Source organism: Arachis ipaensis, chromosome B4 (genome assembly GCF_059453495.1).
Source record: "Arachis ipaensis isolate K30076 ecotype BB chromosome B4, ASM5945349v1, whole genome shotgun sequence".
Lineage (NCBI taxonomy): Eukaryota > Viridiplantae > Streptophyta > Magnoliopsida > Fabales > Fabaceae > Arachis > Arachis ipaensis.
This window is the reverse complement of record NC_142439.1, coordinates 112,229,824-112,301,912: the sequence shown is the minus strand read 5'-3', so window position 1 is coordinate 112,301,912 and position 72,089 is coordinate 112,229,824. Positions and strand designations below refer to the sequence as shown.

Genomic DNA, 72,089 nt, shown 5'->3' with positions numbered 1-72,089 from the left:
TTGAAAGTAATATACTTGTTATTTGTTATTTTAGATGTGTCTTGAGCCCATTTACGACTTGACATTAAATATCTAATTTGTTTATGTATCTTTCAGTGGTTTTGATGCTCTTTTATTTAGTTTCTTGAGTGTAAAAAACTAGACTGAAGTAATGTCACTAAACAAAATGAATTCAGCAACAACATAATGCTATTCTTGCCCTTTTTTTTAAATGAAATGATGCATGACACAATTTTACACAAAATTGAGTATTTATATGAATTCACTATTGTTTGTAGGGGAATATTATGTGACTTTTAGTACTGCCTGGTTGTTCTATTGTCATATTTGTGTTGAGGATTTGTTCGTTTTCTTTGTTGATTTTTGCTGACTATCAGTTTATTTGGTGTGCAAAATTTGTGATTTGGGTTATGTAAACGTATAATTTTGGATGTGTAATTTTATAAATTTGGATTTGTAATCTTATCATAGGTATATGCATTTCGGATGTATTGATGAAATAATTAGCATGGATTATTATCATTTGGGATGTGTTTATGTTGTTCCCTCAATTTTAGAAGTATTTCTGGACAAAACTTTATGTTTAACCTTATGATGTGAACACTGAACTTTGTCTTTTTTACATGACTTTTGGATGTGTTGATGAAATACTTAGAAATTCTTTTTAATAATTTTGGATGTGTATTTGAGTATAGTTTTTGTCTTGTATCGAATGTGCAGTCTAGAATCACAATGCCAATTAAAAAACATACTTCAGCTGGTCCAAAGAAAGAAAAATCAACAGCTAGTAAGGCTTCTGTTGACAAACTTGATGAATTTAATGATAACAATAACAAAAAGAAAGTTGGAAGGCCGAAAAAATCAGAAGGTACTAAAAAGGTAATTTTTTTCACACTTTAAGAATTTTCAGAGTTAGCAAGTGACATACACAATTTAACATAAACTAATTAGTGTGTCAATTTTTTAGAAAATACTTAATACCCGCTGCCCTCTAACTGCCATCGCGAATATGATGGAGCATCTAAAAAACAAATATCTGATCAAATACCAAGAGGTTGAGAAAATAGGTTTTGGATGTCTGAGACACATCCCAAGGTGGTCGATGAACCAAAATTTGATAGTTGCCCTAACGCGGTCATATAACAAGGATCGAATGCATATGGAGGTTAAGACTGGACACATACCAATTAATGCACTTTTGATAAGTCAAGCATTGGGACTCCCTGTAAAAGGTAATACGTAAAATATATAATTAATATAAAATGCATATATGTTTTCTTCTACTGTGTCTAGTAAATCTATTGCTAGTTAGTGTTTTTTAGATGTATTGATACTTTTCTCAACCCTGTGCTTTCATTTAACAGGTGATAGATTCTTTAAATTAGATCCGAAAAAGCATCATTAACTCATAGACACCTTTGATGGTAGAACCCAAAAAGAAGTTAAGAACCATGTAACATGCTCCGTTACAACCGAGCTAGAAAAGGAGGAGTTCCGGTGTTACTTTATAATGTTTGTCATGGAAGCCTTTCTATTTGCTATTATTGATATAGAATTATATTAATAGTAATAATATTTTTTAATATAGTTATAATTTATTGATATAGAATTATATATTATGTTCCTATTATTTGAGCCAACTCATGAGCTCGAAGCTAGTTCATGAACTTTCGTTGAGTCGAGTTTGAGCATACGAAATAGGCTCAATTGTTAATGAGTCGAGTTTTGAGTCAAGCTTAATTTTTGTGAGCCAAGCTTGAACTTAGTCTAATTCGACTCACTTCCAACCCTAATCGCCGGCGACGTTGGCGGCGTGTAGATCGGCGACAACTCCTCCCTCCAATAGCGGTGATAGGACACGAACGGCTTCCTTCTCGACGGCACAATGGCGGCGACACTGGCAAGGCAGACTGGACGGCGGCAGCAGCATGGCTCCTCACACACGGGAGTTTGATGGCAGATCTATGGGACGGCGACGATGGCTGGGCAGCGGCAACAGTGCAGTACCTTCCCTTTTCTTCTTCCTCCTTCCCTTCTACTCTCCTCGTTCTCTCTTCTCCCTATCTTTTTTTTTTTTCGTTTTCATGTGTATGGGTGCAAGAGAAGAGTGACGACTGTAAGGGTTTGTGAAGGTGGAAAGTATGTATTAGCATTAGTGTTAGGTTAGGATAAAATTAGGGTTAGGGTAGTTTAATAATTTTAATAAAATTAGGAGTAATAGAGTAATTAAAAACCAAATTTAATCAACCAATAACTATATATAAAAATATCATTTATTCATCAACTTGTAATTTATTTTCAAATAGTATTCTAATTCAATAACTAGAGATAATCAAATTAATTTCCTTTAACTTATAAAATAACATTAAAAATCTAATTATTCAAATTAAAGCATATAAAATTCTCATTATTTTAAATCACTAAAGTTTTAAATCAATAATAAAAAAGTACTCAGTTAATATAAAAATATCTGAAAATATATTCTCGAATAAATAAAATAAATCATAAAAAATTTATTATTTAATTTCTAGAAATTTGGGATCTTACAAGAGTCGTTCTTTGTCAGTGGCCTCCACTCCTCCGCGTTGGCGACTTCCTCTGCCTCTGCTTCTGTCACCAGCCCTGCTGAATTCCAGAAAGTTGTCAACTTGAGGGAGGGGGTATAGAAGCTAACACAAGAGTTTTACTAACAAGCGGAGCAGTCTGAGAAGAGGTATCAAGACCTTGTACGCGTTGCCGTCAACTCGGACCTGACAGAAAAGCTGGAGCAACTTGATCGGTTGCGACAGCAAATGGAGGAGTACAGCCAATAGATGGGCATTGGAGGCAATGACGCAGCTGGTTCCAGCGGCGGTGCAGCTGGTTCCAGCGACAACGCTGTTGGTGGGGCACTGACGGCAACACATACTCCGCCGCCTCAGCATGGGACCACCACGCCGCCGCCGACGACGACGAAGATTAACGGGACCTGTAGGGGTTAGGATTTTATGCATTTTTATTTGTCTACTTCATTATATTCTACATATGTGATATTTTATTGTATTGAAACTATTTATTTTTTAATAAAATAATTTGTTGATTTCTGCTAACTTTAAATTTCTGCCAATAATTTTGTTAACAAGAGTTTACTAATTATGGTTTAACTGTGCCAAAAAAATAGAAAATATTATCGTCAGATAAATCTAATGGTAACTTGGCGCCTAAACACATGAAATGGCGCCAAAGTAACCGTCCGATATATCCGACGATAACTATCAACACAATCTCATCAAATTCATTAAAAAAAAAACCGATAAAAAATTCGCCGGTAATTAGCATCGAACGAAAAAAATTCACTGCAAATAGTTTCCAGCGACATTTATAACATCAACTCAAGGACGACGATAAATCTGATAGTAACTTTTCTACCAGTAGATTTATTTAATGAATCTAACGATACTTAATCTTATAATGTGAACAAAATAAATTTTCAAAAAGTTTCAAATATTAACTCACTTAATTGTTTTGTATGTATATTAATTGTGGGTAAAAAGATATATATTTATATTTTGCATGACCCAAATAAAAGCATCAAGTCACGTTCCATATATAACGGTGAGATTTGAATTTCTAAATTTTAAATTTTATTTTAGAGGATAAAGTGTGATCTTTTATTATTTATTTTATAAATAAAAAAATATGAAAGAGAAACCATTCAAGAGTAAAATATGATTTTTTACTATTTATTTTATATATTATTTAAAATTTTATATTACTCTCTAAAATAAAAATTTAAAATTTAAAATTTAAAGGATCTAAATTTAAAATGGCGTGACTTTTCTCAATGTTTCAAGTTTCAACAGGTACAAACAAACGGTGAATTTTATGATGTAGAAAGAAAGATTCTTCTACATGTGTATGTTTGTGTTGTCAAAAGGGTAGTGTGACAAGTGTTTAAAAAGAAAGTAATTGAAGAGACAAGATTTAACATGTTGCAAGTAAAATGTAGTGTATTTTGTCTTAAGTAACACGTAAATAATGTATTGATTAAATAGACTAATTATATTTATGTTAATTAATTATCTACTTAATATACTAAAACTGGGTTTTCCCCTGGCTACTAAAGGTGACGTGTCGATCTCTCATGCCTCCGTTTTCCCTCCAAAACGAATAAATTTTTTTTTCTATTCTAAATTATTTTATTGTAATTATATTATAATTAATACTAAATGAATAATATATAATTATACTAATTTAGCAACATATCTTCATTATAATTAATACTAAATGCACTATTAAACTACTTATCAATTATCAATTAAAAATACTTTTAATAATTTTAATGATAATAATAATATCAATAATAGTAATAATAATAATAAATCTTTGTTACCCGATTCACGTATATCAAATAATTTTTTTAAATTATTTTATAAAAAATATCTTTAATATAATTATATTGTAATTAATATTTAATGAATAATATATAATTATACTAATTTAGAAACATATCTTCATTATAATTGTATCAAATCAAAATTTAATGCATTATTAAAAATTTACCTTAATAATAGGTAATTTACATATTTATTTTTGTTTTACTAAAGTCTATATATAGTGTTTTCCTGTGATACATGAATCTAAATTTGAGAACATATATTTTATTAGTGGCAAGTTGTTAACCCATTTATATTGATAATAATAATAACTTTATTAGAATAAATATCAAATTTTATTCCTAATATAAAAATATAAAATTTAATTCCTTCCATCTTCATTTTACCACTATAAAAAACCATGTATACTAGAAGAAAATATCATTCGTTACCAATAAATCTTTCATTTGATAGCTTTTACAACAATTCTTTTTTTTTTTCGAGACGTCGTTGCAAGAAGGCAACTATCATGGACACAAACTACCACACTCTCCAACTTTCGTGCTCATCATTCGGAGCTATATAAGATATGTTATCTATGAAGTATTTATAGACCATGGTGTTATCATGTATGCATAAATAAAAAATATTTTGTATTTAAATTTAAGTCATTTACCTGTTTGTAGTATATTGTAGTGTGAAATTACTTTCAATATGTGTTGTGTAACGATATTATTATGTTCTAATTTAAACTTTTACTTTAGAATTGTATTATGATTTTATCTCATCATTTTTTCTTAGATATCAAGTTGACGTATTTTTATTTATTATTATTATCGAAACGGATGTGATATGAAATGTACCAAAAAAAAACTCTCACATTCAATTTATTTTATTGTAGTCTTCTATTTATTCTATTTATTTTTATTTTCTTCTTATTCATTTTATTTTCTTTTTAAATATTATATAATTTATTATAATTTATACCAATCTATCTACTTAATATACTAAAACTGAATTTTTTTCCAACTTATGATGGTGAGGTGTCATTTTCTCGTGAATCCATTTTTCCTCCAAAATGATTGCACTATTTTTCTCTTTCAAATTTATTTTTAAAAATTATCTTTAATTGATATAATTGTATTATAATTAATATTTAATCAATGATACATAATTATACTAATTTAAGATAATCTCTTTATTATAATTATACTAATCTCTTTTAAATTTATTTCAGAAAATTATCTTAATTATAATTATATAACAATATTATACTTAGTATTTAATGAATAATTCATAATTATACTAATTTAGAAAAATATCTCTACTATAATTATATAAAATTAATAATTAATGCATTATTAACCTAATTATCAATCAGAAATATTTTTAACTATTTTAATTATATTGATATAATTCTATTTTTTATTCATTATCCTAAAATTTTATTAGTGACAAGTTATTATCTTAATGGTGACCTATATAATAATAATAATAATAATAATAATAATAATAATAATAATAATAATAATAATAAAAAAGATAGAAAATAATATTTTAGAAAAATATAAATTGGTTATTAATAATGATAATTATATGATTAATTTTTAGTAATCATTAAATATATTTAATATAAATAACTAAGTTTAATTAGTTAACAAATAAAAAGAAATATTATTGCACGATTGTAGAAGTAACAATATATATATATATATAACCAATTTAATATTAATAACGATAATTATCGTTATTATTCAATAATAATAATAATCTTTTCTTTAATTAAAACACTCATCTAATTGAATTAATATAAATATTTAATGAAAATAAAGGATAAATTTTTTAGTTTGAAGGATAATACAATCGAATATTCTTGAAGATTTTAAAGTTGTGAGTATATATTCTTTCTATATTAATATACGCATGCATATTACCTCCTTTTTTCCATAAATGGAAAATAACATTTACCCGTTAAATTTGTTAGTTACTCAATCGATTCATCTTATTTATTGTGATTGAGATTGATATATAAACAAAGATTTTTTTTCTTCCATTAATTTTAGTAAAGAAATCCATGACGTAAAATAAAATAAAATAAAGTCAGTATCTACTTTTTTTCTCAATATTTTTTATATTTACGGTAAATATTAAATATAGAAAAGAAAAAAAATAATATTAATTATTATTACTTTTATTTATTTACATTCATAATTAAATTTAATATAATTATAGTAAGTCTCTATGATTATAACAATTTATATCTGTTACATATATAGCAAGTATATTATATATAATTATATATCTCCATCCTCTTTTATATATACGTAGCAAGTATTTCTATTTATATAATCTACTTAATATATTAAAATTAGGTTTTTTCTCAACTAATGAGAGTGAGATATGAATTTCTCGTGAATTCATTTTTCCTCCAAAATGAATGCATTTAATGAATAATGCATAATTATACTAATTTAGGAAAATATCCTTATTATAATTATATAAAATCTATATTTAATACATTATTAAACTACTTATCAATTATCAATCGAAAATATAATAATAATAATAATATACTTCTACTTAATATACTAAAATTGTATTCATATTTCTATAACATATATAAGAATGTATATTTTTATTATATAAAAATTGAATTTTTGTACTTCATGATGGGCGTGGGATACTTCTTAGCGTGTTTCTTAATTTATTTTTTATAACTCATTGAATACAATTTATTACAGTAAATTAATTATATCAACTAATTGATTTGATTAGGTATTTAAATATCACACGATTTATTATAATTTATATCAATCAAATAATTGTAATTTATTATATCAATTATTTTAATTCATTAATTTATAAGGTACATAATAACATAAATGATTTGTTACTTATACTGATTAAATACAATAAATACATATTAATTTAGTTAAAAAAATCATTTTCTCCTATGTTTTCTATTTATTTTTTTTAATTCATTAAATCCAATCAATTATAATAAATTAATTATATCAACTAATTAATTCAATCAATTATTTTTTAATTTATTTTTTTGAATTCAATAAATCAAATAAAATTAATTATACTAATTATTTGTATCGACTAATTGATTTGGTTAATTCTTAAAAATATTTTTATTTAATTTATTTTATTTATTTAAATATAGCTAATTAGTTATTTAATTTTATTAGGATAAATATCAAATTCTATTTCTAATATAAAAATACAAAATTTTATTCCTTCTGTTTTTATTTTACCACTATAAAAATACTAGAAGAAAATATTATTCATTTACCAATTACTCTTTCGTTGGGTAGCTTTTACAACAATTATTTTTCTTCCTATGAGGCGTCGTCACAAGGCAACTATCATGGACACAAATCAGCACACACTCTTCAACTCATGTGCTCATCATTCAGAGCAATATATGATATGTTATCCATTAAGCATTTATAGACTATGGTGTTATCATGTATACGTAAATAAAAAAAAATCCGTAATTAAGCTTAAGTTATTTACCTATTTGTGTAGTATATTGTAGTGTGAAATTACTTTTAATTTGTGTTGTGCAGTGATATTATGGTTTAATTTAAGCTTTTATTTTAGAATTGTGTTATGATTTTATCTCATCATTTTCTCTTAGATATTAAGTTGATGTATTTTTATTTATTATTATTGAAGCGGATGTGATATAAAATTTGTAAAAAGAAAAAAAAACTCACATTCAATTTATTTTATTGTAGTCTTCTATTCTTCTATTTCTTTTTTATTTTTTGTATTCATTTTATTTTTTTAATATCATATAATTTATTATAATTTATACCAATTAATTAATTATAATTCATTATATCAGTTAGTTTAATTAATTAATTTATAATATAAATGATAAAATAGATCATTTGTTACTTATACGTTTATTTTTCTAAAATCTAAATCTGAATAATTATATTTTCAGTTTTTGTTATGAACAAAATATTATTAATAATGAATAATAATTAACCACTCATACTTTTGATTAAAGTATTTGGATAATTTTTATATTTATTAATATTAATTATTGATTATTTTTTCATAAATAAATTATATTATAATTTTATGTTAAAGTCATTCTTCTATTTGCTTTTACTAATTTATTATCTAACTATTATATAAAATTAAAACCGTATTAATGAATTTAATATTAAAATTAACTTGGCTTTTTATTATTTAGAGTGTTTTTCAATCAATAATTTTATACTCTTTATTTTTTTTTTCAGTTTCATTTTGAATTTTAATTTAGTACACAAAGATAGTGAAATTTCGTTGATACTGAAATAAAGTTTCAAAAGGGTCCATAGGGTAGAATAAGTAAAATAATGTGATACCCACATTACAACATCTAAATAAAACAACTTAGAATCTAAAATGTTTATCTTTCTCTTTCTCGCCGTCTATTATATTATCTATTCTATCTATTCTATTATATAAAAATCGAATTTTTACCTTTAATGATAGAATCAACATAGCATGCTTCCACTACAAGAATTTCACAAATTAGCGACGAATTTTTGCGAGAAATATTTTTTGTCACTAATCTGTCACTAACTTGCGAGGAATTAGTGACGTACTAACGACAAAATTAATGAGCGGTCACAAAATACCCGAACTTGAGAAAAACGACTGATTAGCGAGAGATTCACGAGTAAGTTTGTTTCTCGCAGATTGACTTTTGTAGCTAAATAAAGAGCGAGGAAAATTTCCTTGCTAATTTCTTACAAATTAATTAGCGAGTGACAATGTTCTAGCAAATCAGTCACTTAGGGGTTCAATCGAATAAAAGTAAAGTAGCGAGAGATATTATTGTCAGTCCCAAATTTCTACTTTATTTTGTTTAACTCATTAAAGACAATTCATTATGATGAATTAATTATATCAACTAATTGATTTGAATAGATATTTAAGTATCACACAATTTAAAATTAGGTATATTAATTATTTGATTTAATTTTTATGATATGTAAATTTAAGAAATAAATTAAAATAAGATAATTTATTACTTATTTAAATTGAATACAATAAATATAAATTAATTTAGTTAAAAATTTACTATTTTCTAATCTTCTATACATAAAAATGACAAAACAAAATTATAAAAATAATATTTTTATCACTTTTGCTATTTTAATTTTTTTTTGCTTTTTTTATGTATAATTTTATTTTATATTAACTTTGTTTATTTAATAATAAAATATACTCATATTAATTCTATCATATAATAATATATTTTTCTCCTATATTAATCAAAGAATTTTAATAGTTATCAACTACATCTAATAGAATAACTAAGAAGTGAGAACTACGAGAAGTTAAACCTAGGTTCAAAATGTTGAAACAAAGAAAAGAAAACGATGGATATATGATTAGAGAAAAATGTATAATAATGACAAAATATACTAAAACTGGATTTTTTCTCCAACTAATAAAAGTGAGGTGTTAATTTCTCATGAATTCATTTTTTTCTCTAAAATGAAATCATTATTTTCTTTTCTAAATTTATTTTAGAAAAATATATTTATTATAATTATATTACAATTAACATTTAACGAATAATGCATGATTATACTAATTTAGAGAAATATTTTTATTATAATTATATAAAATCAATATTTAATACATTATCAACTAATAAAAGTGAGGTACAATTCCTCATGAATTCATTTTTCCTCCAAAATGAAAGCACTATTCTCTCTTCTAAATTATTTTAGAAAAATATCTTTATTATAATTTTATTACAATATTATAATTAGCATTTAATGAATAATACATAATTATAATAATTTAAAAAAATAAAGTCCAGTAATTTATCTTCCGACTGCACACGTGTGTAGAATAACTTTTAAGAAGGAGTCATGTATAGTAAATACGGTCGATGATTGTAAAACTGTATGCTAATATTGATATAATATTATTTTAAGTATATGTTTTACAGGCATCAAAGAAAAGTGTTGAGTTGTTTTTTAGTAGATTTAAATTATTTATTGTTTATTAGAGAATTTTGTGCATTAGAATTCTCTAATAATTTATTATTTATTTTGAGTTAATTTTGATATGTTCTTACTTGACAGTAAAATAACATATAAAAATTTGTTGGTGGGTCTAAGTATTATTAAGTTATTTATGGTCACATTGAGTATATATGTTTGATTTATTGACGAAGGTAGATTACTAAAACCAATTAATAACTATTTTAGGATTAATATATTTAACACTAGATTAATAAAAAACAAATAAATCATAACATTATATTTTTATTAATCAAATTATTATAATTTAAATTAATCTTAACAAAATAATTTAAAATTATAATTTTAATCTTATCACGTGCATGGCACGGGTTAATACAAGTTTAAATAACAACTTTAATCTTATCACGTGCATGGCATGGTACGGGTTAATTGTTCTTCATTTTGAGCTGATTTTGATATTTTCTTACTTCACAGTAAACCAACATATAAAACTTTGTTGGTAGATTTAAGTATTACTAGATGATCATATTGAGTATATATGCCTGATTTATTGAAAAAAGTAGATTAAATAACTATTTTATAGTTAATACAATTAACACTATATTAAGAAAAGAAAAACAACGCATACAAGTTATTCTTTTATTAATTAAATTATTATAATTAAAATGAAATTTAACATAACAATTTAAAATTATAATTTCAATCTTATCACGTGCATGGCACGGGTGATTAAACTTGTTAAAGATAATATTGGATCTTGTATGATTTTTTTATTTTTGGACTTTTTGAATGTACACTCTTTCTCTCCAAAAATATTAATTTTACACACAAAAATTTATTAATATTTATTTATTTTAATATATACCTTTTTTCTTTTTTGATGACTTAAATATATTCAGTTTCACAAATATAAAAATGTATTTACATATTTTAACCAACAAAAAACTATATAACTTTACGTATTTACATACATTTAAACTAACGATAATATTTATATATATCTAATTTAAATATTATATCAATATATCTGTCAATATTACTCTGGATACATATAGATATTTATAAAAAAATATTATTCAAACACCACATATTTTTGACATCTTATAAAAATAGTGTTATTAATTATTTATATATTTAAATTTTTTTAATTAATAAAACCAAAAAAATTATATTTAATTGTTTAAAAAATATTGATGTCAAAATAGCATTTATAATACTGTCATTTTTATGGTGCAGAAAGAGAGAATATATATTTTGGGAGAGTTAATTTTTTTTAAGAATGAAAATTGTAATAAGAAATTTTGCTTTTTGTTATAAAGGGTAAAAATAAATTTAATTTTAATATAGTGTTAGTATAAAATAATTTTATATTTATATCTAATGACGTAACACTATATTAACAAAAATAATTACTGTTTATAGACAGTATTTATTGTCATCCAAAAGACCAAATATAATTACACGACTGTGTAAAATACATTTTACACGGTCAATACATCAAAATTAAATTCACTAAAAATATGTGCACCCAAAATTTGTATAACACCAGACATATTTTTTTTGTGACTCATAACACCATACATATAGGAAAACATGGTAGACACCAAAAAAAATATAAGAAAACATAGTTATTTTTCGGTATTATGTAGACAATATCTTGTTATTTTGTTTGCATTAAAATATCTATTTACAGTTGTTTATAAAAAATAATTAAAAAAAAATTTAAAATACTAAAAAAAGAAAAATCTTTTAATAATTAATATTTCAAAAAAAAAATTGTCTAAAAAAATTAAATACTTCAAGTTATTATTGGAATATTTTAGATGCAATCTATTATTTATAATTAAATTATTAATTTTTTTACAATGAATAAACTATGTTATTGAGTGAATATTTAATATTTATTATTTTATTAAACGAAAAAATATGTCGTCTGAACAGATTTAACAAAACTATATGATTAGTTTCTCTTTGAGGGCATAGAAATGTGTTGAAGAAAGATGATAATTTTTCTAATATATATTATACATTCATTAATTTAATTTAAAATAAATATTAATACATTTTTATGTGTAAAAATTAATTTTTCAGATGATATTTATTATGTAAATAAAAATAATTAATTGAATTTTCTTTTTCAAGGTAACATGAGTTGGAAGAAAAATTATAAACTTAGATGAAAAATTAATGAAAAAAAAATTAATATTAATTTATCAAATTTATAAATATCCTTTAGTTAATGCATTTTGTAAACATCTTTTAAAAAGAAATTGGATTTACGTGCATATGAAAAGTTTACTCGCCTAAATAGATACCAATATTTTTACACACTGCATCTTATACGACTGTTATTTATTTATAACTTTTTCACTTTTTTTTATCTTGAGATTCAGTAGGTGTTTAATCTAAATGTGTAAATACCAAATTTGAAATAAGAGTAAATCAATATAAAAGAGTGTTTGTGGATTCTCTTAATTGTGCTGCTTCTTGTGAATTCGAAGTGTTACACTTGTACTCATCTAAGAGGCTAAGAAATATTTTTCTAAAAAATTGTGTATGAATACTTCACCTTGAAGGATTTAGTGCATATGTTATTAGAGGATGCACCTTTTTAAATTGGTGAGAACTCAACAGTCAATACGCCTCTTACTAGTGCCGACCTTTACCTAGCTTGATCATTGTTAATGACCGCAAGGAAAGTAATGACTACACAACATATTATCTATATAGTTCTGGTAGGCATGGCTTACTCCGTTACACAAGACAGTGGACTGATCAAACAGTAAAAATCTTTCTCACTTTCTTCATGTTCCTACGACAAACAGGGCAAGTACCAGCAGCCTCGGCGATCCTGCATAGAAACATTGGAGTAACATGTATTAACACATGCAAAAGAAATAATAAGAATAATGTATCTCTGGAACTATATAATCTTCAGAGAAATTAAAGATTGTTAATGCATGGGCTTGCAAATAGAATCCGACCCATCTTTGATATTCATGTCAAAAACTATTTTTCATAACTGGAAACCACTTTTAACTAGCACATGCCCATGAAATTCCCTCTTTAAGAAAACATACTTGTTCCATCTTTCTTCTAAAAGGGGAAGTCTTGGAAATATGAGAGGAGTATATATTTCAAGGTGATTGCCTAACTTACTAAAAGTGTTGCCCAACTTACTAAAGTGTGTTAAAAATAAATATTTAACTTTAAAAGTATAAAAATAAATAATATTTAAATATTTAAAATTTATCAAAAAAAAAAAAAAATAAGTTAAGGAAAAGTTAAACACTAACCATAGAATTCACCATATTTCAATAGTTCCCTTCACTTCCATACTCGCATGTGATACCATAAAAAAAAAAAAAAAAAGAGGTATGCTGACTAGGAGCATGGATCTTGAAAATGGCAGTGATCTAGAACTATTTTTGAACAAAATTGTCATCAACGATTGTTTTATGTTAGCAGTGATAACAATGGTTACCTAGTTCCACATTCAAAACAAGCTGCAGAGTGCCCACAAGGAAGAAAGAAACAATCCCTCGGAGCATCAAAGCAAATGGCACAGAGACGCCGAGTATTGTTACTAATTTCTCCATCACCTAGAGACTTCCCCTCCGCGGAACCTCCGGCCTGAGAGTCAAGATCTTCGTCATCTTGTGACAGTGAATCATATGATGAACCCCAGCTGGAAAGGTCATCATCTTTTCGAGAGCGCAAAGGGCCTCTATCAGGTGCCGTCCCATTGTTCATAACTCCTGATCTTTCTTCACGGGCAAACTGGAGATTGTTCAAGAGGTTGAATGCCCAAAACATAAGCAAAGTCAATCCACCTGTGCGGAGACGTAACGGAAATTGCAATAAATTAAACTATTCATGACCAATAAGTGAGTATGAAGCGAAGAATATGAATTGTACCTATGCCTACAATATATGTGATCCATCTAGGTCCATAGGTCACTTTGACGTACCATTCATCATCTGATGCATTCTGAACCAAAGGAAAAAAAACATAAATAAGGGATATCTCCATATCCTCAATTAAGGGATATAAACAATGTTTATGCCACCAGGGTTCTGTGGATTTTATTTTGAGAATGTATGGTATATTTAAGATTCAAATTTCTGATATAAATCAGCATGACAAATTACTAAAAATTTACAAAAATATTATGCGCACACAAAAAATCAATTACCATCTATTTGTATATAAATAAATGTGTTATTTAACTCATTTTCAATGTATATTTTGTATTTTAACATATATTTTATATGAATGACTAATTTGGTGGCTAAATTTTTGTATACGAATAGCATTTTTGTATAGCAATAGCATAGTTGGAAATTTTATGTCCAATTTTAGATTTATATGGATGGCCATTGGAGAATCGCATATGAGAATAAATCTTGCCTTTTGTGGACCAGGAGTAGTCAAGATAGCTGCGTTTCCTTGTGGAAAGAAAATGCTCAAACTGCACGAACTTCTACTTGCCAAGGCATATTTGTAGTAAGCATTCTTTGTATTGTGCAAGTAGGCCCTAACTGTGAGGTTTAGTTCCACCTATTTGATAAGAAAAGAACTATTATCACTAATCTTTGAACTTGTTAACATGATAATACAGAAGAAGGGAAAGGAGAATGATGCTCATTTATTTATAATGTACTTAAAATCTGATCGTAACACCAAAATGTCACTTTTCCCACAACAAGAAGTCAAGAACACAGGTATAGGACTATCACTATTATTTCAATTGAATGCATGGCCATTTGGGAAACAGTAACATTAAATTTACCATTTTCAGTTATATAATATGCCAGATCCATCAGAATGTGAGGTTCGATTCATATTTTAATCCCTGCTCAAGTTATGATACTTGAACAAGGGATCCACTGAATAATCTCAATTCTAACTATTTTAAGGGATGAACTTTCACAGAACTCGTTCTCTGTAGATCTTGAAAATAACATGTCATGACCTTATTAGCTAATAAAACTGCTTCTTACAAATTACAATCTAGAGTTCAAATTAATTAAGCCAACAGGAATAGCTAGGAGGGTGGATTACAAAAATACCTGCACCACCTCATCCAAATTTCCCAACGCTACATAATAGCTCGACGACCTGTGTATTTTCTGTGTAATCATACCAGCTCCTGTGAAAAAATAAATGAGCATCAAACATAGGTTTAATATGAGTATAAAATTTATCTTTACCTTTGTCATACCATGGATCATGTTCCATGAGAGAGTTGAATTACGGTATGTAGGGTATTCAATCCACTGAGCGAGGCTTTCAGCCCCTGCAAGTAAGGGTGACAAGTAACATGTTTATTAGAATACTATAGTTTGTGAGTTAAGGTAATAACAATTAGTAAATTAAATAGTATGGCGATGTCATCAGTACAACGGGCCTAATTCTAACTCAAACCACAAAGTGCATTGCATAGTTACTTTTAGAAATTGTGTCAATCTAAATGTAATGGTTATCATAGATATTTATGTCTCAATTTATATTCCAAGGATCAACTCAAACTTCATGTCTCCACTTTTCTGCGCTGTCACCTTTCACGCTTGTTGAAACATTATCTTTACACATGTGTTATTGGACTTGTGTGTGTATGAAATTGTTAGGGACTTGGGTATTATGGGTGCTCAAAGTCCCACATCGAGTAGTATGGGATGCTTGATGTTGTATATAAGGAGAGTGGTTATTCCCCCTTAACAGCTAGCTTTTAAGGTGTGGTTTCCCACTTTCCTTAAATACTTAACAGAAATATTTTCATTTTCTTCCATGAATAAGCGATTTGTTTTTCACAAACTGTGTGGAATATACGAAAGTATGCAGTAAAGCCTTATTTAATTTTATAAGTATATAAAGAGCCTTATTTAGTTAAGAGGCTGTCACAGACTCACAGCTTACACATTGGTACATAAGAATATTCCAAAAGTAAAGCAGCCGGGTTGTGAATTTGTAACTAAAAGGATTTGTTATAGGAAAACTGAAAGACAGATAAATAGCAATAATTGATGCATGAATGGTTCCATGAGACAGAAATTCTCAGAAAAATGAAAAAAGAAATCACAAAAATCTCTTCTAGAAAGCATACCATCTGCAATTATAAGGAGAACGGACGAGCTCACAGGGCTCAAATGATATGAAATATTCACTTCTGAACCTGTATTCAGATAATAAATCCATTCCTGCGAAGACAAACAAGGTATTAGTTTAGTTCAACTAAACAAGTTAGAATTATGTAACCCGGTGATGTTAATTGCACATAGGTACTACTGAAAAGTTATGATAATCAGGCGAGTCATGTGAACAACTCAGTTACCAAACATCAGGTACAAGTATGAGTACGCAGCATAATTTGTTATTCTTTGTGATAAAATTATGAGTATTCTTTTAGAGAGATTTCGGTATTCACAACATAGTACATGGAATGGGGAATTTGGTACGCATTATGCTGGCAAATGAGAGGATCAAGGTAACTATAGGAACAACTAATTCAATAGGTAACAGTTTTTTGAGAATATAAATTTGGTACTTCAGATTAGTATCATGTGATAGTAAAAAAGCGAAGGGATAAAGTACATATACTTGCCTGATGTGTGTCAGAGGGAATAGTTACATGCAGAGTTTGTTCCCAAGTGGTAATAACATCAAGATCTGGATATTGGTAAGTACCATACACGACAGGACCTGGCTTTTCTTCTAAGTTTTCTACCTAATGCAAACAAACCCGAATTGCAAGACAAAAATCAGTAACAGCAAACAGAATGGACAAAAGAAATTGCAATAACAGAAACTGACCCTGAGATATTGCACGAACAGAGGGCTAGGTTGGAACACAATCGATGTTTCTGGACCAAGCAAGAGATTCATGGACCCATAAACCCCAAGTATTATAGTCACCGACACTAATATTGAAAAGTGATGTCAAAATTCCACTAAAAAAGATTTAGCTTGAATCACACATGACAAGTTTTGAGATAGCTTTCTAAACAAGAACATAATGATTCTTGGAGAAGGAGATGGTGAGTTGAAACTTGTATATTGAAATGAATTGAAAATGAGACTTAATCTTCTAATTCGCTGTTAGTGCCTTTTTATACTTAAAGCACATATCACCACCAGAATAACAGAATTCACACTAAACTAGAAACTGCATAACCGAATATAACTACCACCTAACAAACTTAGTAACTTCTACAACCATTCTCATTCTTCTTCTTCAACTGTACCGTCCTTAACAACATATTCAAACAACCATCTCCTCTGTGCTCTTGAAATTGGAAATATGAGTTGAAGTTCCAGTACAATTCAAAGCAAAATTATTGAAATTGAGTCAATTAATTTACAATGTAAGTTAACCACACCTTAACTTGAACCAAATCGGAGTAATTTAGCTATTTTAGGCACGATTTTAATTTAAGAACCAAATTATGAACATCATACATTTTCTTCATCAGACAAATAATCCATCAATAGCTAACTGATTTAACTAATTTATACAATCACAATTTTCACCATCCTAATCAAAAGTTTAAGTCTAGTAAAGTGAGTAAAGGAATCAATTTAAGTTTGAGTAATTTAACGTACAATACCAACTAAATAATTATAAAACTACATTCTCGGTCTCACATTACTTTCTAACGCAAAAACACCAAGGGTTCACAGATAAGTTTCTCCAATCACAATTGCAATTCAAAGCCCTGAATTCAAATATCAAAATTATGAACTGCAAATTAACCAGATATAGCAAAAACAAGTAGCACCAAACGAAATTGTTTAACGTAAATGACAATTAAACAAAATTAAGGACAAAATCACGAAGTGATATAGATTCTCATACCGAAAAACCAAAACATGAATACAACAGCAAAGCATGACCATGCATCTTCCCTAACAGACGACGACTCGTCCCCGATTCCCCAGCCAATGACTCTGCCAGCATGGCCAACGATCGGTTCAATTTCAGGCGACCGGAATCGAGCCTGAGATCGGTCAGCGGCGTTCTGATCGTTGCGACGGCCTCGGGAAGTCGACGGTGAAGCTCCAGAAGATTCATTGTTACCCGCGGAAGTAGACGGAGGAGGAGTTAGAGTTGAATTTGAAGTGGAATGAAGTTCGGCCATTGCAGGAGAGAGAAGAAGAAGAAGAAGAAGAAGAAGAAGGGAAGATGTGAGAGTATAGTGTGGTGCGAAGTGAAGGAGGGAATAGAGTCATAGGCGGTGCTAAGTGCTAACTAGTAACCAGTGGGTCATTCTTGCGTTTCTTGCTTCCTTTCGTTGGAATGGTAGTTGGCTTTCTCTTCACTCCGTGCGAGTGTGACCGTTATTCTCTTCGCATTGGAGGTTTCAGTTGTTTAACTTTCCATATGATGGTCCAGGGTTGCTTTCGTCATTTACTCACATATACCGATATACGTGGCTCTCTCCTTCACTTCTCCCTCGCTTTTTTCTCTTTCTTCTTTTTAAGAAATAAAATTAGGCATAGTTTTATTTAATTTGGTGTAATTGTGCATAATTTTTTTCAAAGAGTAGAATTAAGTTAAAAGTGAATATTTTTTACTAAATTTTTATAAAAAAAGTTCATTCTACAAAAGTTCATTGCACATGATAATATTTTTTCTTTTTTTACTAAAATAAGTAATATAATTTTTATTTTTTTTACTAAAATTTTACTATTTATGGTAGTTTTTTATTTCTTTTACTAAAATTTTACTATTTATGGTAGTATTATTTATTCTAAAAATTATCAACTTAAGTAAAATATATGTTGAAATAAAAAGTACGCATTGAAAATAAATAATATAGCGACTAATTTTTTGTATATACGTAATATTTTTGTTGTTTAAATATGCATTTTATTTTTCATTTTCCAAAATCATGAATGTTGTTAAGAGTCACTAAGGCTACAAATGTTGAGCAACACTGAATTTAGCCAACCAATTGGACACGCTTCAAACTATATTATCAAAGAATAGAAAAAATTTGTTAGTAAAAACTAAATTAAAGAAAACCAGAGAAACTACTACACCATGCAATATAAAAGACAACCACGATGCAGAAATCAAAGTCCAAGGTGCAATTGATTAGAGGGTAATAGGGCATCGACCCTATAATCTTCCTTCTCTTTTCCTTTTTTTTTTTTTTCTTTTTTTTCTTCATTCTTAGAAAAGACTATAATCTAAGAATCGTTCTTGTACTTCGGTTAGATGTATTCAAATTATTATCAAGAAAATGTCTTTTAATAGATGCGGGGCAAGAAAATATGATCAAGATGAAGACTATAAGAACAGATCTAAAATAATTAGATCTGTTCTTAAGGCTGGATGGAAGTTTGTAGGTATGTGGAAGAGATTGTGGTATAGAATCAGAATGAGCAATCTCCACATTTAGTTTCACATTAGTTATGTCAATAATAGATATTTTTATGTTGATATTGCGTTGGCTATAATTTTCAGATTAGCTTTACCATGCTGGATTCAAATCATGTGTTCCATTATACCCGTTCCCACCAATAAAAAAGCGAACGATTTGAACACGTAGAAACTAAAGATTTTACTCGTTAATCTTTATTTCATTAATTTTAGTTTCTCTTTTTTAATCATAAATCATAAATAATTTCCTCTTGTAATCTTCCTTCTTCAACATTGAAAAGATGAAACGAACAGCCGCAGCTTGTCAACGTTCATAGCATAGGCAGCGGCACTGCGGCAGCGGCTTGCCGCCGGCAAAATACATCGGCCATGAACATGGCGGAGCTGGCAACGAAGCTTGTGACAATGACGTCATTCCTTTGACCTCCCTTGATAGAAAGGTTCGTCTAAAGAACCGAGAAGACGCTAAAAGGGAAGAATTGAAGAAGGTGAAGCAGGGTTGACATTTCTGACAGAAGACATTTGGTGTGAATTTTTTTATTAAAAGAGGAAATAAAAGATTAATTAATGGAAATAAGAAAATGATGTCTGCAATTCTTTTCCATGTATCCAGGTTTTAATGGGACACTTTGGCTTAACAAATGTGTAGAGGATAATAGTGTAAGAGTGTAACCACGTAAAACAGATTCTATTAAAATCTGTAAGTTGTTAACAGTAGCTTGTTACTCAAGCTAACTGATTCTTTAGTCTTGTATCTAATTTCCTTAGTATCTGAGTTCTATATATATAAGCCTTGTATCATTTATCTCTAATAATCAATGAGAATACTATTCAGTTTACATCTTCTCTCCAAAATCCTCTCTCAATTCTCTTCTCTTCTCACATTCTGCAACACTAATGTGACTGCATAATTTTATTACTCTCATAAACTCTACAAAATAATCTTCATCTCTTAATGCTGTAGAAAAATAATATTTGTATTAACTATATAATTTGTTTTGTCTGATACTTTTTTTAAAATATTATCATGTAAACAAATGCAAATTTTAATTATAAAATCTTATCTTTTTAAATAAAGAAATTGTACAAATTAACAATATATATATATAAAGCACGCATTTCAGATTTATGTTGCTTTATATTATAACTACTTTAACAGAATTTTGTTTTGCTATTCTACACACTTCCTTTTTCATATATCAACTAAACCCTTTGTGTAATCCAGTTAGTAATACAAATACACTTTCATTCATTCAATAACTATCTCTTCTCTCCTCTCTTCAACTTGGAGTTCTCATTTCTTTCCTAGTCTTCCTTTTCGATACCTTTCAAATTGGACACATATTAGCCCAAGTAGTTTTAGAAGCAGGAGCTTTACAAAGACTAGGCCATTTTTAGAAAGCTCATCAATTCTGCAGACTTAGATCGATGGGTTGGTGCTGGATCTGTCGACCCGACTTATTTGAGGCATGGATCCCGCTACTTGTGATTCAACCTGACTTGTGCAACAAGACAGGCCTTGTCACCCCACTATCTCAGATGCTATCTATAGATCACCATCTACTACAACGTGGGATAATCTCCTTAAAAATCAGGAAAAATCACCCACTATTACAAGTGTTGAGATGCAGAAGTGTTAGCTAAGTCATCACTTTCTCTATAAATACCCCTATCAACTTCAGGTATTTTTCAATCTCAATTCACTTAAACTTGCCTAAAACTCTTGCTAACTTAAGTATCGATATTCCGTACCTCCCACCATCATTCACATGAGGACTTCAGATGATTTCTCCTTTCCAGTGAAAAATTAGAAACTTCAGCCTAAAAAGAGTCCAAACCTCACATCTAGGCCGCATCTCTTTGGTTTCATGTATTCGCTTGAAACATTGATGTCGTAACTGGAGACTTGGAAATTGACTCTCAATCATGGCGGACATACATCCTAAAGATAAGCGTACCACATTTAACTCCGGATCACAAAGTGGAGATAACCACAATGATAATCGAGTACTTTTCATACCTCAACAACTTAAAAGAGGTGAAGGAGGGTAGAAAATGAACTTCCAAATCCATATCCAGAAGGATCAGGAAGAAACGCAGCAGAGATTATAAGCCTTGTCTATGGTCACTAAGAATGACTTAAGCAACTAAAAATCGAGTTGGAAAAATAGAGAGATTTGAGCGGCAATAGCAGAGAGAATTACAACCACAAAAAGTTAGAAAACAAATAAAAGAAGCTAAAGGTCAAATTTAGAAATAAAGAAAGTCAGGAAGAAAAAGACACGACTTCCTCAGGAAGCGATGATTTTTCAGAGAAAATTATTCGTACTAAGGTCCCCAAAAATTTTAAAAGCCTCGATATAGACCTTTACGATAGGTCGACTAATCTCCGACACCACCTTAACAACTTCAAGAATCGTATGTACTTAGCAGATGTGTCTGATGCAACTCTGTACAAGACATTCCTGACTACATTAACCAAATTAAAGCTTTTATAAAATGGTTTGACAACCTACCTCTGATGTCAGTAACATGCTTTGATGATTTGACAAAAAAATTTCTTATCCATTTCTCCATTTAAAAAGACAACATCAAGTATGTCCCGAGTCAACTCGGGGTAAGACAGAAATCAGGAGAGTCCCTCATGGCCTAATTAAAAGGTTCAATAAAGCTGTCCTGAAAATTTAAAACCTACCAACAAAAGCGGCCATAATGGGCTAGTAAATGGTCTCAAAGATAGACCCTTCTCACAGTCAATCTTAAAAAGACATCCAAGATCTCTCTATAAAGTCCAAAAAAGAGAAAAAAAAATACATTAACATGGAAGAACCAGCACAGCTCAAAAAGTCTCACCAAAACAAAGAGGTCAGACCAAGTAGTAGAAAAGAGGAATAGAAAAAAATGAAGACTATACTAGTCGGACAAAGAAGTAACCAATCCTACACTCCTTTAAGAGGGTCCCTAGTCAAAGTTTACATGGATATTTATCAAGTAAAAAATTTACCACCTCCAAGACTTATCCGAAGCAAGAAAGCAGACAATAGGTTAGAATATTACGAAGAATACCATCACATCTATAGTCACCACACCAATGATTGTTACAACCTGAAAAATATCATGAAAAGCTCGCACGAGAAAGCAAGCTTGATAAATATCTAGAAGCTGATAGGGTAGACAAAAAAATACAAGACACCCAGGGAGGATCACAAAAAAAAAAAAGAAAGAGAGAGGTCACATGAGCCCAGAAGAACCCTAGAGCGTCATATCCACATGATCGTAGGGTGGTTCATCGGATGAGGTATATCAAAAAAATTTTGAAATAGGAATTCGATAAACTTGGACTGGACGTAAAAGATATGAGGACATACTTGGACAATCTATTTAGGTTAGGCAAAACAATCATCTATCCTCTTGGATTCATCTGTTTGTATACAAATACAACCTTTGGAAACAGTCCAAGGAACAACACCATAAAAATTGATCACATAATGGTCGATATCCTTTTGGCTTACAATATACTCATTGGAAGGGGCACATTAAATTGGTTGGCAGTAGTGGTCTCTACACCACATTTGTACATAAAGTTTCCAACAAAAGAAGGCATTGCAATAGTTCATAAAGACCAAGTCCTCGATAGACGATGATACAATGAAACCTTAAATTTCAAAGAGGCAAAAGCAAGTGAATTCATTTCCATGCCAAAAGTTGGGAGCCCAAGAGAATGAGAAACGCACCGCCTCATCCAGAAAGAAAACTAGGAGAAGTACAAATTAGAAAGGACATCGAGCAAACCACAATTGTAGGAGCAGAATTACATTAGGAACTCAAGCGGGAGTTGATTCAACTTCTACAAAAGAACTTTGATCTATTTGCTTGAAAAGCATCCGACATGCCTAGTATTTCACCCAAGTTAATGTCGCACATGCTATCCATATATATTGGTTCAAGACCAATCCAACAAAGGAGAAGGAAGCTCAGTGTGGAGAGAGCCCGGATAGTGGAAGAACAAGTAAAGATACTCTTAGAAGCTTAATTTATTAGGGAAGTAGAATATTCCCTTTGGTTGGCCAATGTAGTCTTGATCAAGAAACAAAATAGAAAGTAGAGAATGTGTGTTGACTACACCGACTTGAATAAAGCATTCGCAGTGTCAGGATACAGATTCCTATCATTCATGGATTCTTATTTAAAGTACAACTAAATACCCATGCATGCCTCAAATAAGGAAATGACTTCATTTACCACTCCAAAGACAAATTACTACTACGTAATAATGTCATTTGCATTAAAAAATGTAGAGGCTACTTATCAAAAGCTAATGAACAAGGTCTTTCACGAACATCTCTGGTTCCTAATAGAAGTGTACATGGATGACATGCTTGTCAAGAGCAAGGAGGAAACAACCCTGGTATTCGACCTGCAGAAGGTGTTCCATACGATCAGAAAGCATAACATGAGACTCAACTCAGTCAAATTTGCATTTGCGGTAAGAGCAGAAAAGTTCTTAGGGTTCATACTCACTCAATGAGGAATAGAAACAAATCTGGACAAATGTTCAGCCATTTTAAACATGTCAAGTCCAACTTGTCTCAAAGAAGTACAGCAATTGAATGGGAGGTTGGCGGTTGGCGGCTTTCTTTCGATTTCTTGCAGGATCAACCATCGGGTCGTTACTCCTATTCTCCTTGTTAAAAAAGAACATTGAATTTGTTTGGATCGAGGAGTGTTGGTGCACGAAATTGTGATCTCAGGCAACGGCGCCAAAAACTCTGTGCACACGTCTTAATAAATCGTTTTTCATTCACAACTTCGATACAACTAATCAGCAAGTGCACTGGGTCGTCCAAGTAATAAACCTTACGTGAGTAAGGGTCGATCCCACGGAGATTGTTGGTATGAAGCAAGCTATGGTCATCTTGTAAATCTCAGTCAGGCAGATAATAATTGATTATGGAGTTTTTGAAAATAAATAGACAGAAAATAAAGATAGAAATACTTATGTATATCATCGGTGAGAATTTCAGATAAGTGTATGGAGATGCGTTCGTTCCTCTGAACTTCTGCTTTCCTGCTGTCTTCATCCAATCAATCTCACTCCTTTCCATGGCTGGCTTTATGTAAGGACATCACCATTTTCAATGGCTACTTTTCATCCTCTCTGTGAAAATGGTCCGATGCGCTGTCACTGCATGGCTAATCATCTGGAGGCATCACCGTGGTCAATGGCTGCATCCTATCCTCTTGTGAAAATGGTCCAAATGCTCTGTCACGGCACGGCTAATCATCTGAGGTTCTCGATCATACTGGAATATGATTCACCCTCCTTTTGCGTCTGTCACTACGCCCAGCACTCGCGAGTTTGAAGTTCGTCACAGTCATTCAATCCCAGAATCCTACTCGGAATACCACATACAAGGTTTAGACTTTCCGAATTCTCATGAATGCCGCCATCAATCTAGCTTATACCACGAAGATTCTGATTAAGAGATCCAAGAGATAATCATCCTATCTAAGGTGGAACGAAAGTGGTTGTCTGGCACGTGTTCGTGGGGGAATAATGATGATTGTCACGTTCATCACATTCATGTTGAAGTGCGAATGAATATCTTAGAAGCGGAATAAGTTGAATTGAATAGAAAAACAGTAGTACTTTGCATTAATTCATGAGGAACAGCAGAGCTCCACACCTTAATCTATGGAGTGTAGAAACTCTACCGTTAAAAATACATAAGTGAAAGGTTCGGGCATGGCCGAATGGCCAGCCCCCATGATCTAAGAACCAGACGTCCCAAGATGTCCAATACAATAGTAAAATGTTCTATTTATAATAAACTAGCTACTAGGGTTTACAGAAGTAAGTAATTGATGCATAAATCCACTTCCGGGGCCCACTTGGTGTGTGCTTGGGCTGAGCTTGAATGTTACACGTGTAGAGGCTCTTTCTGGAGTTGAACGCCAGGTTGTAACGTGTTTCTGGCGTTTAACTCCAGACAGCAGCATAGAACTGGCGTTCAACACCCTTTTACATCGTCTAAACTCGGCCAAAGTATGAACTATTATATATTGCTGAAAAGCCCTGGATGTATACTTTCCAACGCAATTGGAAGCGCGCCATTTTGAGTTCTGTAGCTCTAGAAAATCAACTTTGAGTGCAGGGAGGTCAGAATCCAACAGCATCAGCAGTCCTTCTTCAACCTCTGAATCTGATTTTTGCTCAAGTCCCTCAATTTCAGCCAGAAAATACCTGAAATCACAGAAAAACACACAAACTCATAGTAAAGTCCAGAAATGTAAATTTAACATAAAAACTAATAAAAACATCCCTAAAAGTAACTAGATCCTACTAAAAACATACTAAAAACAATGCCAAAAAGCGTATAAATTATCCGCTCATCACAACACCAAACTTAAATTGTTGCTTGTCCCCAAGCAACTGAAAATCAAATAGGATAAAAAGAAGAGAATATACTATAAATTCCAAACTATCAATGAAACATAGCTCCAATCAGATGAGCGGGACTTGTAGCTTTTTGCCTCTTAAATAGTTTTGGCATCTCACTTTATCCATTGAAGTTCAGAATGATTGGCATCTATAGGAACTTAGAGTTCAGATAGTGTTATTGATTCTCCTAGTTCAGTATGTTGATTCTTGAACACAACTACTTTATGAGTCTTGGCCGTGGCCCTAAGCACTTTGTTTTCCAGTATTACCACCGGATACATAAATGCCACAGACACATAACTGGGTGAACCTTTTCAGATTGTGACTCAGCTTTGCTAAAGTCCCCAATCAGAGGTGTCCAGGGTTCTTAAGCACACTCTTCTTTTGCTTTGGACCTTGACTTTAACCGCTCAGTCTCAAGTTTTCACTTGACACCTTCACGCCACAAGCACATGGTTAGGGACAGTTTGGTTTAGCCGCTTAGGCCAGGATTTTATTCCTTTAGGCCCTCCTATCCACTGATGCTCAAAGCCTTGGGATCCTTTTTATTACCCTTGCCTTTTGGTTTTAAGGGTTATTGGCTTTTTGCTCTTGCCTTTTGGTTTTAAGAGCTTTTGGCTTTTTCTGCTTGCTTTTGCTCTCTTTTTTTTCGCTATTTTTCTTTCTTTTTTTTTTCTGCAAGCTTTGTTCTTTGATGCTTTTTCTTGCTTCAAGAATCATTTTTATGATTTTTCAGATTATCAAATAACATGTCTCCTTGTCATCATTCTTTCAAGAGCCAACATATTTAACATTCTTAAACAACAATTTCAAAAGACATATGCACTGTGACGAATGGATTTTTGACGGTTTAGAAATTCACAAATGAAATCTCGTTGTAAAGTATAGTTTCTAAACCAAGCAATAATCCTTTCATACAAAAAGTTGTTTGTCACTAGTACAAACCCCTAAAATTTATAAACCGAAGTATTGGACCTCGGGTCGTTCTCCCTAGGAATTACAATAAAGTGTCTTGTTATTGGTTATGAGTTATTTTGGGGTTTTGGATAAGAAGCATGAAAAGTAAATGGCAATGAAAATAAACTAACAACTATAAAAGGCTCTTGGCAAGGTATGAAAATTAGAAGTCCTATCCTAGTTATCCTTCTCAATTGTGATGAGAATTGTTCATTGCTACCACTTAGTTAACCCTTACTAATTAAAGGAAAGTCAAGTGGATGAATTGACTTGAGCCACAAGTCCTAGCCAACTCCCAAGGAAAGACTAGCTTTAGTGCACTCCAAACCAATTAGCAATCTCTCCAATTATCAATCAACAAAGGAATTAGATAACTCAAGTGTCACTAATTACTCTACCTAGGCCAAGAAGAACAAAATCTACACTAAAACTAAAAGAGACATTTCAACAAACACATAGAGTGCAATAGAAGTAAACATTATTAAATGCAAGAATTAAAGGAATCTACAACTACAAAGGCAAGAGATCAACAATAGAAAAGCAAAGAAGAACAATTATTATGAATTACCTCTTATTGAATTGGAAGAAAGTAGAAAGAACAATACTAGATCTACAACAAAATATAAGAACAACATAAAGGAAATTACAATAAAAGAATAGAAGAAGATGAATGTAGCAACAAAGAATTAAGAGGTAGAAGGAGATGAAAGCATGAATTAAAATCTAGATCTAAGATTATTGAACTAAACCTAATCCTAATTCTAGAGAGAAGTGAGAGCTTCTCTCTCTAGAAACTAATTACAAAGCTAAACTAAACTAATTGGTAACTAACATCTCAAGTATGAAAAGTATGTAAAGTATCTAAAAGTGTGAAAGGTCTCTAAAGTATATTCATTCCCCCTTCAATCCTTGGCTTAAATAGTATCAGAAATGAGTTGGATTGGGCCCACAAGGCTTTAGAATTCGCTGGCCACGTTTTGTTTTAAGTGAACCAGGTGGCAGCAACGGCGCGTGCACGTACTATGCGCGTACGCGTCACCATGCGCGGCTCAACCATAGCAAATCTTATATCGTTTCGAAGCCCCGGATGTTAGCTTTCCAACCCAACTGGAACCGCATCATTTGGACCTCTGTAGCTCAAGTTATGGCCGATTAAGTGCGAAGAGGTCGGCTTGACAGCTTTCCGGTTCTTCCATTTCTTCATGAGTTCTCCAACTTTTCATGCTTTCTTTCTTCATTCCCTTGATCCAATCTTTGCCTCCTAAACCTTAAATCACTTAACAAACATATCAAGGCATCTAATAGAATCAAGGTGAATTAAATTTAGCTATTTTGAGTCCTAAAAAGCATGTTTTCACTCTTAAGCACAATTAAAGGAGAATATACAAAACCATGCTATTTCATTGAATAAATGTGGGTAAAAGGTGATAAAATCCCCTAAATTCAATACAAGATAAACCGTCAAATTGGGGTTTGTCAACCTCCCCACACTTAAACCAAGCATGTCCTCATGCTTAAGCCAAGAGAGAAACAAAGGGTATGTCATTTATTCAATGGAAACTAACTAAATGCAATCTACCTATATGCAACTATCTAAATGAATGCAAGTGCTGGGTCAAAATAAATCAATTCCCAAGAAACATATATGCTCAAGGGCTAAGGACTAGCAAGCCTAATCCACAATTGAATTGAGTCATTAAATATTTTTACAAACTTGCATGAAAATTATGATCATAAGTGAAAACATGTAATTGAGCATCAAACCCTCACCGGTAGTGTTTGCACTCTATTTACTCAAGTGTTTAGGGTTGATTCTCTCAATTCTCTCCTAATCATGCTTTATAAGATTTGTTTTTCTTCTAACAATCAACAAATATTTCATGCATGCATACACATATCATGAGGTCTTTTCTTTAGGTTGTAATGGGGTTAGGGTCAAGGTAGGATGCATATTTGGTCAAGTGAGCTTAAAATTTGAATCTTTGACAAGCTTAAACTTCCCACCTAGCCTATGAAATCCTATACAATTAAGCTCTAACCTAACTACCCATTTTTTCCTCACTTTTTCACATACTCATGCATTTTCTTTTCATTTCACAACACTTGTGCATTGATCTTTATTGGACTTTACTTTGGGGCGTTTTGTCCCCTTTTTATTTCTTTCTTTTTTTTTTCTTCTTTTTCTTTCTTTTTCTATTTTTTTTCTTTTCCATATTGTTTTTCTTTTTCACTTTTATTTCTTTTTCTTTTGTTTTTCTCATTTTTTTCTTTCTATATACAAGAGCATCAATGCATAAGGTTTTACATTTGATCAATACATGAGTATATACCCAATTCCCAATATTTTCAATAACAATACAAAATACCCTTTTATTCACCCAATGTCCCAAGGTTCCCACACTTGAATGATACTCACACACACTAGCCTAAGCTAATCAAAGATCCAAATTAAGGGACAATTATTGTTTTTCGCTTTAAGGCTTGTAATGTGCTAAAATAAGAATAAGTGGGTTAAGCGTAGGCTCAAATTTGGCTAACAAAGGAAGATAAAAGGTAAGGCTATTTGGGTAAGTGAGCTAATAAAATGATGGCCTCAATCATATAAATGTATGAATACACAAAATAATGGACATAAAGAATCAAACAAATCAAAGATTACAATCATAGAAAGATAATAATGCACACAAGAAGGAAAAATAAGTGGTTGTAAGATGTAACCACACCGTTAGGCTCAAGTCTCACAAGATTGTGTTCTTAGCTCAAAACATGATCCACAATATATATAATTCAAGCAAGTTCTATGAAAAGTTTTCCACTCAAATCAATTGGTGCCCTATAGATAGAAATCTTGAAAATTTTCATTATTTTGACTAAGCTTATTGTGTATACATATGCAAAAAATAAGAAAATGAAAGTAAAAATCTTAAAATCCTAAAATGAAATGCAAAAGTATTGGGATTAGAAATTTGTCACCCAAAATCGCCGACCGGTCGGACGACCTCCCCACACTTAAAAGTTTGCACCGTCCTCGGTGCACTCAAAGATGAGCAAGGGGGTACGGCGACTCTCCGGATTGCTATGTATTCTTTCTTCCGCTTCCATGGTTGCTTGTGGTGCATTTGTTATGAAAAATAAAAATATAACACCATAAGATGAGAAGATATAAAAGCAAGGAAGCATACATTGTTGGAATGAGGTAAATCACTAGAATGAGGTGAGTGAATTAGTGTGACATTAAGAAATATTAAGTGTGTGAATTCTAAATTGCGCGGTTTAGAATACACATTAGCATAAAAGCTATGTCACAAAAGAAGCATGCACTTCACTTATCCTAGTGTGCTTGAGATGCTTTAAGTAAGCTTGTAAGGTAAGACAAGCATTAGAGAAGCATGAAAGCATTCAAGTCAAACATATGGATGGATATAATCATGAACACAATGCATTAAGGTAAATGCACAACATCATCCATCAAGAGGTTGCCTAATCGAGGGAAAAGGATCCAAATCACATGATGGCTAGCTACAACATGCAATTCAAAAGAGTTATAAGCTCGAAGACAATTCTCATCACTTGGTATTTTTCAAAAGGTAAGCATGAAGAACTCAAAACCAAGTAACAAAATATAACCTCAATCATAGAATCCAACAAAGATTATCTAAAAACATTCATGCTAAAATAGCATTTAGGCAATAAGGGATATAGCAATGTATAGTAAACAAAGTCAATACTCCAACACATATAATGAAAAGAGAGAAAATAAAATGAAAGCTAAACGAAAACTAACTAATTAACTAACCAACTAACTAATTAACTAACTAAAATAAATGGTTATCCATGGTGTTTGGAAGTGTTGGATGAGGGGTAGGAGAAAGGAGAAGGAAAGAAATAGAAAGAGGAGAAGAAAAGAAATGTGGTGAAGGAAGGAAATCCGCGCGTACGCGCGCATGCCGCGCGCGCGCGGATGGCTTATTTCGAGAGTGACGCGTACGCGTCATGTGCGCGAGCGCGCAAATAGGTTTGTGCCAAAGGCACAACGTTGGCGCGGCGCAGGCACAACTCTCTGGAAAATGTATGGAGGTTGAAACTTCTCAATCCACGCGTACGCACGCATGGCGCGCGCGCGTGGATGGTCGAAAATGCTGGAAGTGCGCGTACGCGCCATGTACGCGTACGCGTGGATGGTGCTCTGTTTTTCAAAAAAAATTTTTCTATGTTTTTGCACCAATCCAAGCATTCCAAACCTCCAAACAGCTACCAAAACACCATAAAAACCTTATTTAACATACTTAAACTACCAAACATACTCAACTAACTAAACAAAACATGAAATTAAATTAATTCTACCAATATATACAAAAGAGAAAATGAAAGGATTTTACCATGGTGGGTTGTCTCCCACCTAGCACTTTTGTTTATTGTCCTTAAGTTGGACTTATGGGGAGCTCCTCATCAAGGTGGCTTGTGCTTGTATTCATATTGGAACTCCCACCAATGCTTGGTTCTCCATTGTGCCCCAAGTAGATTCTTCCTGGATTGAGCCAAGTCTTGATGGAGTTCTTCACAAGCTTGGGGCTCCCAAAGTTGATCCTCTTCTTGTAATCCGGGATCCCACACTTTATTTTCACGCCCGTCTTGAGGTTGATCATCATTATTAGTCCAACCGGGTGGTGAGTAAGGTGAATTCTCTATATAGTGGCCAACAATCCTCCTAGACCCATCTATTTGAGCACTACTCCAACCTTTATATCTCATGTTTGATGCATCAACCATAATGAGCCTTGATTTGTAACGCCAACCACGAAACATCTTTCGCTTACGCTTCATCCCACAAAGGATCCTAAGTTGACCATCCGTTTCAAGCAAGCCATACTCAAGTGGGACAATAAAGCTAATAGAAATGAATTTTACCCACTCAAGTGAAGGAGTAGATGACAACCTAGGCAAGGATGCTTCCAAAGATCTTGACAAAGCATAACCAACCCTTGTTCTTCTATTTCTAGGGACTTCCACCTCTTCACAAGATCTCTTAATCTCAATCCTTTGTTCAACAATTTTATCTAAACCTTTTCCTTTACTCAAATCGTAGTAGGGAGGGTGAGAGAAATTTACCTCCTCAACGCTTTCAAATCCAACCGGAGAAGGTTCTTCATGCTTAAAGGACTCTTCACCACTAAGACTTGATGCTTGATCTTCATCACCAAGGGGACTCAATTCTTTCTCTATCCCATCCAAGTCTTCATATGGGATATGCCTTGGAAGGTGTGCACTTTCCTCCCTAGCATCAATTTCAATCATCTTGGAGGGGTTTTGTTCCCATGGAGGCTCCGCATCTCCTAAGTCTTCTACCACTTCTTCCTTGTCTTCAACAATTAAAGCTTCCTCCAATTGTTCCAATACAAAGCAACTTCCTTCATTTCCCACCGGAGTTTCCAATCTCTCCTTCATGCTATGTTCTTCATTTGATTCTCCACATGTAGCCATGGGAGTTCCTTGAGTGTTCAAGCATTGGGAGGCTAATTGATTTGTTACCGTATCCAAGGTGGCCATGAAATTTTGCACATCCCTTTTCATCTCTTCTTGCCCTTGAACAAGAACACCAAGGATGTTATCCATTAGAGATTGGGGTGGGTGGAAGGGTTCATTAAATTGGGGGGAATGTTGATAGTAGGAAGGTGGTTCTTCTTGGTAGAGTTGTGGTGGTTCTATGTTTTCCATTCTTTCCACTTGTTGCACAACACACTCCATGGTTGCTTGAAATTGATCCAATGCTTCCTTGAGATGATTCCTTGACTCTTGTTCCTCTTGGATAGTATGATTAGGATCATGTGGCTCTTGGATCAATGGATATGAGTATTCTTCCATGGGAGGTTGTGGTGGAAAGTAGTATTCATCTTGTGGTTGAAAATTTTCATATATTGGAGGTGGTTCATCTTGGTAATAATGTGGAGGAGGTGGCTCTTGAAAATATTGATGTTGGAATGGTGGTGGTTCCATGTATGGTTCATATGGCTCATAAGGTGGTTGGTATGGTGGATAAGAATTAGGGTCATATGGAGGTATTTGGTGAAAATAGGCTTGTGAATGTGGTTGAGGTTCATGTTGAGGATATGACTCATAGGCATATGGTGGTGGTTCTTGAAAGTCACAAGGAGATTCACCATAGCCATTGGATTGATATGCATCATAGAATGGCTCTTCTTCATAGTGCATTGGTGGAGGTTGTTGCCAAGAGGATTGATCATAAGCATATGGCTCCTCCCACCTTTGGTTATCCCATCCTTGACACACATCTTCATTGTAGCTCCCATCACCTACAACATAGTTGTAATCACACTCATAGCCAAAATGAGAATTTATGGTGAAAAGATAAAATAAAAACAAAAGCTAATAGAAAACAAAAGAAACAAAATTCTACAACTAGCAAATAAAGCAAAAAGCAAGATATTCACACTATTCACATATGTACAATAACCAATAACATAACACCATTGCAATTCCCCGGCAACGGTGCCATTTTGACGAATGGATTTTTGACGGTTTAGAAATTCACAAATGAAATCTCGTTGTAAAGTATAGTTTCTAAACCAAGCAATAATCCTTTCATACAAAAAGTTGTTTGTCACTAGTACAAACCCCTAAAATTTATAAACCGAAGTATTGGACCTCGGGTCGTTCTCCCTAGGAATTACAATAAAGTGTCTTGTTATTGGTTATGAGTTATTTTGGGGTTTTGGATAAGAAGCATGAAAAGTAAATGGCAATGAAAATAAACTAATAACTATAAAAGGCTCTTGGCAAGGTATGAAAATTAGAAGTCCTATCCTAGTTATCCTTCTCAATTGTGATGAGAATTGTTCATTGCTACCACTTAGTTAACCCTTACTAATTAAAGGAAAGTCAAGTGGATGAATTGACTTGAGCCACAAGTCCTAGCCAACTCCCAAGGAAAGACTAGCTTTAGTGCACTCCAAACCAATTAGCAATCTCTCCAATTATCAATCAACAAAGGAATTAGATAACTCAAGTGTCACTAATTACTCTACCTAGGCCAAGAAGAATAAAATCTACACTAAAACTAAAAGAGACATTTCAACAAACACATAGAGTGCAATAGAAGTAAACATTATTAAATGCAAGAATTAAAGGAATCTACAACTACAAAGGCAAGAGATCAACAATAAAAAAGCAAAGAAGAACAATTATTATGAATTACCTCTTATTGAATTGGAAGAAAGTAGAAGGAACAATACTAGATCTACAACAAAATATAAGAACAACATAAAGGAAATTACAATAAAAGAATAGAAGAAGATGAATGTAGCAACAAAGAATTAAGAGGTAGAAGGAGATGAAAGCATGAATTAAAATCTAGATCTAAGATTATTGAACTAAACCTAATCCTAATTCTAGAGAGAAGTGAGAGCTTCTCTCTCTAGAAACTAATTACAAAGCTAAACTAAACTAATTGGTAACTAACATCTCAAGTATGAAAAGTATGTAAAGTATCTAAAAGTGTGAAAGGTCTCTAAAGTATATTCATTCCCCCTTCAATCCTTGGCTTAAATAGTATCAGAAATGAGTTGGATTGGGCCCACAAGGCTTTAGAATTCGCTGGCCACGTTTTGTTTTAAGTGAACCAGGTGGCAGCAACGGCGCGTGCACGTACTATGCGCGTACGCGTCACCATGCGCGGCTCAACCATAGCAAATCTTATGTCGTTTCGAAGCCCCGGATGTTAGCTTTCCAACCCAACTGGAACCGCATCATTTGGACCTCTGTAGCTCAAGTTATGGCCGATTAAGTGCGAAGAGGTCGGCTTGACAGCTTTCCGGTTCTTCCATTTCTTCATGAGTTCTCCAACTTTTCATGCTTTCTTTCTTCATTCCCTTGATCCAATCTTTGCCTCCTAAACCTTAAATCACTTAACAAACATATCAAGGCATCTAATAGAATCAAGGTGAATTAAATTTAGCTATTTTGAGTCCTAAAAAGCATGTTTTCACTCTTAAGCACAATTAAAGGAGAATATACAAAACCATGCTATTTCATTGAATAAATGTGGGTAAAAGGTGATAAAATCCCCTAAATTCAATACAAGATAAACCGTCAAATTGGGGTTTGTCACACTGTTCAAGCATTCATTCAGAAAACAAAAAGTATTGTCACCACATCAATATAATTAAACTAAGTTCAAGGATAAATTCGAAACTCATGTACTTCTTGTTCTTTTGAATTAAAACAGTTTTCATTTAAGAGAGGTGATGGATTCATAGGACATTCATAACTTTAAGACAAAGTTACTAAATACTAATGATCATGTAATAAGACACAAACTTAGATAAGCACTTAACATAGAAAATGAAAAACAGAGAATGTAAGAACAAGGAATGAGTCCACCTTAGTGATGGTGGTATTTCCTTCTTGAGGAACCAATGGTGTCCTTGAGCTCTTCTATATCTCTTCGTTGTCTTTGTTGCTCCTCCCTCATTGCTTTTTGATCTTCTCTAATTTCAGAAAGGATGATGGAGTGCTCTTGATGTTCCACCCTTAATTGTCCCATGTTGGAACTTAATTCTCCTAGGGAGGTGTTGATTTGCTCCCAATAGTTTTGTGGAGGAAAATGCATTTGAGGCATCTCCGGGATCTCATGGTGATGAGCTTCATGCGTCTCTTGAGCTCCATGAATGGGCTCTCTTGTTTGCTCCATCCTTTTCTTAGTGATGGGCTTCTCTTCCTCAATGGGAATGTCTCCTTCTATGTCAATCCCAGCCGAATTGCATAGATGGCAAATGAGGTGAGGAAAAGCTAACCTTGCCATAGTGGAGGACTTGTCAGCCACCTTGTAGAGTTCTTGAGGTATAATCTCATGAACCTCCACCTCTTCTCCAATCATGATGCTATGCATCATGATGGCCCGGTCTATAGTAACTTCAGACCGGTTGCTAGTGGGAATGGTTGAGCGTTGAATGAACTCCAACCATCCTCTAGCTACAGGCTTAAGGTCCAGTCTTCACAGTTGAACTGGTTTGCGTTTTGAGTCAATCTTCCATTGAGCTCCTTCCACACATATGTCCTTGAGGACTTGGTCCAACCTTTGATCAAAGTTGACTCTCCTTGTGTAGGGGCGTGTGTTCTCTTCTATTATTGGCAAGTTGAACGCCAACCTTACATTTTCCGGACTAAAATCTAAGTAATTCCCCCGAACCATGGTGAGATAATTCTTTGAGTTTGGGTTCTTACTTTGATCATGGTTCCTTATGATCCATGCATTAGCATAGAACTCTTGGACCATTAGAATTCCGACTTGTTGGATGGGGTTTGTTAGAACTTTCCAACCTCTTCTATGGATCTCATGTCGGATCTTCGGATACTCATTTCTCTTGAGTTTGAAAGGGACCTCAGGGATCACCTTCTTCTTGGCCACAACATCATAGAAGTGGTCTTGATGAGCTTTGGAGATGAATCTTTCCATCTCCCGTGACTCGGAGGTGGAAGCTTTTGTCTTCCCTTTCCCTTTTCTAGGGAATTCTCCGGTCTTGGGTGCCATCAATGGTAATGAAAAAACAAAAATCTTATGCTTTTACCACACTAAAATTAGAATTTTGCTCGCCCTCGAGCAAGAAAAGAAAGAATAGATGAAGAAGAAGAAGAAAATATGGAGGAGAGGAGGGAGAGGTATATTCGGCCAAGAAGAGAAGAGAGGGTTGTGTGGTGTGAAAATGAGGAAGAATGGAGGGCTATATATAGGGAAGAGAGGGGGGTAAGGTTCGGCCATAAGGGTGGGTTTTGGGTGGGAAATTGATTTTAAATTTTGAAGGTAGGTGGAGTTTATGAGGTAGGTTTATGGGGAAGAGTGTTTGATGTGAGTGGTGAAGTGGTGATAGGGAAGAGAGATTGAAGTGATTGGTGAAGAGTTTTGGGGAAGAGTGTTTATTAGGAAGAGAGGATGAACATTGACAAGAGGGAAGAGAGTGAGTGGAGGTAGGTGGGGATCCTGTGGGGTCCACAGATGCTGAGTTGTTCCTGTGGGGTCCACAGATCCTGAGGTGTCAAGAATTTGCATCCCTGCACCCATTAGGCATGTAAAATGCCTTTGCATGCAATTCTGGTGTTTAAACGCCGAATTGGTGCTTGTTCTGGGCGTTCAACGCCCAGATGCAGCATATTTCTGGCGTTGAACGCCAGCCAGATGCTTGTTTCTGGCGTTCAGCGCCAGCTCTTCTTTACTGTGCATTTCTGGCGTCTGAACGCCAGGATACTACTTGTTTCTGGCGTTGAACGCCAGACAGATGCTCCTTACTGGCGTTTAAACGCCAGTGAGATCCTCCTCCAGGGTGTGATTTTTCTTCTGCTGTTTTTGATTCCATTTTCAATTTTTATATTTATTTTGTGACTCCACATGATCATAAACCTAATAAAACATGAAAAACAATGAAAATAAAAATTAGATAAATAAAAATTGGGTTGCCTCCCAACAAGTGCTTCTTTAATGTCAATAGCTTGACAGTGGGCTCTCATGGAGCCTCACAGATGTTCAGAGCATTGTTGAGACTCCCCAACACCAAACTTAGAGTTTGGATATGGGAGTTCAACACCAAACTTAGAGTTTGGTTGTGGCCTCCTAACACCAAACTTAGAGTTTGACTGTGGGGGCTCTGGTTGACTCTGTTTTGAGAGAAGCTTATTGTGCCTCTTTTCCATGTTTACAGAAGGATGACCTTGAGTTTTAAATACAAGGGAGTCCTCATTCAATTGAAGGACTAGTTCGCCTCTGTCAACATCAATCACAGCTCTTGCTGTGGCTAGGAAGGGTCTTCCAAGGATGATGGATTCATCCTCATCCTTCCCAGTATCTAGGACTATGAAATCAGCAGGGATGTAAAGGCCTTCAACCTTTACTAACACGTCCTCTACTTGTCCATAAGCCTATTTTCTTAAATTGTCTGCCATCTCTAATGAGATTTTAGCAGCTTGCACCCCAAAGATTCCCAGTTTCTCTATTACAGAGAGGAGCATGAGGTTTATCCCTGAACCAAGGTCACACAGAGCCTTTTCAAAGATCATGGTGCCTATGGTACAAGGTATTAGGAACTTTCCAGGATCCTGTTTCTTCTGAGGCAATGTCAGTTGATCCAGATCACTCAGTTCATTGGTGAATGATGAGCGGATATTTTATACGCTTTTTGGGGATAATTTCATATAGTTTAGAGTATGTTTTAGTTAGTTTTTAGTCTATTTCTAGTATTTTTTAGGAAAAATTCATATTTCTGGACTTTACTATGAGTTGTGTGTTTTTCTGTAATTTCAGGTATTTTTCTGGCTGAAATTGAAGGGGCTGAGCAAAAATCCGATTCAGGCTGAAAAAGGACTGCTGATGCTATTGGATTCTGACCTCCCTGCACTCAAAGTGGATTTTCTGGAGCTACAGAACTCGAAATGGCATGCTTCTAATTGCATTGGAAAGTAGACATCCAGGCTTTCCAGAAATATATAATAGTCCATACTTTGCACAAGGATAGACGACGTAAACTGGCATTCAACGCCAGTTCTCTGCCCAATTCTGGCGTCCAGCGCCAGAAAAGGATCAAAAACTGGAGTTGAACGCCCAAACTGGCATAAAAACTGGCGTTCAACTCCACAAATGGCCTCTGCACGTGACTCACTTAAATCTCAGCCCCAGCACACACCAAGTGGGCCCCAGAAGTGGATATCTGCATCATCCATCATAGTCCACTCATATTTTGTAACCCTAGGCTACTAGTTTGGTATTTAAACAAATTTTAGAGACTTATTTTGTATCTCATGACATTTCAGATCTAAACTTTGTATTCTCTGACGGCATGAGTCTCTAAACTCCATTGTTGGGGGTGAGGAGCTCTGCTGTGTCTCGATGAATTAATGCAAGTATTTCTGTTTTCCATTCAAACACGCTTGTTCCTATCTAAGATGTTCATTCGCGCTTAACTGTGATGGAGGTGATGATCTGTGATAGTCATCACCTTCCTCAAACCACGAACGTGTGCCTGACAACCACCTCCGTTCTATATCCGATTGAATGAGTGTCTCTTGGATTCCTTAATCAGAATCTCCGTGGTATAAGCTAGAACTGATGGCGGCATTCATGAGAATCCGGAAAGTCTAAACCTTGTCTGTGGTATTCCGAGTAGGATTCAAGGATTGAATGACTGTGACGAGCTTCAAACTCCTGAAGGCTGGGCGTTAGTGACAGATGCAAAAGGATAGTAAATCCTATTCCAACCGGATCGAGAACCAACCGGTGATTAGCCGTGCTGTGACAGAGCGCGTGAGCGTAGTTTTCACTGGAAGGATGGAAGGTAGCCATTGACAACGGTGATCCACCAACACACAGCTTGCCATAGGAGGACGTGCGTGCGTGAATCAGAAGACAGAGGAAAGCAGAGATTCAGAAGACAAAGCATCTCCAAAACTCCAACATATTCTCCATTACTGCACAACAAGTAACCTTTAATTTATGCTCTCTTGGTTATTCACAATTCAACTGATAAACATAATTGACTTCCTGACTAAGATTTACAAGATAACCATAGATTGCTTCAAACCAACAATCTCCGTGTGATTCGACCCTTACTCACGTAAGATATTACTTGGACGACCCAGTGCACTTGCTGGTTAGTGGTACGCGTTGTGAAAAGTGTGATTCACAATTCGTGCACCAAGTTTTTGGCGCCGTTGCCGGGGATTGTTCGTGTTTGAACAACTGACGGATTATTTTGTTGCTTAGATTAGGAAAACAATCTTTCTTTTTGGTTTAGAGTCTTTTATTATTTATCCCTTGTTAAAACACTTTAAATTTATATCTCAGTTAATTAGAACGTGGTGTTTATGTTCATGGTAATTGGCTATCATATTTTTTAAAACCTTTTTCAAAAATAATTTTTCTGTTAAATCCTGTGCCAAATTTTAAGTTTGGTGTTTTCTTGTTGATTTCCCTTTGGTTTTCGAAAATTTTGGTTTGGTTTTCTAAAAAATTTTAAGTTTGGTGTTCTTTCTTCATGTTCTTGTGTTCTTGTGAGTCTTCAAAGTGTTCTTGAGTTTTCCTTGTGTCTTGATCTTAAAATTTTTTTAGTTTGGTGTTACTTGGTGTTTTCCCTCCAAAATTTTCAAAAACAAGGAGCATCAGATCTAAAAATTTTAAATCTTGTACTATTTTATTGTTTTTCTCTCTCCTCACTAAATTCAAAATATCTTTTCTAACTTCCTAACTTCTTATCTTTTCAAAATTTGTTTCAACTAACTAACTAACTTTTTGTTTGTTTCTTAACTTTTTCAAAACTACCTAACTAACTCTCTCCCTCTAATTTTCGAAAATATCTTCCCTCTTTTTCAAAAATTTCTTTTTTTAACTATTTAATTTTTATTCTCTTTTACGAAAAAAAAAAATTTTTAATTCCAAAATTCAAATTTTTTTAGTTATTTTATTTTATTTAAGTATTTACTTCTTATAAAATAAAATAAATAAAAAGATAAATCAGTCCAAGTTATATCCATATATCCATCATGGACATAAGTGGAAATGAACAGTCCAGGAGGACTCTGGGGTCATATTCTAACCCCTCTACTGCTTCATATGGAAGTAGTATCTGTATACCTTCCATTGGAGTTAGTAGCTTTGAGTTGAATCCTCAGCTCATTATCATGGTGCAGCAAAGTTGCCAGTATTCCGGTCTTCCACAGGAAGAACCTACAGAGTTTCTGGCACAGTTTCTACAGATTGCTGACACAGTACATGATAAAGAAATAGATCAGGATGTCTACAGACTATTACTGTTTCCATTTGCTGTAAAAGATCAAGCTAAGAGGTGGTTAAATAACCAACCTAAGGCCAGCATAAGAACATGGAAACAACTGACAGAAAAATTCCTGAATCAGTATTTTCCTCCAAAAAGGATGACACAGCTAAAGCTGGACATCCAAGGCTTTAAACAAGGAGATAATGAATCTCTTTATGATGCCTGGGAGAGATACAGAGAGATGCTACGAAAATGCCCCTCTGAAATGTTTTCAGAGTGGGTTCAGTTAGACATCTTCTACTATGGGCTTGCAGAAGGAGCTCAGATGTCTCTAGATTACTCAGCTGGTGGATCTATCCATATGAGAAAGACAATTGAAGAGGCTCAAGAGCTCATTGATACAGTTGCCAGGAATCAGCATCTGTATCTAAGTAGCAACCCTTCCATGAATGAAGAGGTTAAAACAGTAACTGCTGAATTCAGTACTGTAAAACAAGCTGCTGAATTCAATCAGCAATTGGATTTTCTAACAAAACAGCTAGCTGAATTCAAGGACAGGCTACAGGAGACAAGGATAGCTAATATACATATGGACGAACAGTTTAAGCAAACAAAGCAGCAGCTATCAAGGCAAATAGCAGAAGAATGCCAAGCAGTTCAATTAAGGAGTGGGAAAACATTAAATACCCCACCTCAAGGCATCAAAAATTCAAGAAATGAGCAACCCACCAAAGATTCACCTGAGGACAGTAAGAGCCCAGGGAAAAATAATTCTGGCACTAAAACGCCAGAAAATGGGTGGAAGGCTGGCGCTGAACGCCCAGACCATGCCCAAAACTGGCGTTCAGCGCCAGAAACAAGGCAGGATTGGCGTTCAACGCCAGAAATGGGCAAGAATCTGGCGTTGAACGCCCAAATGGGGCAGAGTCCAGCGTTGAACGCCCAACATGGGCACATTTCTGGCGTTCAGGCGCCAGGAACAGACAGTGAGCTGGCGTCTAACGTCACTCCAGCTTCTGACTCTGGCACTCAATTGCCAGTGAGGGATCAGACACACACAAGTGCTGATAACAACCCCTCTAAAAAGGCTTCTTTAACCACTAAGGTTGAGGAATATAAAGCCAAGATACCTTATCCTCAAAAACTCCGGAAAGAGGAGCAGGATAAGCAATTTGCTCGCTTTGCAGATTATCTAAGGACTCTTGAAATAAAGATTCCATTTGCAGAGGCACTTGAGCAAATACCTTCTTATGCCAAGTTCATGAAAGAGATCTTGAGTCATAAAAAGGAGTGGAGAGAAACAGAAAGAGTTCTCCTCACTGAAGAATGCAGTGCAGTCATTCTGAAAAGCTTTCCTGAAAAGCTTAAAGACCCTGGGAGTTTTCTGATACCATGCATATTAGAAGGTGATTGCACCAAGACAGCTTTATGCGATCTTGGGGCAAGCATCAACCTGATACCTGCATCCACTATCAGAAAGCTTGGCTTAACTGAAGAAGTTAAACCAACCCGGATATGTCTCCAACTTGCTGATGGTTCCACTAAATATCCATCAGGCGTGATTGAGGACATGATTGTCAGAGTTGGGCCATTTGCCTTTCCCACTGACTTTGTTGTGCTGGAAATGGAGGAGCACAAGAGTGCTACTCTCATTCTAGGAAGACCCTTCCTAGCAACTGGACGATCCCTCATTGATGTCCAACAGGGGGAAATAACCCTGAGAGTCAATGATGATGAGTTTAAGTTGAACGCTGTCAAAGCCATGCAGCATCCAGACACATCAACAGACTGCATGAAAGTTGATCTCATTGACTCTTTGGTAGAAGAGATCAACATGGCTGAGAGTCTCGAATCAGAGTTGGAAGACATCTTTAAAGATGTTCAGCCTGATTTGGAGGATTCAGAGGACATGGAAGAGCCTCTGAACTTTCTTCTGAAAGAGGAAAAACCTCCTAAACCCGAGCTCAAGCCACTACCACCATCCTTGAAATACGCATTTCTGGGAGAAGGTGACACTTTTCCAGTGATCATAAGCTCTGCTTTAAATTCACAGGAAGAGGAAGCACTTATTCAAGTGCTAAGGACACACAAGACAGCTCTTGGGTGGTCCATAGGTGACCTTAAGGGCATAAGCCCAGCTAGATGCATGCACAAAATCCTATTGGAGGATAATGCCAAACCAGTGGTTCAACCACAGAGGCGGCTAAATCCAGCCATGAAGGAAGTGGTGCAGAAAGAGGTCACCAAATTACTAGAGGCTGGGATTATTTATCCCATTTCTGATAGCCCCTGGGTGAGCCCTGTTCAAGTCGTCCCAAAAAAGGGAGGCATGACAGTGATTCATAATGAAATAAATGAACTGGTTCCTACAAGAACAGTTACAGGGTGGCGCATGTGTATTGACTACAGAAGGCTCAATATAGCCACCAGAAAGGATCATTTTCCTTTACCATTCATAGACCAGATGCTAGAGAGACTAGCAGGTCATGATTATTACTGCTTTTTGGATGGCTATTCAGGCTATAACCAGATTGCAGTGGATCCCCAGGATCAAGAGAAAACAACATTCACATGTCCATCTGGAGTGTTTGCTTATAGAAGGATGCCATTTGGGCTATGTAATGCGCCTGCAACCTTCCAGAGATGCATGCTCTCTATTTTCTCTGACATGGTGGAAAAATTTCTGGAAGTCTTCATGGATGACTTCTCAGTATATGGAGACTCATTCAGCTCCTGTCTTGATCACCTGAAACTTGTTCTGAAAAGATGCCAAGAAACCAACCTAGTGTTAAACTGGGAAAAGTGTCACTTCATGGTGACTGAAGGAATTGTTCTTGGGCATAAAATCTCAAACAAGGGAATAGAGGTGGATCAAGCAAAAATAGAGGTAATTGAAAAATTACCACCACTTGCCAATGTTAAGGCAATCAGAAGCTTTCTGGGGCATGCAGGATTCTATAGGAGGTTTATAAAGGATTTTTCAAAAATCGCAAAACCTCTAAGCAATCTGCTAGCTGCTGACACGCCATTTGTGTTTGACACAGCATGCCTGCAGGCGTTTGAAACGCTGAAAGCTAAGCTGGTCACAGCACCAGTCATTTCTGCACCAGACTGGACATTGCCATTTGAGTTAATGTGTGATGCCAGTAATCATGCCATTGGTGCAGTATTGGGACAGAGGCATGACAAGCTTCTGCATGTCATTTATTATGCCAGTCGCGTTCTAAATGATGCCCAGAAAAATTACACAACCACAGAAAAAGAACTACTTGCAGTGGTTTACGCCATTGACAAGTTCAGATCATACTTAGTAGGATCAAAAGTGATTGTGTATACTGACCATGCTGCTCTTAAATATCTACTCACAAAGCAGGATTCAAAACCCAGGCTCATCAGATGGGTATTGCTTCTGCAAGAGTTTGATATAGAAATAAGAGACAGAAAAGGGACAGAGAACCAAGTGGCTGATCATCTGTCCCGGATAGAGCCAGTGGAAGGGACGTCCCTCCCCTTTCTTGAGATCTCTGAGACGTTCCCTGATGAGCATCTATTTGCCATTCAGGAAGCACCATGGTTTGCCGATATTGCAAACTATAAAGCTGCATGGTTCATACCCAAGGAGTACAATAGAATACAAAAGAAGAAATTAGTTACTGATGCAAAGTACTACTTGTGGGATGAGCCCTATCTCTTTAAGAGATGTGCAGACGGAATCATCCGTAGGTGTGTCCCTAGAGAGGAAGCACAGAGAATCCTATGGCATTGCCATGGATCTCAGTATGGAGGCCATTTTGGAGGTGAGCGAACAGCCACCAAGGTCCTCCAATGTGGCTTCTATTGGCCCACACTCTATAAAGATTCCCGAGAGTTTGTACGTAACTGTGACAGTTGCCAAAGAGCTGGTAATCTGCCTCATGGTTACGCCATGCCTCAACAAGGAATCTTGGAAATAGAGTTGTTTGATGTATGGGGAATTGACTTCATGGGACCTTTCCCACCATCATACTCAAACACTTATATTCTGGTGGCAGTTGACTATGTATCAAAATGGGTTGAGGCTATTGCCACTCCCACTAATGATACTAAAACAGTGCTGAAATTCCTCCAGAAACACATCTTTAGCAGGTTTGGTGTCCCTAGAGTGTTAATCAGTGATGGGGGCACTCACTTCTGCAATAAACAGCTTTACTCTGCCATGGTTCGGTATGGAATTCGCCACAAAGTGGCCACCCCATATCATCCACAAACCAATGGGCAAGCTGAAGTCTCTAACAGAGAATTAAAGAGAATCCTGGAACGGACAGTAAATACCCGTAGAAAGGATTGGGCAAGGAGCCTGGATGATGCTCTGTGGGCTTACAGAACAGCATTCAAGACCCCTATAGGGACCTCTCCATACCAACTCGTGTATGGTAAGGCATGCCACTTGCCCGTGGAACTGGAACATAAGGCCTACTGGGCAACCAGATTCCTAAACTTAGATGCCAAATTAGCAGGAGAAAAACGATTGCTCCAGCTAAATGAGCTAGAGGAATTCAGATTCACAGCTTTCGAAAATGCCAAGCTTTATAAAGAAAAATAAAAAAAATGGCATGACAGAAAGCTGTCATCTAGAATCTTTGAACCAGGACAGAAGGTCCTGTTGTTTAACTCTAGACTCAGGCTATTCCCCGGGAAACTGAAATCCCGGTGGAGGGGACCATACGTGATTACAAGTGTGTCACCATATGGTTACGTGGAGCTTCAAGATATTGATTCTGATAAGAAGTTCATTGTCAATGGACAAAGAATCAAGCATTATCTTGAAGGCAACATTGAGCAAGAATGCTCAAGGCTGAAGCTAGATTAAAAGCTCAGCAAGGTCCAGCTAAAGACAATAAAAAAGCGCTTTCTGGGAGGCAACCCAGCCATGGGGCATTAATCCTCTAAGCATTTTGCCCTATTTTTTCTTTTTTATTTGTTTATATAAAGTTTACTGACACTAAGGTAAAGGATCAATTGCATAAGTTTACAGGGTTACAGAAGGAATTTGCACACAAAACAGAGATTGGAAGCTCAATGGCAAGAAAACGCCAGTAAAGGGGCATTTTGGGCGTTCAGCGCCCAAAATGGGCATCCACTGGGCGCTGAACGCCAGTAATGGCAGAAATTGGGCGTTCAACACCAGAAATGGCCACCCACTGGGCGTTGAACGCCAGGAATGGCAGCAACTGGGCGCTGAACGCCCAGGAGATCAGCATTTGGGCACTGAACGCCCAAAACAGGCAGTGTTTGGGCGTTCAAACGCCAGGAGGACAGGGAGGAGCCAAATCCAGTAATCCCACACGTATTTCCATTTTAATTTCAAATTTTATGCTTCAATGCATGATTTTTACATGAACATATCAAGAACCCTGATTTCTAAAATCCTTAATTTCTAAAAATCCATCTTTCCAAATTCAATCCAACTCTTTTCAAAATCTTTTCTGAAAAACAAATCTATCTTTTTCACTCAAAAATCTTTTCAACTAATCCATATCTTTTTCAAATATCCATATTATCTTTTTCAAAATTCAGAGTTATCTTTTTCAAAAATCTATCATATCTTTTCAAAATTAAACTCTATCTTCTATCTTATCTTTTTCAACCCAATCTTTTTATCTTATCTCTTCCAATTTTTCGAAAACCCACCCCCCACCCCTTTAAATTGGGTTCGGCCCCCCCTCCTTCATCAACAAGTGCTACTCAATCTCCGTCTATCCCTCTCCTTTCTTTTCTTTTGCTTGAGGACAAGCAAACCTCTAAGTTTGGTGTGTTTATCCGAGATCACTACTAAGATTATGGCTCTCAAAGGAAAACAATCCACTCCAAGAGGCAAGAAAGATAGCATTCCAAAATCACTTTGGAATCAAGGGAAGTTCTTATCTAAAGAACATTCAGACCATTATCTTAAAGTAATGGGTCTGAGATCAGTGATCCCGGAAGTGAGATTCGATCTGAAAGAAGATGAATATCCGGAAATCCAGGAGCAAATTCGAACCAGGAACTGGGAAGTCTTAGCTAATCCTGAAACGAAAGTAGGAAGGAACATGGTCCAGGAGTTCTATGCTAATATGTGGCAGACTGACAAGCAAAGATTATCTGGAACAGCCTGCTACGAATTTCGGACCATGGTCAGGGGAAAGATTGTTCATACCACCCCTGACAAGATCAGAGAGATATTAAAGCTACCTCAGCTAAAGGATGATCCAGACTCCTTCAGCAGGAGGATGATGAGAGTAGACATTGGCCTGGATAAGATTCTAGAGGACATATGTATCCCTGGAGCCAGGTGGACCACCAACACAAAGGGCGTCCCAAATCAACTCAAGAGAGAGGATCTCAAACCAGTTGCCAGAGGATGGCTGGACTTCATTGGGCGTTCTCTGTTGCCCACTAGCAACCGTTCTGAAGTCACAGTTAAAAGAGCAGTGATGATTCATTGCATCATGATGGGAAAAGAAGTGGAGGTTCATCAGCTGATTTCAACTGAGCTCTATAAGATTGCTAACAAAAATTCAAAAGAAGCCAGGTTGGCTTATCCAAGCGTGATTTCTCTGCTCTGCAAGGACGCTGGAGTCAAGATGGGAATAACTGAATATATCCTAATTGAAAAGTCAATCACCAAAGCATCAATGGAGAGACAACAGGCACAGGAGGATCCCATCAAGAAGAGAGCACAGGAATTACTTCCAGAGATACCTCAAGCTGAATACTGGGAATATCTGGAGACATCCATCACCAAGATGCAGGAAGCTATGGAGCAGATAATAAAACAACAGAAGGAACACAGTCAAATGCTGACCCATATGCTTAAAGAACAAGAGGAGCAGGGACGTGACTTAAGGGAACTGAAGCGCCAAAAGTCTTCTGTAATACCAAGCCTCCCAAGGATCAGAGGAACCCCCATACCCCCAGAATAAAGGTTGTTAATTTCCAATTTCTGCCTTAACTCTGTGACAGTGTCCTTATAAAAAGTTTACCTTAGAAGTCATATAATAGTAATTAGTATTTATTTGATTTTATCTCCAGTTAAGCTATAGTTTATTTTTCTCATCATCATTAAACATGAATAAAGTAGTAGATCTTTTGAATAAGAGGCAATAAAATTTCGAGTTTTAATAAGAGAAATTCTAATTAGTTAAATGTGGTGGCAATGCTTTCTGTCTTCTGAATGAATGCTTGAACAGTGCATATGTCTTTTGAATTTGTTGTTTAAGACTGTTAAATATGTTGGCTCTTGAAAGAATGATGAACATGAGACATGTTATTGATGATCTGAAAAATCATAAAAATGATTCTTGAAGTAAGAAAAAGCAGCAAAGAACAAAGCTTGCAAAATATATATATATATATATATATATATATATATATATATATAGAAAAAAAAGCAAGAAGAAAAAGCCAATAACCCTTAAAACCAAAAGGCAAGGGCAAATAAAAAGGATCCCAAGGCTTTGAGCATCAGTGGATAGGAGGGCCTAAAGGAATAAAATCCTGGTCTAAGCGGCTAAACCAAGCTGTCCCTAACCATGTGCTTGTGGCGTGTAGGTGTCAAGTGAAAACTTGAGACTGAGCGGTTAAAGTCAAGGTCCAAAGCAAAAGAAGAGTGTGCTTAAGAACCCTGGACACCTCTAATTGGGGACTTTAGCAAAGCTGAGTCACAATCTGAAAAGGTTCACCCAGTTATGTGTCTGTGGCATTTATGTATCCGGTAGTAATACTGGAAAACAAAGTGCTTAGGGCCACGGCCAAGACTCATAAAGAAGCTGTGTTCAAGAATCATCCCACTGAACTAAGAGAATCAATAACACTATCTGAATTCTGAGTTCCTATAGATGCCAATCACTCTGAGCTTCAATGGATAAAGTGAGATGCCAAAACTGTTCAGAAGCAAAAAGCTACTAGTCCCGCTCATCTAATTAGAATCTGAGCTTCACTCAAAAACTCTGAGATATTATTGCTTCTCAACTTATTAGTCTTCTACTTTATTTGTCTAAGTTGCTTGAGGACAAGCAACAGTTTAAGTTTGGTGTTGTGATGAGCGGATATTTTATACGCTTTTTAGGGATAATTTAATATAGTTTAGAGTATGTTTTAGTTAGTTTTTAGTCTATTTCTAGTAGTTTTTAGGAAAAATTCATATTTCTGGACTTTACTATGAGTTGTGTGTTTTTCTGTAATTTCAGGTATTTTTCTGGCTAAAATTGAAGGGGCTGAGCAAAAATCTGATTCAGGCTGAAAAAGGACTGCTGATGCTGTTGGATTCTGACCTCCCTGCACTCAAAGTGGATTTTCTGGAGCTACAGAACTCGAAATGGCATGCTTCCAATTGCATTGGAAAGTAGATATCCAGGGCTTTCCAGAAATATATAATAGTTTATACTTTGCACAAGGATAGACGACGTAAACTGGCATTCAACGCCAGTTCTCTGCCCAATTCTGGCGTCCAGCGCCAGAAAAGGATCAAAAACTGGAGTTGAACACCCAAACTGGCATAAAAACTGGCGTTCAACTCCACAAATGGCCTCTGCACGTGACTCACTTAAATCTCAGCCCCAGCACACACCAAGTGGGCCCCAGAAGTGGATATCTGCATCATCCATCATAGTCCACTCATATTTTGTAACCCTAGGCTACTAGTTTGGTATTTAAACAACTTTTAGAGACTTATTTTGTATCTCATGACATTTCAGATCTAAACTTTGTATTCTCTGACGGCATGAGTCTCTAAACTCCATTGTTGGGGGTGAGGAGCTCTGCTGTGTCTCGATGAATTAATGCAAGTATTTCTGTTTTCCATTCAAACACGCTTGTTCCTATCTAAGATTTTCATTCGCGCTTAACTGTGATGGAGGTGATGATCTGTGACAGTCATCACCTTCCTCAAACCACGAACGTGTGCCTGACAACCACCTCCGTTCTATATCCGATTGAATGAGTGTCTCTTGGATTCCTTAATCAGAATCTCCGTGGTATAAGCTAGAACTGATGGCGGCATTCATGAGAATCCGGAAAGTCTAAACCTTGTCTGTGGTATTCCGAGTAGGATTCAAGGATTTAATGACTGTGACGAGCTTCAAACTCCTGAAGGCTGGTCGTTAGTGACAGATGCAAAAGGATAGTAAATCCTATTCCAACCGGATCGAGAACCAACCGGTGATTAGCCGTGCTGTGACAGAGCGCGTGAGCGTAGTTTTCACTGGAAGGATGGAAGGTAGCCATTGACAACGGTGATCCACCAACACATAGCTTGCCAAAGGAGGACGTGCGTGCGTGAATCAGAAGACAGAGGAAAGCAGAGATTCAGAAGACAAAGCATCTCCAAAACTCCAACATATTCTCCATTACTGCACAACAAGTAACCTTTAATTTATGCTCTCTTGGTTATTCACAATTCAACTGATAAACATAATTGACTTCCTGACTAAGATTTACAAGATAACCATAGATTGCTTCAAACCAACAATCTCCGTGGGATTCGACCCTTACTCACGTAAGGTATTACTTGGACGACCCAGTGCACTTGCTGGTTAGTGGTACGCGTTGTGAAAATTGTGATTCACAATTCGTGCACCAGTGAACAAGGGAGGTTCATCTTCCCAAGTCTCAATACCAAATAATTTGGCATTCAGCTTCATGATTGCACCAAGGTACTTGGTAACTTGCTCCTTAGTAACATCCTCATTCTCTTCAAAAGAGGAATACTCATCAGAGCTCATGAATGGCATAAGAAGGTTTAATGGAATCTCTATGGTCTCTAGTTGAGCCTCAGATTCCTTTGGTTCCTCAAAGGGAAACTCCTTATTGATCACTGGACGTCCCAGGAGGTCTTCCTCCTTGGGATTCACGTCCTCCTCCTCTTTTGTGGTTTCGACCATGATGGTCATTTCAATGGCCTTGCACTCTCCTTTTGGATTTTCTTCTGTATTGCTTGGGAGAGTACTAGGAGGGATTTCAGTGACTCTTTTACTCAGCTGGTCCACTTGTGCCTCCAAATTTCTAATGGAGGACCTTGTTTCATTCATGAAACTTACAGTGGCCTTAGATAGATCAGAGACTAAGTTTGCTAAATTAGAGGTATTTTGTTCAGAGTTCTCTGTCTGTTGCTGAGTGGATGATGGAAAAGGTTTACTATTGTTAAACCTATTTCTTCCACCATTATTAAAGCCTTGTTGAGGCTTTTGTTGATCCTTCCATGAGAGATTTGGGTGATTTCTCCATGAGGGATTATAGGTGTTTCCATATGGTTCACCCATGTAATTCACCTCTGCTATTGTAGGGTTCTCAGGATCATAAGCTTCTTCTTCAGAAGATGCCTCTTGAGTACTATTGGATGCAGCTTGCATTCCATTCAGACTCTGAGAAATCATATTGACTTGCTGAGTCAATATTTTATTCTGAGCCAATATGGCATTCAGAGTATCAATTTCAAGAACTCCCTTCTTCATAGGCGTCCCATTACTCACAGGATTCCTCTCAGAAGTGTACATGAACTGGTTATTAGCAACCATGTCAATGAGTTCTTGAGCTTCTGCAGGTGTTTTCTTTAGGTGAATGGATCCACCTGCATAAGTATCCAATGACATCTTAGCTAATTCAGATAGACCATCATAGAATATATCCAGGATGGTCCATTCTGAAAGCATGTCAGAAGGACACTTTTTGGTCAGTTGCTTGTATCTCTCCCAAGCTTCATAGAGGGATTCACCTTCTTTCTGTTTGAAGGTTTGAACGTCCACTCTAAGCTTACTCAGCTTTTGAGGAGGAAAGAACTTGGCTAAGAAAGCCTTGACCAGCTTATCCCAAGAGTTCAGGCTATCCTTAGGTTGAGAGTCCAACCATATTCTAGCTCTGTCTCTTACAGCAAACGGGAAAAGCATGAGCCTGTAGACTTCAGGATCTACTCCATTAGTCTTAACAATATCACAGATCTGCAAGAATTCAGTTAAGAACTGAAAAGGATCTTCAGATGGAAGTCCATGAAACTTGCAGTTTTGCTGCATCAGAGAAACTAATTGAGGTTTCAGCTCAAAATTGTTTGCTCCAATGGTAGGGATGGAGATGCTTCTTCCATGTAAATTGGAATTAGGTGCAGTAAAGTCACCAAGCATCCTCCTTGCATTATTATTATTTTCGGCTGCCATCTCCTCTTCCTGTTCGACAATTTCTGACAGGTGCTTGCTGGATTGTTGTAATTTAGCTTCTCTTAGTTTCCTCTTCAGAGTCCTTTCAGGTTCAGGGCCTACTTCAACAAGAATATTCTTGTCCTTGCTCCTGCTCATATGAAAGAGAAGGGAACAGAAAAATAATAATAGGGATCCTTTTTACCACAGGTATAGAGGTTTTCCTGTGTGAGTAGAAGAAGAAAAGAATGTAATGTAAAGAAAGAAACACAAGGGTGAGGAGAGCAGAGATGTGGGATGAAGAGAAGTGTTAGTAGATGAATAAATAAATAGAAGGAGATGAGAGAGAAAGAAAATTTTCGAAAAATATTTTTTGAAAAATGGTTAGTGATTTTCGAAAATTAAAAGAAGAATTAAATTAAAATTGAATTTTGAAACAATTAGTTAATTAAAAAGAATTTTTGAAAAAGAGGGAGATATTTTTGAAAATTAGAGAGAGAGAGTTAGTTAGGTAGTTTTGAAAAAGATAAGAAACAAACAAAAAGTTAGTTAGTTAGTTGAAACAAATTTGAAAATCAATTTTGAAAAGATAAGAAGATAAGAAGTTAGAAAAAATATTTTAAAATCAAATTTTTGAAAAAGATATGATTTTGAAAAAGATAAGATAAAAAGATATTTTTGAAAAGATATGATTGAAATTAGTTTTGAAAAAGATTTTATTTTTAAAATCACAATTAATGACTTGATTCACAAGAAATCACAAGATATGATTCTCGAACTTAAAGTTTGAATCTTTCTTAACAAGCAAGTAACAAGCTCGAAATTTTTGAATCAAAACATTAATTGATGATGTTATTTTCGAAAATTAGGAGATAAAGATAAGAAAAATATTTTTGAAAAATATTTTAAAAATTTTCGAAAATAAATAAGAAAAGTGAAAAAGATATGATTTTTGAAAAAGATTTTGAAAAAGATAAAATTTAAAAATTTGATTTGACTCATAGAAAACAACTGGATTTTAAAATTGTTTGAAAAAGTCAACTCAAATTTTTGAATTTTTATGAGAGGAAAAAGGGAAAAATATTTTTTTGATTTTTTTGAATTTTTATGATGAGAGAGAAAAACATGAAAATGATGCAATGCATGAAAATTTTTAGATCAAAACAATGAATGCATGCAAGAATGCTATGAATGTCAAGATGAACACCAAGAACACTTTGAAGATCATGATGAACATCAAGAACATTTTTTTGAAAAATTTTTGATGCAAAGAAAACATGCAAGACACCAAACTTAGAAATCTTTGATGCTTAGACTCTATGGATGCAAAAATGCACATGAGAAACAAGAAAATACACAAAACAAGAAAACATCAAGATCAAACAAGAAGATTTACCAAGAACAACTTGAAGATCATGAAGAACACTATGAATGCATGAATTTTTCGAAAAATGCAAGATGAACATGCAATTGACACCAAACTTAAAAATTGACTCAAGACTCAAACAAAAAAACACAAAATATTTTTTTTATTTTTGAATTTTTATTTTTATTTTATATTTTTCGAAAATTAGTGTGAAAAAGAAAAATAAGGATTCCAAAATTTTTAATATGAATTCCAGGAATCTTGCACTCTTATTCTAAAACTCCAATATGAGGGTTAGACATGGCTTAATAGCCAGTCAAGTTTTAGCATGTAAATCTTTTGGATCTGGAACAGCAGCAGGTGGATTAGCAACAACTAGCGTGCTCTTGATAATGTTGGTTGGAAGCCCCAGTCCAAATGAATTTAGACGTGGCTTTACAGCCAGTCAGGCTTCAACATGCTTCATGAAACACTAGAATTCATTCTTAAAAATTCTGAAGAACATAATAAAAATTTTTGAAAAGAATTTTTTTTTTTCGAAAACAGATGAGAAATTTTTGAAAATAAAACAAAAAGAAAATTACCTAATCTGAGCAACAAGATGAACCGTCAGTTGTCCAAACTCGAACAATCCCCGGCAACGGGCCAAAAACTTGGTGCACGAAATTGTGATCTCAGGCAACGGCGCCAAAAACTCTGTGCGCACAACTTAATAAATCGTTTTTCATTCACAACTTCGATACAACTAACCAGCAAGTGCACTGGGTCGTCCAAGTAATAAACCTTACGTGAGTAAGGGTCGATCCCACGTAGATTGTTGGTATGAAGCAAGCTATGGTCATCTTGTAAATCTCAGTTAGGCGGATAATAATTGATTATGGAGTTTTCGAAAATAAATAGACAGGAAATAAAGATAGAAATACTTATGTATATCATCGGTGAGAATTTCAGATAAGTGTATGGAGATGCGTTCGTTCCTCTGAACTTCTGCTTTCCTGCGGTGTTCATCCAATCAATCTCACTCCTTTCCATGGCTGGCTTTATGTAAGGACATCACCATTGTCAATGGCTACTTTTCATCCTCTCTGTGAAAATGGTCCGATGCGCTGTCACTGCATGGCTAATCATCTGGAGGCATCACCGTGGTCAATGGCTGCATCCTATCCTCTTGCGAAAATGGTCCAAATGCTCTGTCACGGCACGGCTAATCATCTGAGGTTTTCGATCATACTAGAATAGGATTCACCCTCCTTTTGCGTCTGTCACTACGCCCAGCACTCGCGAGTTTGAAGTTCGTCACAGTCATTCAATCCCAGAATCCTACTCGGAATACCACAGACAAGGTTTAGACTTTCCGGATTCTCATGAATGCCGCCATCAATCTAGCTTATACCACGAAGATTCTGATTAAGAGATCCAAGAGATAATCATCCAATCTAAGGTGGAACGAAAGTGGTTGTCAGGCACGCGTTCGTGGGGGAATGATGATGATTGTCACGTTCATCACATTCATGTTGAAGTGCGAATGAATATCTTAGAAGCGGAATAAGTTGAATTGAATAGAAAAACAGTAGTACTTTGCATTAATTCAAGAGGAACAGTAGAGCTCCACACCTTAATCTATGGAGTGTAGAAACTCTACCGTTAAAAATACATAAGTGAAAAGTTCGGGCATGGCCAAATGGCCAGCCCCCATGATTTAAGAACCAGACGTCCCAAGATGTCCAATACAATAGTAAAAAGTTCTATTTATAATAAACTAGCTACTAGGGTTTACAGAAGTAAGTAATTGATGCATAAATCCACTTCCGGGGCCCACTTGGTGTGTGCTTGGGCTGAGCTTGAATGTTACACGTGTAGAGGCTCTTTCTGGAGTTGAACGCCAGGTTGTAACGTATTTCTGGCGTTCAACTCTGGTTTGTGACGTGTTTCTGGCGTTTAACTCCAGACAGCAGCGTAGAACTGGCGTTCAACGCCCTTTTACGTCATCTAAACTCGGCCAAAGTATGGACTATTATATATTGCTGAAAAGCCCTGGATGTCTAATTTCCAACGCAATTGGAAGCGCGCCATTTTGAGTTCTGTAGCTCCAGAAAATTTACTTTGAGTGCAGGGAGGTCAGAGTCCAACAGCATCAACAGTCCTTCTTCAACCTCTGAATCTGATTTTTGCTCAAGTCCCTCAATTTCAGCCAGAAAATACCTAAAATCACAGAAAAACACACAAACTCATAGTAAAGTCCAGAAATGTGAATTTAACATAAAAACTAATAAAAACATCCCTAAAAGTAACTAGATCCTACTAAAAACATACTAAAAACAATGCCAAAAAGCGTATAAATTATCCGCTCATCAAGTGTGAAAGGACATTTCAAGAATTCAAAGCATATCTAACTCAACCTTTAATATTAACAACCCCAAAGTCAGGGATGAGCTGGTAATTTATCTAGTTGTAGTCGCCAAAGCTGTAGCAACAATCCTTATCTAAGAGGAAGAAAGAGAGCAACAACATATATACTTCACAAGTAAAGTACTACAAAGAGTTGAACTCAATTATTATAAGATTGAAAAGATATTTTTGCGCTTGTATTGGCATGAATGGCATCTAGAATATTATGACCATACTTTCAAGGCTACACAATTACGGGATAGATTAATTTGAGTGTTTCCATTTTCATTTTCGATGAAAATGAAAATAAGACATGAAATATAATTGATTAAACATTTTAAAAATATTTTTAACAAAAATATTTTCAAAAAAAAGAACAAAGTTAAAAACATTTTTTTTTATTTTTAGTATTTTCAGTTTTAACTTTGAAAACATTTTCAACACACAAATGTATTCTGGTTTAACTACTCAGTGCAACGTAGCCTACATTCAGTCTTCATTACAATAATGATGAAATTTCACTATCTTTTCAACAAATTACAATCACAAATTCTCCATAGGATTCTATCCAATCCTATATGGGACAAGTCTAATTTCTAACCCAAACTAGACTTGACTAGAAACTCACCCTAGCTTTTTAATAACAAAGTGCTACCCCAACTTGTAAGGAAATTCCCTCAGAATCATGACACAAAACAAAAATAAATACAAATAATTTCTGAAATAATTTAGGCTTTTTCTCCAAGTCTAACTCTTTGTCTTTTACCACTCAATGGCTTTTACTTACAAACCTCACCAATTTTCCTTTTACCATTGAAACACAGAAAGACTAAATTGAGAAAAAGAAATATTCAATGAAAAATATGAAGGAGAAGAATAAACAACTCAATGAAATATGGGAACCCAAATATTTGTGCTCTTCACTCCATACTTGACGTGGCAGAAATTGGCTGATTAAGAAATTAATATAAGGGATACGTTGCAAGTACAGTTCTTAACCAGCAAAAATCCGCTTATCACTTTAGAAGGGTTGTCACAAAATTAGAATAAAAATACTAGGAGTATGAATCCCAGGTCGTCTCCCAACGAGTTGACAAAAGAGTGATATCTTATTAGTCAGAAAGTTTTCGAGAATTTTTAAGAGTTGAAGAACAGAAAAATAAATGATTGAGAATTTGTATAATCAAATAAAAGCCTTGACCGAGGGTATGATTAATCGGAAGTTATATCCTTGTTGGATTTTCTCAATTGTAGTATCAAGAGGTTGTTGTTTTCACTTAGTTAACCCTTACTAAATAAAGGAAAGTCAAGTGATTGAGCTAACTCTCATTCGCAAGTCCTAATCCTCTCCATTGGGAAGAACTAGCGTTAGTAAATAGAGAATTAGCCAACAACTTCCAATTTAACTAATCACTTGAGCATTCCAACTCAAGGGTCTCCTCTTAATTAACCCCCAAGTCAAGTTGGGAGTCTACCTATCAACATGAATACCATCTTCGTTGTTTTATAAGAGAAGTAAAAAGGGAACATAGTAATTAAAATCAATTGGAAGCAATTAAACAATAATAAAATATAATTGAAAAAATACTTCATGCATTAATAAATTCTAAAAACAATCCAATTGTAACATTGAACAGAAATTAAGGATATGGAAGAGTAAGGGAATAAGGAAACAAACTAGAATAGCAACCTCAACGGAGGTAATGACTCTTCTCAATATCCCAAGCAAAAGCATAAACTAGAAATTTATGAATGTAAAAGAAAACCTAGAGGAAGAAGTGATTTCTCTCTCTAAGATTCAAAACTAAAACTAAAAACTATGCTAATGAGAATGTGTGTTGAGTCTCTGCTTGTTCCCTGGATCTAGTCTGTGTTTCTGGGCCAAAAACTGGGTCTAAACTCGGCCCAAAATCGCCCCAGTGTTTCTGCGATTTCTGCAGGTCACGCGTGTCACGCGTACGTGTCAGGCACGTGCACGCATCTCCGTGCAAACTCCAATCCACGCGTATGCGTCAGGTACGCGCACGCGTCACTATGAATTTCTCCAAATCGCGCACACGCGTGAGCCATGCGAGCGCGTCGATGCTTGCTGGTTGTCTCCTTGGTTTCTTGTGTTCCTTCCATTTTTGCAAGCTTCCTCTCCATCCTCTAAGCTATTCATGCCCTATAAAGCTTGAAACACTTAACACACGGATTACGGCATCGAATGGTACAAAGGAGAATTAAAACATACAAATTAAAGGTTTAGGAAGCAAGTTTTCAATCATAGAACAAAACTAGGAAGGAATTGTAAAATCATGCAAATCATATGAATAAGTGAGTAGATAATTAATAAAAACCACTCAAATTAGCACAGGATAAACCATAAAATATTGGTTTATCAAACTCTCCACACTTAAACATTAGCATGTCCTCATGCTAAGTTCAAGGAGACAAAAAGAATGAATAGGGGAAGGTAAGACTCATGTAATGCAATGAACCTATGAATGAATGCAACTATATGCTAAGATGTTTCTACCTACTTGGTTAAAAGCAAACAAGTTCTCCAAGACAAACATAAACCAAATTTCACTAATTCAAATCATACAATAAGGAGCAAGTAAACTTGTAAGAAGATAGCCCATGAAAGCAGGGAACATAGAACTAAGCATTGAACCCTCACTGGTAGTATATGCACTCTAGTCTCTCAAGTGTATAGGGTATTCCACTCTAGTCTTCTCTAGTCATGCTTTCTAAAACTTTGTTCTTCAACTAACCAATCAACAAATATTTAATGTATTAATGCAAACATCATGAGGTCTTTTCAAGTTTGTAATGGGGCTAAGGTAAGGGTGAGGATATATGTATGGCTAAGTGAGCTATAAATTGAATCCTTGATTAACCTAAGCTCTTACTTACTCATACACACACTCTCTATACAATTCTAGAATCATGCTTAGCTACCCAAAATTTCCACTTTTACATTACATACTCATGTATTAGTTTTTCTTTAATTTAACCATATATACATTGATCTTTTATTAAACTTAACCTTGGGATAATTTTGTCCCCTATTTATTTATTTATTTTGAATATTAAAATGCAAGAAAAGTATTTTTTTTTGTTGAACATAACATATCAATGCACATGGTGTTTTAATTTTTCTGGTCTCACATGAGTAGGTACCCAATTTCTCAATATCTTGTCAATAAAATTCAACACTTTCTTATCAACCTAAGTTTCCATAGTTTTCCCACACTTAATTGACACACAATCTCTATCTTAAGCTAATCAAAGATTCGATTTGGAGTAATTAATTTGTCTTTCTGCTTAAGGCTAGTGATGTGGTAATATACAGAATAAATGGAGATTAAAAGGCTCAAAGTGGCCAACAAAGGTAATTGAAAGGGTAGGTTTTTTGGGATAAGTGAGCTAATAAATGATGGCCTCAATCATGTCCATACATATAAATACACTAAACATTGGACATATAGAATGGAACAAAATCTAGATTACAATTATAGAGAAGGGAACACACAAGAATAAAATGTTATGGTTAAATAATGTAACCATGTAATTAAGCTCAAATCTCACAGGTTGTGTGTTCTTTTAGCTATAATTCATGTTCCAATTTACAATCTTCAAGCAAGTTTAACACAGAATTTTATTTTGAATTAATGAAAAATATTTTTTTTTCAAAAATAGGGTCCTAAAAAGAACTTATTATTTTTCAACCAACAAGTAGAACATTGGTGCGCAGAAATTGTGATTACACTTTAATTATGTAAAATTTATCGCTCTTTCTTTCCCTGGTAATGGCGCCAAAAAACATGATGCCAATACCATGGTTCACAACTTCGCACAACTAACCAGCAAGTGCACTGGGTCGTCCAAGTAATACCTTACGTGAGTAAGGGTCGAATCCCACGGAGATTGTTGGTATGAAGCAAGCTATGGTCACCTTGTAAATCTCAGTCAGGCGAATATAAAATAATAATGGAGTTTTCGAAAGTGATTAATAAAATAGGGATAGAAATACTTATGTAAATCACTGGTGAGAATTTCAGATAAGCGAATAGAGATGCTTTCGTTCCTCTAAACCTCTGCTTTCCTGCTATCTTCATCCAATCAGTCTTACTCCTTTCCATGGCTGGCTTTATGTGATACATCACCATTGTCAATGGCTACTTTCGGTCTTCTCTCGGGAAAATGATCCAAATGCCCTGTCACGGCACGGCTAATCGTCTGGAGGCATCACCCTTGTCAATGGTTTCATCTTATCCTCTCAGTGAAAATGGTCAACGCACCCTGTCACGGCACGGCTATTCATCTGTCGGTTCTCGATCATGCTGGAATAGGATTTACTATCCTTTTGCGTCTGTCACTATGCCCGGCAATCGCGAGTTTGAAGCTCGTCACAGTCATTCAATCATTGAATCCTACTCGGAATACTACACACAAGGTTTAGACCTTCCGGATTCTCTTGAATGCCGCCATCATTCTAGCTTACACCACGAAGATTCTGATTAAGAGATCTAAGAGATACTCATTCAGTCGAAGGTAGAACGGAAGTGGTTGTCAGGCACGCGTTCATAGGGAATGATGATGATTGTCACGTTCATCACATTCAGGTTGAAGAGCGAATGAATATCTTGGAAGCGAAATAAGATGAATTGAATAGAAAACAGTAGTACTTGCATTAATCTTTGAGGAACAGCAGAGCTCCACACCTTAATCTATGGAGTGCAGAAACTCTACCGTTAAAAATACATAAGTGAAAGGTCCAGGCATGGCCGAATGGCCAGCCCCCTAAAATGTGATCACAGAATCAGAAATACAATCCAGGATCCAAGATGTCTAATACAATAGTAAAATGTCCTATTTATAATAAACTAGCTACTAGGGTTTACAGAAGTAAGTAATTGATGCATAAATCCACTTCCGGGGCCCACTTGGTGTGTGCTTGGGCTGAGCTTTAACTTTCCACATGCAGAGGCCATTTGTGGAGTTGAACGCCAGGTTTTGATCCATTTCTGGCGTTCAACTCTGGTTTTTGATCCTTTTCTGGCGCTGGACGCCAGAATTGGGTAGAGAACTGGTGTTGAACGCCAGTTTGCGTCGTCTAAACTTGGGCAAAGTATGGACTATTATATATTGCTAGAAAGCCCTGGATGTCTACTTTCCAACGCAATTAGAAGCGCGCCATTTCGAGTTCTGTAGCTCCAGAAAATCTACTTTGAGTGCAGGAAGGTCAGAATCCAACAGCATCAGCAGTCCTTCTTCAACCTCTGAATCTGATTTTTGCTTAAGTCCCTCAATTTCAGCCAGAAAATACCTGAAATCACAGAAAAACACACAAACTCATAGTAAAGTCCAGAAATGTGAATTTAACATAAAAACTAATGAAAACATCCCTAAAAGTAACTAGATACTACTAAAAACATAGTAAAAACAATGTCAAAAAGCGTATAAATTATCCGCTCATCACAACACCAAACTTAAATTGTTGCTTGTCCCCAAGCAACTGAAAATCAAATAGGATAAAAAGAAGAGAATATACTATAAATTCCAAACTATCAATGAAACATAGCTCCAATCAAATGAGCGGGACTTATAGCTTTTTGCCTCTTGAATAGTTTTGGCATCTCACTTTATCCATTGAAGTTCAAAATGATTGGCATCTATAGGAACTCAGAGTTCAGATAGTGTTATTGATTCTCCTAGTTCAGTATGATGATTCTTGAACACAGCTTCTTTATGAGTCTTGGCCGTGGCCCTAAGCACTTTGTTTTCCAGTATTACCACCGGATACATAAATGCCACAGACACATAATTGGGTGAACCTTTTCAGATTGTGACTCAGCTTTGCTAAAGTCCCCAATTAGAGGTGTCCAGGGTTCTTAAGCACACTCTTCTTTTGCTTTGGACCTTGACTTTAACCGCTCAGTCTCAAGTTTTCACTTGACACCTACACGCCACAAGCACATGGTTAGGGACAGCTTGGTTTAGCCGCTTTGACCAGGATTTTATTCCTTTAGGCCCTCCTATCCACTGATGCTCAAAGCCTTAGGATCCTTTTTATTTACCCTTGCCATTTGGTTTTAAGGGTTATTGGCTTTTTGCTCTTGCCTCTTAGTTTTAAGAGCTTTGGCTTTTTCTGCTTGCTTTTTCTTATTTTTTTTTTCGCCTAAAAAATCTTTTTTTTTCTGCAAGCTTTGTTCTTTGCTGCTTTTTCTTGCTTCAAGAATCATTTTTATGATTTTTCAGATTATCAAATAGCATGTCTCCTAGTCATCATTCTTTCAAGAGCCAACATATTTAACATTCTTATACAACAACTTCAAAAGACATATGCACTGTTCAAGCATACATTCAGAAAACAAGAAGCATTGTCACCACATCAATATAATTAAACTAAGTTCAAGGATAAATTCGAAACTCATGTACTTCTTGTTCTTTTGAATTAAAACATTTTTCATTTAAGAGAGGTGATGGATTCATAGGACATTTATAACTTTAAGACAAAGTTACTAACTACTAATGATCATGTAATGAAGACACAAACATAGATAAGCACATAACATAGAAAACGAAAAAAAACAGAAGAAATAAGAACAAGGAATGAATCCACCTTAGTGATGGTGGCGTTTCCTTCTTGAGGAACCAATGATGTCCTTGAGCTCTTCTATGTCTCTTCCTTGTCTTTGTTGCTCCTCCCTCATTGCTTTTTGATCTTCTCTTATTTCATGAAGGATGATGGAGTGCTCTTGATGTTCCACCCTTAATTGTCCCATATTGGAACTCAATTCTCCTAGGGAGGTGTTGATTTTCTCCCAATAGTTTTGTGGAGGAAAGTGCATTTGAGGCATCTCCGGGATCTCATGGTGATGAGCTTCTTGCGCCTCTTGAGCTCCATGAATGGGCTCTCTTGCTTGCTCCATCTTTTTCTTAGTGATGGGCTTGTCCTCTTTAATGAGGATATCTCCCTCTATGTCAATCCCAGCTGAATTGCATAGGTGGCAAATGAGGTGAGGAAAGGCTAGCCTTGCCATAGTGGAAGACTTGTCAGCCACCTTGTAGTGTTCTTGAGGTATAATCTCATGAACTTCCACCTCTTCTCCAATCCCTTCTAGTGTAGGGGCGTTCATCTCCTTGCATCATAGGCAAGTTAAACGCCAACCTCACATTTTCCGGACTAAAATCTAAGTATTTCCCCCGAACCATTGTAACATAGTTCTTTGGATCCGGGTTCTTACTTTGATCATGGTTCTTGGTGATCCATGCATTGGCATAGAACTCTTGAACCATTAGGATGCCGACTTGTTGGATGGGGTTTGTTAGAACTTCCCAACCTCTTCTTTGAATTTTCATGTCGGATCTCCGGATACTCATTTCTTTTGAGTTTGAAAGGGACCTCAGGGATCACCTTCTTCTTGGCCACAACATCATAGAAGTGGTCTTGATAGGCTTTGGAGATGAATCTTTCCATCTCTCATGACTCGGATGTGGAAGCTTTTGTCTTCCCTTTCCCCTTTCTAGAGGATTCTCCGGTCTTAGGTGCCATCAATGGTAATGGAAAAACAAAAAGCTTATGCTTTTACCACACCAAACTTAGAATTTTGCTTGCCCTCGAGCAAGAGAAGAAAGAATAGATGAAGAAGAAGAAGAAACGGAAGAGAGGGAGAAGGTGATGTGGTTCGGCCAAGAAGGGTATAGAGGGGTTGTGTTGTGTGAATTTGAAGAAGAATGGAGGGCTTTATATAGGGAAGGGAGGGGGGGAAGGTTTCGGCCATATGGGTGGGTTTGGGTGGGAAATTGGTTTTGAATTTTGAAGGTAGGTGGGGTTTATGAGGTAGGTTTATGGGGAAGAGTGGATGGATGTGAGTGGTGAAGAGGTGATGGGGAAGAGAGATTGAGGTGATTGGTGAAGAGTTTTGGGGGAGAGTGTTTATGGGATTGTGTGAAAGATGGGTGAGAAGAAGTGAGTGGAGGTAGGTGGGGATCCTGTGGGGTCCACAGATCCTGAGATGATCCTGTGGGGTCCACAGATCCGGAGGTGTCAAGGATTTACATCCCTGCACCCATTAGGCATGTAAAATGCCCTTGCACACAACTCTGGGCATTCAGCGCCAGGTTGGTGCCCATTTTGGGCGTTCAACGCCCATTTACTAGCCATTTCTGGCGTTGAACGCCAGAACCATGCTTGTTCTGGGCGTTCAGCGCCAGGATGCTGCCCATTTTGGGCGTTCAGCGCCAGAACCATGCTCTGTTCTGGCGTTGAACACCAGGCAGGTGCTTCCTCCAGGGTGTGATTTTTCTTCTACTGTTTTTGATTCCGTTTTCAATTTTTATATTTATTTTGTGACTCCTCATGATCATGAACCTATAAAGACATATAACTAAGAAAAATATTGTTAGATAAATAAAAATTGGGTTGCCTCCCAACAAGCGCTTCTTTAATGTCAATAGCTTGACAGTGGGCTCTCATGGAGCCTCACAGATGTCCAGAGCTTTGTGGAGACTCTCCAACACCAAACTTAGAGTTTGGATATGGGAGTTCAACACCAAACTTAGAGTTTGACTGTGGGAGCTTTGTTTGACTCTGCTTTGAGAGAAGCTTTTTCTGCTTCCTTTCCATGGATGCAGAGAGAGATCCTTGAGTTGTAAACACAAGGTTGTCCTCATTCAATTGAAGGATTAATTCTCCTCTGTCCACATCAATCACAGCTCTTGCTGTGGCTAGGAAAGGTCTTCCTAGGATGATAGATTCATCCTCTTCCTTTCCAGTATCCAGGACTATGAAATCAGCAGGGATGTAAAGGCCTTCAACCTTTACTAACACGTCCTCTACTTGTCCATATGCCTGTTTTCTTGAATTGTCTGCCATCTCTAATGAGATTTTAGCAGCTTGCACCCCATAGATTCCCAGTTTCTCTATTACAGAGAGGGGCATGAGGTTTATCCCTGAACCAAGGTCACACAGAGCCTTAAAGATCATGGTGCCTATGGTACAAGGTATTATGAACTTTCCAGGATCCTGTCTCTTCTGAGGCAATGTCAGTTGATCCAGATCACTTAGTTCATTGATGAACAAGGGAGGTTCATCTTCCCAAGTATCAATGCCAAATAATTTGGCATTTAGCTTCATGATTACACCAAGGAACTTGGCAGCTTGCTCTTCAGTAACATCCTCATTCTCTTCAGAAGAGGAATACTCATCAGAGCTCATGAATGGCATAAGGAGGTTCAATGGAATCTCTATGGTCTCTAGATGAGTCTCAGATTCCTTTGGTTCCTCAGAGGGAAGCTCCTTATTGATCACTGGACGTCCCAGGAGGTCTTCCTCCTTGGGATTCACGTCCTCTCCTTCCCTTACAGGTTCGGCTATGGTGCTTATGTCAATGGCCTTGCACTCTCCTTTTGGATTCTCTTCTGTATTGCTTGGGAGAGTACTGGGAGGTATTCTAGTGATCCTTTTACTCAGCTGGCCCACTTGTGCTTCCAGATTTCTAATGGAAGACCTTGTTTCATTCATGAAACTTACAGTGGCCTTAGATAGATCAGAGACTAAGTTTGCTAAATTAGAAGTATTTTGTTCAGAGTTCTCTGTCTGTTGCTGAGTGGATGATGGAAAAGGTTTATTATTGTTAAACCTGTTTCTTCCACCATTATTAAAGCCTTGTTGAGGCTTTTGATCCTTCCATGAGAAATTTGGATGATTTCTCCATGATGAGTTATAGGTGTTTCCATAAGGTTCACCTAAGTAATTCACCTCTGCTATTGCAGGGTTCTCAGGATCATAAGCTTCTTTCAGAAGATGCCTCTTGAGTACTGTTGGATGCAGCTTGCATTCCATTCAGGCTCTGGGAAATCATATTGACTTGCTGAGTCAATATTTTGTTCTGAGCCAATATGGCATTCAGAGTATCAACTTCAAGAACTCCCTTCTTCATAGGCGTCCCATTATTCACAGGATTCCTTTCAGAAGTGTACATGAACTGGTTATTTGCAACCATGTCAATGAGTTCTTGAGCTTCTGCAGGCGTTTTCTTTAGGTGAATGAATCCACCTGCAGAAGTGTCCAATGACATCTTAGATAACTCAGACAGACCATCATAGAATATATCCAGGATGGTCCATTCTGAAAGCATGTAAGAAGGACACTTTTTGGTTAGTCCTTTGTATCTCTCCCAAGCTTCATAGAGGGATTCACCTTCTTTTTGTCTGAAGATTTGAACATCCACTCTAAGCTTGCTCAGCTTTTGAGGAGGAAAGAACTTGGCTAGGAAAGCCTTGACCAGCTTATCCCAAGAGTTCAGGCTATCCTTAGGTTGAGAGTCCAACCATATTCTAGCTCTGTCTCTTACAGCAAATGGGAAAAGCATGAGCCTGTAGACTTTAGGATCTACTCCGTTAGTCTTAACAGTATCACAGATCTGCAAGAATTCAGTTAAGAACTGAAAAGGATCTTCAGATGGAAGTCCATGAAACTTGCAGTTCTACTGCATCAGAGAAACTAGCTGAGGTTTCAGCTCAAAGTTGTTTGCTCCAATGGCAGGAATGGAGATGCTTCTTCCATGTAAATTGGAATTAGGTGCAGTAAAGTCACCAAGCATTCTCCTTGCATTGTTGTTGGGTTCGGCTGCCATCTCCTTTACTTGTTCGAAATTTTCAATCAAGTTGTCTCTGGATTGTTGTAATTTAGCTTCTCTTAATTTCCTCTTCAGAGTCCTTTCAGGTTCTGGATCAGCTTCAACAAGAATGCCTTTTTCTCTGTCCCTGCTCATAAGAAAGAGAAGAGAAAAAGAAAAGAAGAGGAATCCTCTATGTCACAGTAAAGAGGTTCCTTATTGTTAGTAGAAAGGAAGAAGAGAAAAATCTGAACTCAGAAAGAGAGAGAGAGGGTTCGGATTTTTGGTGGGTGAGGGAGAGATGTTAGTAGATGAATAAATAAATAGAATAAGATGAGAGAGGGAAAATTTCGAAAATAATTTTTGAAAAAGAGTTAGTGATTTTTGAAAATAGTTTTTGAAAAAGGTTAGTAATTTTCGAAAATTTTTAAAATCAAAGATTAAAATAATTAAATAAAAAAGAAATTTTGAAAAAGGGGGGGAGATATTTTTGAAAATTAGAGAGAGAGAGTTAGTTAGGTAGTTTTGAAAAAGTTAAGAAATAAACAAAAAGTTAGTTAGTTAGTTGAAACAAATTTGAAAATCAATTTTGAAAAGATAAGAAGATAGGAGGTTAGAAAAGATATTTTTGAAAAGAATAAGATAAGAAGATATTTTTGAAAAGATATGATAAAAATTAGTTTTTGAAAAAGATTTAATTTTTAAAATCACAATTAATGACTTGATTCACAAGAAATCACAATATATGATTCTAGAACTTAAAGTTTGAATCTTTCTTAACAAGTAAGTAACAAACTTGAAATTTTTGAATCAAAACATTAATTGTTATTGTTATTTTCGAAAATTTGATATAAAAATAAGAAAAAGATTTTTGAAAAATATTTTTATAATTTTCGAAAATAACTAAGAAATTTGAAAAAGATTTGATTTTTGAAAAAGATTTGGAAAAATATAAGATTTTCAAATTGAAAATTTGATTTGACTCATAAGAAACAACTTGATTTTAAAATTTTTTTGAAAAAGTCAATCCAAATTTTCGAATTTGATGAGAGAAAAGGGAAAAAAATTTTTTTTTTATTTTTGAATTTTTATGATGAGAGAGAAAAATTAAAAACATCATTTTCATGTTTTTCTCTTTTATTTTTGAATCAAAACAAGGAATGCATGCAAGAACACTATGAATGTCAAGATGAACACCAAGAACACTTTGAAGATCATGATGAACATCAAGAACATATTTTTGAAAAATTTTTAATGCAAAGAAAACATGCAAGACACCAAACTTAGAATTCTTTAATGCTTAGACACTAAGAATTCCAGAATGCATATGAAAAATAAGAAAACACACAAAACATGCAAATGCAAAGATCAAACAAGAAGACTTACCAAGAACAACTTGAAGATCATGAAGAACACTATGAATGCATGAGAATTTTCGAAAAATGCAAGATGCACATGCAATTGACACCAAACTTATATCATGACTCAAGACTCAAACAAGAAACAGAAAAATATTTTTGATTTTTATGATTTTCTGATTTTTTGGATTTTTTGAAAAATTAATTGAAAAAGAAAAATAAGGATTCCAAAATTTTTAATATGAATTCCAGGAATCTTGCATTCTTAGTATAAAGCTTCAGTCCAGGAATTAGACATGGCTCACTAGCCAGCCAAGCTTTCAATGAAAGCTCCGGTCCAAAACACTAGACATGGCCAATGGCCAGCCAAGCTTCAGAAAGATATCAGAATATACTGCTCATTACTTATCAAATATGTAACTTGCCTTCATGAAACACTAGAATTCATTCTCAAAAATTTTGAAGCCATAGAATAATTTATTTTTGAAAACATTATTTTTATTATATTTTTTTTTTTGAAAACAGGTGAGAAAATTTTGAAATATTTTTGAAAAATTTTTGAAAAGAAAACAAAAAGAAAATTACCTAATCTGAGCAACAACATGAACCGTCAGTTGTCCAAACTCGAACAATCCCCGGCAACGGCGCCAAAAACTTGGTGCTGTTGCCGGATCAAACTTGGCACTGATGTTACCGGACCAAAAGCTTGCCAAAAACTCAAACAATCCCCGGCAACGGCGCCAAAAACTTGGTGCGCAGAAATTGTGATTACACTTTAATTATGTAAAATTTATCGCTCTTTCTTTCCCTGGTAATGGCGCCAAAAAACATGATGCCAATACCATGGTTCACAACTTCGCACAACTAACCAGCAAGTGCACTGGGTCGTCCAAGTAATACCTTACGTGAGTAAGGGTCGAATCCCACGGAGATTGTTGGTATGAAGCAAGCTATGGTCACCTTGTAAATCTCAGTCAGGCGAATATAAAATAATAATGGAGTTTTCGAAAGTGATTAATAAAATAGGGATAGAAATACTTATGTAAATCACTGGTGAGAATTTCAGATAAGCGAATAGAGATGCTTTCATTCCTCTGAACCTCTGCTTTCCTGCTATCTTCATCCAATCAGTCTTACTCCTTTCCATGGCCGGCTTTATGTGATACATCACCATTGTCAATGGCTACTTTCGGTCTTCTCTCGGGAAAATGATCCAAATGCCCTGTCACGGCACGGCTAATCGTCTGGAGGCATCACCCTTGTCAATGGTTTCATCTTATCCTCTCAGTGAAAATGGTCAACGCACCCTGTCACGGCACGGCTATTCATCTGTCGGTTCTCGATCATGCTGGAATAGGATTTACTATCCTTTTGCGTCTGTCACTACGCCCGGCAATCGCGAGTTTGAAGCTCGTCACAGTCATTCAATCATTGAATCCTACTCGGAATACCACAGACAAGGTTTAGACCTTCCGGATTCTCTTGAATGCCGCCATCATTCTAGCTTACACCATGAAGATTCTGATTAAGAGATCTAAGAGATACTCATTCAGTCGAAGGTAGAACGGAAGTGGTTGTCAGGCACGCGTTCATAGGGAATGATGATGATTGTCACGTTCATCACATTCAGGTTGAAGAGCGAATGAATATCTTGGAAGCGAAATAAGATGAATTGAATAGAAAACAGTAGTACTTGCATTAATCTTTGAGGAACAGCAGAGCTCCACACCTTAATCTATGGAGTGCAGAAACTCTACCGTTAAAAATACATAAGTGAAAGGTCCAGGCATGGTCGAATGGCCAGCCCCCTAAAACGTGATCACAGGATCAGAATACAATCCAGGATCCAGGATGTCTAATACAATAGTAAAATGTCCTATTTATAATAAACTAGCTACTAGGGTTTACAAAAGTAAGTAATTGATGCATAAATCCACTTCCGGGGCCCACTTGGTGTGTGCTTGGGCTGAGCTTTAACTTTCCACATGCAGAGGCCATTTGTGGAGTTGAACGCCAGGTTTTGATCCATTTCTGGCGTTCAACTCTGGTTTTTTATCATTTTCTGGCGCTGGACGCCAGAATTGGGTAGAGAACTGGCGTTGAACGCCAGTTTGCGTCATCTAAACTTGGACAAAGTATGAACTATTATATATTTCTGGAAAGCCCTGGATGTCTACTTTCCAACGCAATTGGAAGCGCGCCATTTCGAGTTCTGTAGCTCCAAAAAATCCACTTTGAGTGCAGGGAGGTCAGAATCCAACAGCATCAGCAGTCCTTCTTCAACCTCTGAATCTGATTTTTGCTCAAGTCCCTCAATTTCAGCCAGAAAATACCTGAAATCACAGAAAAACACACAAACTCATAGTAAAGTCCAGAAATGTGAATTTAACATAAAAACTAATGAAAACATCCCTAAAAGTAACTAGATACTACTAAAAACATACTAAAAACAATGTCAAAAAGCGTATAAATTATCCGCTCATCAAACATACATGAAAACACTTACTACTATGCAATCTATCCTATCTAATAAAAAAAACCTATTAGTGTTAAGAAAAAGCAGTTACCTCTGGAAGTCAGGTACTGACCGACCTCCCCACACTTAAAGCTTGGCACCGTCCTTGGTGCCATCAGTCAGGAACAAAGGGGGGGCTGGTAACAGCATTTCCACAGTCAGGGTCTTCATGGCTCCTAGTGCTAGTAGGTGAAGTGGAGTCCGGAGTGTCTGGTTCTTCTTTAGGTGGGTGGTTGCCAACAATCAGCTCATTGAGGTATGTAAATCGGCGCTTGTTACGGCGCTTCATTTGCTTTGCCTGCCGGTCTAGCCGGTCCAACCTCTGAAGGAGCAACTGATTTGTTGAGGGTGCTTGTGATGTGAAAGGGGAAGGAATATCTCCGACCGGGTTTGCAATCCGGCTGGTAGTGGCTACTGGGGGTCTGATGTACTTCCCGTTGGGGATATACTGATCATCCCATGGAATCATGGCCTTGGTGTCCCCAGCTCTGTAGGAGACTTCGGCTGCTGAGACTAGATCTGAAACCAAGGTGAAAAAGGGTAGGTTGCCGTAATCTGTACATGTCCCATGGCATGCCGGAGGTGTCTCGGTAAGTTGAGAGGCTGATCTGTGAGGATACACTAGAGGAGAACAGCCATGTCTGCAGTGAATGAGGACTCGTGAGTGCTCGAAAAGACGTAGTGGGACATAATCTGGGCCCACACTCGAGCCTCCAAGGTAAGTTCTAAAGCTAATATGCCCTTAGGTCGGGATCGATGGTATCCATAGGTCCATCTGTTGCCAGGTTATGCTATAACTCTGAGGACGGTGTCCCAGTCGAATTGGTATGTCTGGCACTTGACAGAGGCTTCTTGGTATGCGTCCAATCCTTCTGGAGTAGGGGAGAGATCTAAAGCTCGTTGAATGGCCCCTTGGATAAAGGGACTTGCTTCTCACGGACATAGACATACTGTAGGGCTGGCATGTGAAAATTGGAGTAGAATTTAACTACCCAAGAGATTGACCTGCCGTGGCTGCCTTCGTAAGAATCCCCATTGTTTGCGCTCGATCCGAGGCTCTACAAAATCAACAATGTGGGAAGGGAGGATGAGTAGGTGCTCATTGTTGTAGTTCCTCTCAGCTAGGATGGGGAACATCTGCTCACAGTAGCGGTTAGTGAACCGCGCAGTGTCCCTTGCTGGAAAGGCCTTTTCGGTTTCATTGACTTTGATGATCCTCTTGACCCGCTTTGTTGATGGATTGACTGCTGTTGAGGGTGGTCCCACAGCTAGCGCTCTTTTTGTTCCTCTCCTTGCCGGTGGTTTGGGAGCAGCTTTCTCTTTACCCTTCTTGGTAGCCATCCTGAAAAGGAAAAAGGAAAGTAACATGTAAAGCCAAGAGTTATAGCAAGGAGGAGGACAGTACAAGTGATAATCAATGCCAAGGTAAAGAAGAATCTCGTAAACACATGGTCGCGCTTCCATGTAATTAGGACATCAATGAAAATATAGCATGATAAATTAAGCCAATTAGATGCGAGATGTTTATCAGCATGTCAGTAAAGGTATGAGTAGCATAGATCAAGCATTAAGAGCTTAATTTGATTATCCAATGTAACAAACTAACAATCACATTTGTGTTGACAATTAAATTTAATTAATAAAAATTGGGAATGATTTTGTGAAAAACAGGCAGTAGAGTAAAAGAATAGAATAAATAAGAATTCATAGTGCCATATGAACTTTTCACGAACACTTGGTATGCATGTAAAATATGTTAGGGAAAGTATGAAATCCAACATGCATGCC

General features: G+C 35.5%; 1 protein-coding gene and 2 non-coding genes across 4 annotated transcripts; 2 read left to right on the top strand and 1 right to left on the bottom strand.

Moving 5' to 3' along the window:
* Positions 1–12,788: 12,788 nt before the first annotated feature.
* Positions 12,789–18,717, bottom strand: LOC107637923 (E3 ubiquitin-protein ligase APD2-like). Of its 2 annotated transcripts, XM_016341166.3 has the most exons (10): positions 18,220–18,717; positions 17,178–17,284; positions 16,969–17,091; positions 16,471–16,564; positions 15,589–15,663; positions 15,437–15,516; positions 14,775–14,924; positions 14,282–14,354; positions 13,848–14,196; positions 12,789–13,214 (listed from the first exon to the last, which is right to left on the bottom strand). In XM_016341166.3, exons 1-10 carry the CDS (start codon positions 18,500–18,502, stop codon positions 13,139–13,141), a joined length of 1,410 nt encoding a protein of 469 aa, XP_016196652.1. In that variant the 5' UTR covers positions 18,503–18,717; the 3' UTR covers positions 12,789–13,138. The 2 variants fall into 2 exon arrangements, with proteins under 2 accessions (XP_016196652.1, XP_020977070.1); XM_021121411.2 differs by having other exon boundaries at positions 13,001–13,214; positions 15,437–15,663; positions 18,220–18,634.
* Positions 18,718–51,581: 32,864 nt separating this feature from the next.
* Positions 51,582–51,689, top strand: LOC148568808 (small nucleolar RNA R71). The gene has a single exon (XR_015881667.1). It is a non-coding gene; the product is annotated as a small nucleolar RNA R71 (small nucleolar RNA).
* A 14,253-nt stretch (positions 51,690–65,942) lies between these two features.
* On the top strand, positions 65,943–66,050 carry LOC148568807 (small nucleolar RNA R71). Its single transcript, XR_015882217.1, has one exon. It is a non-coding gene; the product is annotated as a small nucleolar RNA R71 (small nucleolar RNA).
* The last annotated feature ends 6,039 nt before the right edge of the window (positions 66,051–72,089 follow it).

What these genes read in the sequence shown, in the direction of transcription:
- LOC107637923 (XM_021121411.2), bottom strand. Translation starts at nt 18,502, where the DNA reads ATGGCCGAACTTCATTCCACTTCAAATTCAACTCTAACTCCTCCTCCG. An exon ending in TCTCCTTATAATTGCAGATG is followed by an intron (nt 15,664 to 16,470) that starts GTATGCTTTCTA and finishes CCTTACTTGCAG; the next exon opens with GGGCTGAAAGCCTCGCTCAG. An exon ending in CACATATATTGTAGGCATAG is followed by an intron (nt 14,197 to 14,281) that starts GTACAATTCATA and finishes GTCTCCGCACAG; the next exon opens with GTGGATTGACTTTGCTTATG.